The sequence below is a fragment of the Microcaecilia unicolor genome, unplaced genomic scaffold (assembly GCF_901765095.1).
Source record: "Microcaecilia unicolor unplaced genomic scaffold, aMicUni1.1, whole genome shotgun sequence".
Classification (NCBI taxonomy): domain Eukaryota; kingdom Metazoa; phylum Chordata; class Amphibia; order Gymnophiona; family Siphonopidae; genus Microcaecilia; species Microcaecilia unicolor.
In genome coordinates this window covers 67,477-128,916 of record NW_021963272.1, presented here as the reverse complement: position 1 = coordinate 128,916, position 61,440 = coordinate 67,477, and the positions used below count along the sequence as shown (strand labels likewise).

General features: G+C 45.0%; 1 protein-coding gene across 1 annotated transcript; it reads right to left on the bottom strand.

Annotated features, from left to right (window-relative positions):
- Window positions 1-1,584: 1,584 nt before the first annotated feature.
- Window positions 1,585-41,437, bottom strand: LOC115459129 (sialic acid-binding Ig-like lectin 15). The gene is given in 6 exon segments (XM_030189001.1): window positions 1,585-1,753; window positions 5,829-5,859; window positions 12,855-13,223; window positions 31,300-31,437; window positions 31,440-31,682; window positions 41,363-41,437. Coding segments are annotated over 6 exon segments (912 nt in total). The 5' UTR covers window positions 41,424-41,437; the 3' UTR covers window positions 1,585-1,683.
- Window positions 41,438-61,440: the final 20,003 nt, after the last annotated feature.

Here is a 61,440-nt window from a genome sequence, read left to right as displayed (position 1 = left end):
ACATTAAAATGTCAGCCAAGTGTACTAATTTTAGACTGAGCTGTAGTTTGTCAGAAGGGGAACCATCAGGAGAGCTCTGACTGCATGAATTTTAGACTTAGTGCTCTGTTACTAACTTCCTATTTCTTCCTTATAAACATACCTTGTCATCTTGTTAGTTATGATGGCAGTTAAATCATGCCATGGACTTTACAGCGATGTCATTGGCTTTCTATCCATTTTGTATTAAAAGGGGGCAACGGGATATCTACAAGAATATAGACATAAACACACCATATGAGCACAGGCATTACAAAAATCCTAGGACACAAACGTTTATGCGTTTATGTTATACTCTTGTGCCCTAGGATTTTTGTAATGCCTGTGCTCATATGGTGTGTTATGCCTATTTTCTTGTAGATATCCCATTGCTGGGGGCCCTGAGGAAGTATAGCGAAACGATGGCCATCATTGGCACAGAGGCGAGTGGATTTCCAGCACAGCATACTATGGGCTAGGCGCGCGAGCTCAGCCTTATCTGTCAAATTGTGGACACACTAGGAACCCTTAAAGATAAGTGCTTTTGGATTTACTTTTCTTGATATGGTTATACTTTGAAAAAAGACTGAGACTCTGTTTTGCTTGTTTTTGACATATTTGGATATTTTGATATTTTTTATAGAAGGTTTTTATGCCAATGATGAAGGAATAAGTGATCGTTGGATCATTTCAGCTCGTTAGATCGTTTGCGATTCTTGAGTTCTTTGAGGCTTTTCCTTCCATTTTCTCTTTATGGTTGTTTTTGTTTACAGTGGATTTCTTTTGTGATACTATTTTATAAAGGCCTATGTGCATTTATAAAACACATCAAAAGCAGTAGAAATCACACCTACATTGTAGGCATGTACATTGACATCTACTGGCAAATTACGCACCATCATGTGAATATGCATGTTTTTATGCTTGTTGGAATTTTACAGCGGAGTGTTTGTGGTCACGTACACATGGAAAAGACCTTTGCAAAATTACTCTCATTCTCCCAGATTCAATTTAGTGCACTTAGATTTAGGCAAAAAGGGACATAGTTACAGGTGGGGAAATGGGCGTTTCATGGACGTTCTGAAATGTAGACGCCTAGTTATAGAATATGGCACAGTGTGCCTAAATCTACATGCTGGGATTTACACCAATGTTTAGTTGGTGTAAATGGATGTGTGCAGATTTAAGTGCTGAAATATCAACTTAGTCGGCACCTAAATCTAGGTGGCGATTATAGAATACGTTTAGTCGGCACTGATTTCAGCGCTGATTTTTTAGGCGCCATATATCAAATCTCCTCCATTTTGTTTAATGATGGAATGGAGGGTAGAACTTTAGAAGAGAACCTCAGCTGATGATAAGGAGAGCATTCATTGAAAGTGTGGTTGGGAAAAAGGTGTGCCTCAGTCCCTTAGGTCTTCATAAACCAATTTTAAATGTGTTCCATCAGTTCCCAGGGAGTGAACGGAGATGAAACACAGCAGGTACAATGTGCTTATGGTAAATTGGGTCACTGTGAAGATAGTTTGAACATTTTATACAAGCTGTAGCGCATGTAAGGGCACAGATGAATGTCATGTGGTATTCAGTCATTCCTGTAGGTATATTACCATTCATGTCAATGATATCCTGATTGCATACAGTATGTACATTCATTTTCAGTTCTCAGCTATGGTTGGCACTTGGGTAAGTCTTCTGATCAAAATTTTCATATGTTGATTCTTGCACATGTTGCCTGACAAGAGAAAGGTGATGAGGTTAACATACAGTACGTATACATCATACTATAAACTCAGCATTAATTGCCGGATTCCATATAGTGCACCTAGAGATCTGAGCTGAAATCCAGGCATCTCTCTATAAAACGCACCTCCAACATTCTAATGAAGCCTCATTTTCCCAACGTTCTAAAGTGAGGCGGCTGAGACCACTTTTTTGCTCCATGAGTGTCTGCCCCGCCCACGCATCAAACGTAATGACGTCGAGGGCGGAGCAATGACACAGCAAATAACAGCGCTCAACCTAAAATGACGTCCCATTAGAAGGTTGGAAACATACTATCCGCCCTCTTCCCCCACCCCCCAAAGTCGCCGACCGTCACCAAACCCCCCCCCCAAGTTTGCCACCGCTAACACACGGAACAAAACCCCCCAGCACGTCCCCCGCCCACCAAAGTCGCCGCCCGTCACCAAAACACCCCCCCCAAGGTTGACACCGCAAACACACTGAACGCCACACCCCAGCAAACACCAACCCAGGCAGGGGAGGAGTAGAATCGCTCCAGGTTGCCACCGCAAACACATGTAACACCCCCCCCCCAGCAAACAACAACCCAGGTAGGGGGAGGAGTAGAATCGCTCAAGACTGCTGCCAGGGGCGTAGCCACGGCCGGCCCTAGACGGGACCTGCCAGCCCACTTTTCCTCCACCGCGACAGCGCCAGCCCCAGCTCCCATTGCCGGCCACTGCTGCTTTTCATGTTGAGCAGCAGGGCCGGTGCTACAAAAAAAGAAGCAATCAGCTGACTAACCTGCGCAAACAACAAAAAATGTAAAAACAAACAAACAAAAAAAAACGCAGCACCGCAGGCAGCCTTGAGCATTGGCTGCTGGCTGTGCAGGCTCCGCCCGTCTCTTACGTCACTGCCCCTACGTCGCTCCGGGGGCAGTGACGTAAGAGACGGGAGGAGCCTGCACAGCCAGCAGCCAATGCCTCAAGGCTGCCTGCGGTGCCGCGTTTTTACATTTTCTTAAACATTTTTGTAGTTAGCGCTCAGGACAGCTGAGCGCTTCTTTTTATAGCGCCAGCCCTAGGAGTACCAAAGATACAACATCAAGTGGCAGGGCGGCCCGGAGGAGGCAGGGGAGGAGTCACGAAGATCGCCGATCAAGAGGCAGGGAGGGACAGAAGAGGAGGAGGTAAACATCAGTGCTAGCAGGCATGGGGAGGAGTACCGAAGAACAGAATCAAGTGGCAGGGAGGGCTGGAGGAGGAGGTGGTGGGGAGAGGGAGGGGGCCCCTGGCAGGGAAGCAGGCAATGAGGGAGGGGGGCCACCCTGGCACACACTCTCCTTCATACACACACACTCTCTCTCTCTCTCACAAACACACACACACTCACTCTCTCTGTCACTAACACACACTTAAATCTGGGAGGGGAGGGAGGCGCCCCACCCTGGCACATACGCTCATTCCCCCACACACTCTCTCTCTCTCTGTCACAAACACACACTTGCACCTGGGAGGGAGGGGGCCACCCTGGCAGATGGGGGCCACCCTGGCACACACTCTCATTCTTACACACACTCACATTCCCATACACACACTCTCTCACAGAGACACTCGCACACAGTCTCACTCTCTCACACTCACAAACATACACTTGCACCTGGCAGGAGAGGAGGGGGCCACATCTGAGGGAGGGGGGCCCATCCTGCCACACACTCTCATTTTCACACTCACTCTCATTCCCACACACATTCTCTCACAAACACACTCACACACTCACTCTCTCACAAATACACACTTACACATGGCAGGGAGACAGAGAGGGGGGCACCTTGCAGGAGGGGGGACCATCCTGGCACACACTCATTCTCACACACACTCTCATTCCCACACACACACTCTCTCAGAGACACTCGCGCACAGTCTCACTCTCTCTCTCACACAGACACTCGAACACAGTCTCACTCTCTCCCAATCACTGTATCTGTGTGAAACACACTCACACTCACTGTGTCACACATACGCACTTCCACACACACACACACACTCATTCTCACAGACACACTCACACCCACACTCACTCACTCTCTGTCACACACTCGCACATTCACTCTCTCTCTCTCTCTCTCTCTCTCTCACACACACTCGCTCTCACACACTCTCTTAAAAATACACACTCCAAGGAAAACCTTGCTAGCGCCCGTTTCATTTGTTTCGGAAACGGGCCTTTTTTACTAGTATTCTATAAAAATATGCATAACTTAATTGGCTTAGCAAGCCAATCAGTGTACTTAACAGCATTTAACAAGCAATAATGTGTAGCCTAGTGGTTAGTGCAGCAGACTTTGATCCTGGCGAACTGGGTTTGATTCCCATTGCAGCTCCTTGTGACTCTGGGCAAGTCACTTAATCTTCCATTGCCCCAAGTACAAATAAGTAACTGAATATACTATGTAAACTGCTTTGAATGTAGTTGCAAAAACCACAAAAAGGTAAAATATCAAGTTCCATTCCCTTTCTCAATAATTAGAATTTACACACATAACTCGCTAAGCAGATTCTGTAATGAACTGTGACTAAATTTGCAGTTCAAAAGAGCATAGCTATGGGTGTTTCGTGGACATTCCAAAATTTATACATGTTATTATAGAATATGGCCCAGTGCATGTAAATCTACTTACAGGGATTTACACCATGTTTTCATTGGTGTAAATAAATGGACGCACGTATGCACTGGGATATCAACTAGGCATTTCCTATATAATAATTCTCACCTCCAACATTCTGAGGCTGCCTGGAACCGTGGAGGATCTCTCGAAGGTGGTCTGGTAGATGGAGTAGATCATCCCACTGATTGGCTGCGTCTCGGATGATGTCACCAGCCCGATGCACAGCAACAAACCGCGACCCAGGCAGGGGGAGGAGTAGGGAAACACGCGGAGCGTGTTTCCCTACTCCTCCCCCTGTCAACCGCCCTCAAAAAACCACCGACGACCTCCTCTCCTCTCCTCTCCCGAACCGCCGCCGCCCCTTGGAGCCTGAGTTGTTTGCCGCAGCCCTCTCTCTCCTCTCCTCCAAGTTCCAGCCCCGCACTTGGACCCGCAGCACGCTCTCTCCCTCCCCCTGGGCCCCCTCCTGTCCCAACTTGCCGGCACCGCTGGACATCACCCCGCTCTGAGCCCTCCCTCACTCACCCTCCTCCCTGATGTTTGGAGTTGCTCGCGCTCGCCATCCCGCCGCGCCAACAGCAGAACGACAACGTGATGCAGCACCTCACACGTTTCCTTTGTTTTCAGTGTATGGGAATGACGGCTGCACGGCACAGGGGAAACAGATATTACTCTAATTGCCTTACACTGGACTACATAGGCTTACTTCCACTCCTGTCTACTACGAGAGGGAAGGGAGGATGGTGAACGACAACATGGATGCAGCACCTCACAGGTTTGCTTTGAATTGAGTGTATGGCAATGACGGCTGCACGGCGCAGGGGAACAGAGATTACCCTGATTGCCTTCCTGGCTTACAGTGGACTACATAGGTTTACTTTGAGTGTATGGCAATGACGGCTGCATGGCGCAGGGGAAACAGTTACCCTAATTGCCTTCCTTGCTTACAGTGGACTACATAGGCTTACTTCCACTCCTCTGAGGGGACCGAGAGAGGGAGGGGGATAACCTTGCTAGCGCCCGTTTCATTTCAGCCAGAAACGGGCCTTTTTTTACTAGTTCTATATACACGCCTAAATCTAGGCATCACTTATAGAATACGCTTAGATGGAAATGTTTACCGTGCAGATATTTTAGGCGTCGTATATAGAAACCTGGCCCTAAGGGGCTAATTCTATAGCTGTGCACCTATGTGGCATCTACTAGATTAACTAGAATACTAGATTAACCTGGTCCTATGTAGCATCTTTCAAAAAACATTATAACTAAAGACTCCAATTTTCACTTGGATCAATGTGACTGTTCTAATGCTACAGTTTATTATGAGGGTTACAAAGCTTCAGAGTTTCTGCATTTTGACAGTTTTGTCAGTGGGCTCTGTAATAGCAGACCCTTAAAACAAATAAAGACTTACCGTACGAGATGGGGCTGTGCTGGAGAATTATCTAAGAAAAATGAGACGAAAATTTAGAGATATGCCTTAAAACAACAAACATCCATCTGAAAGTAAAGCAAATGAAACCAAATATATCCAGGGCCGCTGAGAAGGGAGGGGAATTCCCCAGGCCTAGGCCTCTAAGGGGGGCCCGGTGCTGGGGTTTCTCTCTCTCTCTCCTGCTCCTGAGGGAACCTGGATGATCGTGTCCCAACAGGAGCAGGAGAGAGAAAACTCTGGCGCTGGGCCCCCAGGCCTCACCAGCAGAAGAGATCTTCCTCCAGAGCTGCTCTCTTCACTGTGCCACATGGATAGGTCACAAAGACACGAAAAAATTATATCAACTCGTGAACAAACTCCTAGATACCAACATGGTCACTATAACGAACACAGACATCCCACCTGCAGACAAACTCGCCAATTATTTTAATGAAAAAATCATTAACCTACACAACATGATACCACAAGGAAATACTGACATTGAAAACTTCCTCAACAAGCTGGACCCAACCCCTGGTGAATACTCGGCCGACTGAACCTGGTCAAATTTTGCCCCCCTGACCGCCGAAAGTTACCCAAGCTATCAGGAAGTTCTCCAACTCTCACTGCAAACTAGATACCTGTCCCAGCTACCTACTGAAATCCGCCCCAGAACGCTTCATAACAGACCTCACATCCCACCTAAACCACATGCTACAACAAGGTCATTTCCCCAAGGAAAAAGGCAACATTCTACTCACCCCAATACCAAAAGACACCAAGAAAAAAACAGACGACATCACCAACTACCGACCAGTAGCATCCATCCAACTGGCAGTTAAACTGATGGAAAGCATGGTAACCAAACAACTCATAGACTACATAAATAAATTCACAATATTACATGAATCACAATCAGGATTTTGCCCCCTCCATAGCACCGAAACAGTATTACTCACTCTCCTAGCCAAATTCAAACAAGAAATAGCAATAGGCAAAAGCATCCTCCTCCTTCAATTCGATATGTGAAGCGCGTTCGACATGGTAGACCACAATATATTAATAAGTCTACTAGATAAATTTGGGATCAGTAGAAACATACTCAGCTGGATCAAAGGTTTCCTAACCAAGATCATATCAAGTACAATCAAACTCTAACGTATCATCACCGTGGAAAGCAAACTGTGGAGTACCTCAAGGATCACCACTATCACCGACCCTCTTCAACCTAAAGATGATCCCACTAGCTAAGTCCCTAGCCAATCAAGGCCTCAACCCTTTCATCTATGCACGATGATTAATTTACATCCCTTACAATACCGAACTGCAAGAAATCGCCAACAAATCGAACTAAGCCTGAATAGCATGGATTCATGGGCTAATGTATTCCAACTAAAACTCAATAAAGAAAAAACACACTGCCTTGTCCTCTCGTCCTAATACAGCACAGACTACCCCAAGCATCGACACCCTAGGTCACACCCTCCCCATCTCAGACAGCCTGAAAATCCTTGGCGTCATAATAGACCGCAACCTAACACTGGAGAGCCAAGTAAAATTCACCACAAAGAAGATGTTCCACTCAACGTGGAAGCTCAAACGCGTGAAACAATCCTTCCCGAGGGATACCTTTCGTCACCTGATACAATCAATGGTAATTAGCCAACTAGACTACTGCAATGGAATCTATGCAGGATGCAAAGAACAAACCTTAAAGAAACTTCAAACCACTCAAAACATGGCAGCTAGGCTCATATTTGGAAAAACGTGATTCGAAAGTGCAAGCATATTTCCAACATATTTCAATTATGAACGCTTACCTTATAACTACCCTAATCACTCTCTTCCTTCTTCTTTTAACATAATATTTTCCTTGTATCCAGGGCCAAATGCCCAACCATTTACTTTCCTTTATCCCTATACTTTCCATATCATACCATAATAACTATCATTTTAACAGTTACATTCCTGCAGTTCATTGGACTCGAGTCCTAATCCTCAATCAATGCAATTAGGGTCAGGTTTTTGCACCATCACTCTGGCCCTGAGTGGCTGGGTTACCCTATAAATTTTGGGCCATGATATGAATCCACGACCTCAACATAGTTGGTCCAGACAGACTGGCCCACAGTCCAGTCTGCATATTGGACCAGGATATGTTCCTTCACCTTGGATTCTCCATTTCAACAGGGTACATGGGGTCTTTCTTCATTTGCCGATAAAGCTCTTCCTTGACCCACACCTATTGTGAGTCCATGAGGCACATCACATTCAGAAGAACATAACGTAAGGCAAACCTCACAGGTCCCACATCAGTTTCTTTAGGTAGCATTCAATCTATGAAGCTTAGTCTCTACAGCTCTGTAACTCTCAATCCAGATGTTGGTTAGGAGCTCCTCTGGCACTGGTTCTCCAAGCCAGCACCCTTCCAGGGCTTCGGGATTTAGCCCAGGATGCTCCTCAGAGTCCACAATATTGGTGGGAATCTACAGGGTCTGGAGGAGATGATCTACCTCCAGACTATGAACCATCCACTGTATGCTGGTGTCCAACTCTCCAGTAGCTAAACACAAGAAATCCAGCATGGTTGCTGGCACTGGCACACTGTTTCTGGGTCTTTTGCCACCTTCCACATGCTGCAGTTTCAAGGGGGGTGTAGGATCTCTGGTGGTTTATTTGGGGGCTCCACCTTCTCCCTCAAGAGCATGGGCACTGTGGCAGCCCTCCTCAGTATCACTGAAGCCCCCTGGGCTGCCACTACCTCCGTGTCCACTAGTCGCCATCTTCGCCCTGACCACAGATCCAACTGGACAGAGGCTCTGGACTACTCTCTGATAATGACAAGGATGTAGAGGGAATGCTATCACTTTGCTCTGCCTCGCCCAGGCTCCCCCAGTCTTGGCAGATGGACGCCGGCCCCATTGTATCCTTCAACCTGGCTGCCTCCTCCCACAACTCTGTGGAGGGGGTTTCTGATGACATCTCCCTCTCAGACCCGGGGTCCTCCCCTGAGATATCCTCTAGGGCTGGTCCTCTGATTGAGCCCTCTGGCGATTTGGCCCAATCTGCACCCTTCTCCCTCCATAGTGGATGGGATTCACACTGCCAGATGACCCACTGCTCTCTTCTTTCTTATAGAATTCGGTCCCACAATCTGGGCAATACTGTTTAACTGGCATGAGCTCATTCTATTAGGGGCAGCCAGATCAGATGTGGCTTACCACTGTGCCATCCTCCACTCGCAGCTCCATGGCAGGCCTGCTGTCAGTGCACCATTCTCTCCAAACACCTCTCCACCTTCTTGGACACATTAAAAAAAAAAGTACCATGCAGCTAGGCAGATTTCATAGGGTGGTATTGCACACACCTGCCCTGTGCCCTCTGGGGTGTACGTCACATGCCCTAACTGTCCAATGACAGATCACTCGCAAATTCTCTGCAGCATGCTATTACTGGAGCATTCTATCCTTCTCGTCCTTGGCCAGCGGGAGAACTGCTGCCATGATAATTCAGCAAGTTCTTCCCGCCCTTTACCCAGGTACTCACAGTTTTGGTGCTCTTTGTGTGGGTTTTCACTGGGTGGGAAATCCCGAATTTCACTGAGTCTATACCAACAGTCCCTCCGGTATTCTCAGGCACCAACGTTTGTAATCCTTGCAGTACTTGTATTTGTAATCCACAGGGCAATCAACTTTGTAATTCACAAGACACAATATTTGTAATCCACAAAATGTAGTTTACTCTCTTGATGCCAGTCTTTCCACAGTTTAAATAAAAGTATTTTCTCAAATTCTTCTGAATTCCAGCAGTACCTCTAGAATTTTATTTAACGCCCCTTTACTGGGTGCTCCTGGATTCAGGGTCCAACCCGGTTGGAGCCTCCCAAAGGCAGTCTCCGTCAGTCCCTTACTCACATGGCGCTCAGTGCCTCCACGTGAGGAAAGAAGTTTTAGTGGGTGGGATTACCCTCTTCTCCCCCAGGAAGCCCAAAAGAAATCCAAATTCAAAGGGAAACTGCTGTGAACAAGGCTGGCCATTGAATCCCACAGGGCGGGCTGGGGTGGGTCTTCAAGCAAGCATGCAAAATCACTGATACAACACTCGTAGGCCAACTATGCATCATACTGTTCTATCAACCACCAGGTAGCTAGACAAATGCCCAAGACAACTTCATGGACTTTGTATCAAACACCTGCACAAACCAACAAAATGTCCTACTAATTGGCAATATCAGCCTGCACCTAGACAAACAGAATGACACTAACACCAAAACTCTTATGAACTTCCTAACTCCTTTCACAATAGCAGAAGGCACCTCATCCCATGCAAAAGGTCATCAGCTAGACTTGCTAGCCCACAGACTACCAGCAAACAACAAACCCACAATAGATAACCACAAATGGGAAGAAGTACCATGGTCAGACCACAACAAAGCTCACTTTTACACTGCAATAGAAAATGAACAGAAAAAACAGAAAACCAAGACCACCACACACACTCATGACCAGAGGGAAGATAGATGACTAGACCTTCTGGACAACAGTGATGACTGAACATAGAAACCTAGAATCTAATAACATCCATTTCATGAGAACACTGAACAAAATAGCATCACTTAAAACAAAAATAAGAAATAAAACACAACCCAGACCCTGGTTCAATGATGTGCTATTACATATGAAAAAACTATACAGGAAACTAGAAAGAAAATGGGCCAAAAGCAAAACAGAATAAACAAAGCAGGAAAACTATAAGAATGTACAAACATAATACAAAGAAAGCCAAAGCAGAATACTACAACATGTACACTAACCCAGAACAGACTAATACAAATTATTTTTTAGAACTTATGAACAATCTACTGAAAACACAAGACATAATGGCATCAACCGAAACACCACCTACCGTGGATGAGTTAGCACAACACTTCAAACAAAAAATAACAAAAACAAGATCTAACCTAAAGACACTGCAAACATCCATCACTGACTTCCTATAAGACTGCAAAACCAACAACAAGTACTGTGACAGACAGAACCTGATCCGCATTTGAACCACCGAAAATGAGCACAGTAAGGGCACTACTGGCGAAATACGCACATGTGAAATTTCTGCTAGACGAATGCTCCAACCACTTGAAAAACCCAAGATTGGTTCATCGAATACATCACCAAACATATCACATACATGCTAAAAGCAGGATAATTCCCAAAAGATAAAGGCAAAATCATTCTCACTCCAATGCCCAAGAACACAACCAACAAGATCAGTGATCTCACAAATTAAAGGCCTGTGGACTCAAAACCACTTACTGACTGGTAACACATCAAATAATGGAATACCTCACAAAATTTTCAATCTTGCATAACTCCCAATCAGGTTTCAGACCACAACACAGTACTGAAACAGTCCCAACCACCCTGATAATGAAGTCCAGAAGCCTAATAAAGAATATACTATTAATGCAATTTGACATATCCTGTGCATTCGATCTAGTAGACCACACAACATGATGACCCTGCTCGACTACATGGGAGTTGGCGGTACAGTGGCCGCATGGCTCAATGGCTTCCTAAAGACTAGATCCTATGTTGTAAAAAATGTCCAACCAGCTATCAATCTCCTGGATTTCCAAGTGTGGGGTACCACAGGGCTCTCCAATATCACCAACACTGTTCAATGTATTGATGGCACCACTCGGAAAAATACTGGAGATCTTGGGTTTCAAGCCATTCATATATGCAGATGATGTCACCATCTACATATCTTTCAACAAAAACATCACAGAAATAATGGACAAAATCAAAACAGGTCTGAACCTTATGAAAAAATGGGCAGAAACTTTCAGGCTCAAATTAAATAGAGACAAGACCAAATTCCTGGTACTATCAAGTGCGCATAACCCCACAGCCCACCAAAACTTCACAATCAACCACGATTAAAAATACTGGGAATCATTCTTAACAAACACCTAACACTAGACAGTCAAATATCAGCAGTCACAACAAAATGCTTCAGAACACTATGGAAACTGAGAAGGATCAGGGACTACTTTCCTAGGTAATCATTCCGGATAATAGTACAATCGATGATACTTTCACAACTGGACTACTGCAATGCAGTATACGTTGTTTGCAAGGAAAACACACCAAAATCGTTGCAAGCCATCCAAAACATAGCAGCAAGGTTAATTTTCAAGAAGTCGAAATATGAACGAGCTACCCCACTACTTAAAACACTACATTGGCTGCCAATCAAGGCAAGACTGATCTTCAAAGCAAGCAACATCATCCTTGAAATATTATTTGGTGTGTCCCCAGAATATGTGCTAGACACGGTAAAATTATCCCCAAGAAATGCAAGCCCAGAGATCAGAAACTACCTACTTCTTCACCTACCAAACTGCAGAAACATATACAACAGAACTACCTACATGGCTGTATTTACTTGGGCTCCAAATGGTGGAACTCATAAACTATCTTCTATTTGGAAAAGAACTGAAAACATACCTCTTTTAAAAATTCTACAATAAATAGCTATTGCTGCTCATCCCAGTCACGCTATAGAAATGATAAGTAGTAGTAGTAATCATAAAACATCCTTATAGGTCCAACCAAAATGTAATCTGTAATCATAAACCATCACAGTAAGTCTTAACCGAAATGTAAAATGTAAATCATTACTGTAACTGCTAACTAGAATGCAATTTGTAAGCCACTTTGAACCGAAACTTGTTTTGGATAACAGTGGGATACAAGAATGCATGCATGCATAAATAGATAGATAGTTTGCTCATCTCTTCCACTGTTTTTGATTCTGCAAAAACGTGAAACAAATTATTACAAACCTCCAGTATAACACTGAAGGCTGGAAACTCAAGAGACATACCCTACTGTTTCCCTACAGAGCTGACCACAGGATCAAGGAAGGAGAAACAAACAAACAAACAGAATAGATACAAGAGAGGAAGTTAGTTGTACAATCTGACACTCAAAGAGCAAATCCCAAAGATGCATTGGTGCTTACCTCTGCCACAATAAGCAGCCATCCCAAGTATGACAAATAATAGGAGCAATTTTACTCCAAGTGCTGACAGGAACAGAAAGAAAATAAAGGAACTGGTTCCTGATTTAAACTTAAAGAAATAGACAGCACCCTCTGCTTTTCCGTGGCTGTTCATGGCAATGCATGTGTATTTTCCATCTTGAGCAAGGTAGTGGAGTTCTGCTATTATCTGATGCTTCAGCGATTGTTGTATGATGGTGGTGGTGTAGTTGCTGTGCTCTGGACCAGTCCATATCAGAGATGGCAGTGGCTCTCCTTCTGCTGTGCATAGTGCGCTGTAGCCATAGCTGCTGTCATAAGCAACGGTGATATTAAGAATCTTGGGTGGAGCTGTGAGAGTCACAAGAAGGGAGAAGCAGTTAGACTAATGATGGCTCCCAAAACCCATCCCCTCCCCCCAGAAAGACTATATAATCAAAATATCCACGTTAACTCGGTTCTTTAAGCAATTTACATAAATATATCTTCGGAGCCTGAAACTTAGAGTTTTTTGAGGGGGGGGGGGTCCCCAAGAAATATGGATGAACTGAAATATACTTTTGTGGGATTCATGATAGACTTTCTCAACCAGCCAGATGGTTCAGTTTCCCTGTAAATTCCAGATTTTCACTCAAAACCTCAAGAAGAAAACCAAAGAAACAGAAGACTTATTTTGTTTATATATAAAAAAAATCTTTTTGTATATGACTTTCCAAAACTTTTGATTGACTTTACTTTTTCCAGCACGGTCTGACTACTTGGATTCTACTTATCAACAAGCTTTTTCTTCCGTGTACCAACACTCTGGCATGCTATTCCCTTGTACCTATGAACTGAAACTACATTTCCAGAGGCATAGCCAGACTCTGTATTTTGGATGGACCCAGAGGTAGATTGGATGGGCCCTTCCATGTGCACCTTCCCCCCCTCCCCCTCCAACCACACACCACAAATATCTTCCCGGAGATATTTTTAAGAACATGAGGGTTTTTTTTTCACTTACCCCACATCTACTTTCTCTCCTCTGTGGCGCCCTGGCATCTGCACTCCTGTCTCTGAACTCCTTCCCTCCCCTATATCGGTACAGGCGTCCTAGGCGCCTGTAGCGATTCATTCTTGCTGCTTGCGCCCGCCCTGCAGGCTTCAATCTGCTATGTCCCACCCTCACTGACGTCATTGCCTGTTTTGTGTCTGGTGGAACGTGGCAGATTGAAACCTGCGGGGCCGGCACAAGCAGCAAGAATGAATCACTTGCAGGCGGTGAGGACACCTGCACTGACACTGGGGAGGAAGGGCTTCAGAGACCAGAGTGCAGATGCCGGGACACTGTGGAGGAGAGGGTGGAAGAGAGCAGTGTGGGGCTGCAGCTGGGTGGGTCTGAGCCAAGATTAGGTGGGCCTGTGCCCACCCATAGCTACACCACAATACCACTTTTCTACAGTTTTTGCAACCACATCCAAAGCAATTTACCTGGGGCAACAGAGGGTTAAGTGACTTTACCCAGAGTCACAAGGAGCTGCAGCGGGAATCGATCTCAGTTCCCCAGGACCGAAGTCCGCTGCACTAACCGCTAGGCTACACCTTCACATCCTTTCTAACATTTAAAACGGCCTTAAAGACATATCTCTTTGAATAGCCTTTCTTTTCTCTTTCATCTTGTGTTGTCTTGGATTTGCTGTGCATTTCAAGATGGGAGGCCTGGACAAGGGCAGTAAAGTAAAGCATAATAAAGTAGCATTTTGTCTTGTCTTTGACTTTGCCTTTTCTAGTCTATGTGACATTGGCATTCCCTTTCTTCTATGAATACATTATATTAAATTTGTAAACTGCTCTGCTGTTATAACAAAGGGCAATATAGCAAGTCAAATAACCATAACCATATTTAGGGTGTAGTTATCAATATGGGCTACCTTTAAGACATGTTAGTTTACCACTAATTTCTCCTAGTGTAGCACAGGTCCCATTTTATGCAATGAGACCATGGAGCTCATTTTCCAAGCATTATTGTTCATCTCATGTCTTTTCGAACAGAAAATCCTGGTGCAGTGGCATAGGAAGGGAGGGAGGGGCGGTCCGCCCCGGGTGCACGCGCTCGAGGGGTGCTGGCCCTGCTGGTTCCCTGCTCCCTCTGCCCCGGAACAGGTTACTTCCTGTTCCGGGGCAGAGAAAGCAGGGAACCAGCGGGGCCGACGCAGCTCCGAGTGATGTGCACTCGGGGGCGGATCGGCCCTCCCGCAGGTAAGAATGCGGTGGGGGGGGGGGGTTGTGCTACGGGGGGGGGGTCGCTCCGGAGTGGGGGTGCGCCGCAGGGGGGGTCACGCCGTGCTGCACCCGGGGGGGAGGTGCGCAGCGGGTGTCATTAGCCCTCGCTACACCACTGTCCTGGTGTAGTTCCTATTGGAGAATAGATATGGAAGTCCATTTTGGACGCTATGAGCTGGACATCTCTATTCTGACTTGGATTTCTTTTTGAAAATGCCCCTCCTAGTTACTGATATCTGGCGTTAACAGGAAAATAACAAGTCTTAACAGGAGCCTACATTGATAACGTCATCCCTTAATCAGCTAGCTGTCAAAGCAACATTTCAAAATGATTGGGGTGAGAAATCACACAAATTACTCCTCTCTGGACCCAAACGAAGGAGCTTCCTCAAAACTGGGGTGTTCCACAGCCACTGTACTCACAGAACTACCTTCTATGATGTAATGTGGAGGGGCATAATCGAAAGGGATGCTCAGGTTTTCCTGAGGACGTCTTCGCAGGGTGTCCCCAGACAGAGGCGGGGAAACCCATATTATCGAAACAAGATGGACGCCCATCTTTCGTTTTGATAATATGGTCGGGGACGCCCAAATCACAAACTTTAGGTCGTCCTTAGAGATGGCCGTACCCGATTTTCGGTGATAATGGAAACCGAGGACGACCATCTCAGAAACGACCAAATCCAAGCCATTTGGTCGTGGGAGGAGCCAGCAATCATAGTGCACTGGTCCCCCTGACATGCCAGGACACCAACCGGGCACCCTAGGGGGAACTGCAGTGGACTTCAGAAATTGCTCCGAGGTGCATAGCTCCCTTACCTTGTGTGCTGAGCCCCCAAAACCCCACTCCCCACAACTGTACACCACTACCATAGCCCTTAGGGGTGAAGGGGGGCATCTACATGTGGGTACATTGGGTTTCAGGTGGGTTTTGAAGGGCTCACATTTACCACCACAAGTGTAACAGGTAGGGGGGGGTGGGCCTGCGTCCACCTGCCTAAAGTGCACTGCACCACTAAAACTGCTCCAGGGACCTGTATACTGCTGCATAGAGGCTGGAAAAATATTTTTTTAATATTTTTTGAGGGTGGGAGGGGGTTAGTGACCACTGGGGGAGTAAGGGGAGGTCATTCCCGATTCCCTCCGGTGGCCATCTGGTCATTTAGGGCACATTTTTGTGGCTTGGACGTAAGAAAAAAAGGACCAGGTAAAGTCATCCAAGTGTTCGTCAGGGACGCCCTTCTTTTTTCCATTATCGGTCGAGGATGCCCATGTGTTAGGCATGCCCCAGTCCCGCCTTCGCTACGCCTCTGACATGCCCCCGTGAACTTTGGTCATCCCCATGACAGAAAGCAGTTGAGAGTGCCCAAAATCGGCTTTCGATTATGCCAATTTGGGCGACCCTGTGAGAAGGACACCATCTCCCAATTTGTGTTGAAAGATGGGCGTCCTTCTCTTTCGAAAATAAGCCTGAAAGTCATACAGAACTGTAGTCTTATCTTTGGTTGTTTTTATAATTATGCTACTAAGAGTCGTATATTTTCTATATTTTCCTTTATTATGATGTCTTAGGATGTATTATTTCTTTATCTTTGTTTTTTAAACTGTGGTTGTGATCGAAGAGAGTGAAAGAGAGCAGAGCTGTAGATGTTTGTAAGTAAGCTTAAAACTGACTGAATCTCAGCTACGTCTAGGAATATATTTTTATGTTATTGTAGCCCTTTGGCAAAATAATGGTGGGTACCAGGACCACCCTCCACCATAGAGAGAACCCATGTGGTTGGATCTGGGATACAAATTGCACCCTGGACCCAATCATATGAGGTAGTTGGTGAAAAAGACAAAATTTTTCTTCTGAGATTGGTCTAGAGGGCGTCTGCAGTGTGTAGGGAGGGATAGTAATGTTCAACGGGCAAAAAACAACTAACTTCCTGGCAGAGCTGCCAGTTTCCAAGGGAGGGTGGAGTATGAATTTCAGACAGTGGAGCTCAAGGAACAGTAAGAGATGTCATAAGTTTATGTGTAAAAGAAAGTCAGAGTTCTGAAAATTCACAAGGACGATGTATTTAACAAGGTTCAGAATTCTGACCAAAGCATCCTTTCCAGGAGAAATGGTTTTCCAAGTGAGGCAACCAGGGATGGCAGCAAACTACTCAGTAGTCCCAGAAATTCTCCAGGAGTCATTTACTAACAATAATCATGCACTAACGCTGTTATTTCCCGCAGGGCCTATCATATAAAATGGGCCCTGCAGCAAATAACATGTGGTAACGCTGTTACCATGCCAATTCTTAGAGTTGTGGGGATAACCACAGTAGAAGTGTCTGTCTGTGAGAAGAAAACCCTTCTTGAATTAATGAAGGAGGATTTTAATTTAAGGCTGCATTTCGATTAAAATTTTAAGCGCGATTAATTGCATGATTAAAGGTGTGTTGTTTATTTATTTTTGTTCCCACTGCGGATCCTTGTGACTCTGGGCAAGTCACTTAACCCTCCATTGCCCAGAGTCACAAGAAGCTGCAGTGGGAACATAAATAGATAAATAAAATACCGTTAATTGTGCGATTAATCACAATTACAAATTTTAATCAAAATGCAGCCTTAAAAAAATTAAAGAATAGAAAGTGATAAAAGAAAGAAATATAAAATACAAATTAAAAATTGCAGATTAAATAATCTAAAACAGCATTCAGAATAACTACAAACAGCCAAACAGTTTTCACTGCCTACTTCAGAAATGCAGTCTTACTTTAATTTAATTTCAGCATTGCTATTTCATTTTACCTATTTAGGGCCCGATTCCGTATATGGCGCATAAACTTAATGGTCTCACTGCACCAACATAGTATATTTGTTCATTGTTGCACTGTTAAACAGTTTGACCCCTGAGGAAGGCATTTAGCTGAAACATGGACGGTGTAGGGTCCTAATAAACTCTGTTTTGGTGCTCTTACTACTGTACTTTGGGCTGGTCATTTGGACTTGTTTCACCCACCCTTGTGTGCTTGGATCCCATGACTATGACATCATCAAAACAAGAAGCAACACCAGTAATAACCAGTCAGCAGTGTTTCTATGAAGCATTGAAAGATGACTGGTGTGACAAAGATTCTGAATTAGAGAGATGGAAAAACCCATCAATGAGCAATGAACATAAGTACATAAGTATTGCCATACCGGGAAAGACCAAAGGTCCATCAAGCCCAGCATCCTATTGCCAACAGTGGCCAATCCAGATCACAAATACCTGGCAAGATCCCAAAAAGTACAAAACTTTATACTGCTTATCCCAGAAATAGTGGATTTTCCCCAAGTACATTTAATAACGGTCTATGGAATTTTCCTTTAGGAAGCCGTCCAAACCTTTTTTAAACTCCGCTAAGCTGTCCGCCTTTACCACATTCTCTGGCAACGAATTCCAGAGTTTAATTACACGTTGATTGAAGAAATATGTTCTCCGATTCGTTTTACATTTACTACATTGTAGCTTCATCACATGCTCCCTAGTCCTAGTATTTTTGGAAAGCGTGAACAGATGCTTCACATCTACCCGTTCAACTCCACTCATTATTTTATAGACCTCTATCATATCTCCCCTCAGCCGCCTTTTCTCCAAGCTGAAGAGCCCTAGCTGCTTTAGCCTTTCCTCATAGGGAAGTCATCCCATCCCCTTTATCATTTTCGTCGCGTTTCTCTGCACCTTTTCTAATTCCACTATATCTTTTTTGAGATACGGCGACCAGAATTGAACACAATATTCGAGGTGCGGTCACACCATGGAGCGATACAAAGGCATTATAACATCTTCAGTTTTGTTTTCCATTCCTTTCCTAATAATACCTAACATTCTATTTGCTTTCTTAGACACAGCAGCACACTGAGCAGAAGGTTTCAATTTATCATCAACGACGACACCTAGATCCCTTTCTTGGTCCGTGACTCCTAACGTGGAACCTTGCATGACATAGCTATAATTCGGGTTCCTCTTTCCCACATGCATCACTTTGCACTTGCTCACATTAAACGTCATCAGCCATTTAGACCCAGTCTCCCAATCTCGTGAGGTCCTCTTGTAATTTTTCACAATCCTCCCGCGATTTATCGACTTTGAATAACTTTGTATCATCAGCAAATTTAATTAGCTCACTAGTTACTCCCATCTCTAGGTCATTTATAAATATGTTAAAAATATGTGTGGGCAACACTGGCTGGGCACCCACAGTATTTTTCGTCAAAACTAAGTTGTTGGTAGGCTATCAAGTTTTGCAAAGGCTTTCCCTCCATCTATCTAATCTAATCCTGTGCTTATAGACCCCTTCCCCCAAAAAAAGAGTCCAGAGTGGTTTACAACAAAATACTGAACTACAATTACATAAATGAAAATAAAAAAATATAAAAATTGACTCTAATTCAAAACTGTTCAGAAAGATAAGTTTTAAGACTTCTGCAAAAAGCATAATAAGAAGTCTATTTTTTTTTTACTGGCAAAGGAAGCTCGTTCCAGATTGGAACAGCTGTATATGAAAAAGACAATGCCAATATCTTTTTACGCTGAACACTCTTAAAATATGGAAATATTATCAGATAGGAATCTTTTGACCTAGAAACATTTATGACTGAGGGAAATACCACTAACTGAGTCAAACTTTCATAGAGAATCTGATACAGTAGGGTGGTCTATTTTGTGTGGGCAACTGATTCTAGGTTGATCTTATTACTACTACTACTTATCATTTCTATAGCGCTACTAGACGTACGCAGCGCTGTACACTCAAACATGAAGAGACAGTCCCTGCTCGACAGAGCTTACAATCTAATTAGGACAAACAGGACAAACAAGAGATAATGGAATATTAAGGTGAGGATGATAAAATAAGGGTTCTGAACAAGTGAATAAGGGTTAGGAGTTAAAAGCAGCATCAAAAAAGGTGGGCTTTTAGCTTAGATTTGAAGACAGCCAGAGATGGAGCTTGATGTACCGGCTCAGGAAGTCTATTCCAGGCATATGGGGCAGCAAGATAAAAGGAACGGAGTCTGGAGTTAGTGGTGGAGGAGAAGGGTGCAGATAAGAGAGATTTACCCAGTGATCGGAGTTCTCGGGGAGGAATGTAGGGAGAGTTGAGAGTGGAGAGGTACTGAGGAGCTGCAGAGTGAATGCACTTATAGGTCAATAGGAGGAGTTTGAACTGTATGCAGAAATGGATAGGAAGCCAGTGAAGTGACTTGAGGAGAAGGCTAATATGAGCATAACGACCCTGGCGGAATATTAGTTGTGCAGCAGAATTTTGAACAGATTGAAGAGGAGAGAGATGGCTAAGTGGGAGACCTATGAGAAGCAAGTTTCAATAGTCTAAGCGAGAGGTGATAATAGCGTGGAAGAGGGTTCTGCTAGTTTGCTCAGAAAGGAAAGGGCGAATGTTGCTGATATTATAGAGAAAGAAACGACAGGTTCTTGTGCCATGAGATGCTAATACTTTGCTTCACTTGGCTTGCAGCACAAAAGACACATTTGTGACCTTCAGGTGAATGAGTGCAATGGCTGCAAGACTTTTGGAATTGTACCAGAGCTTTTTCTATGCAGATGCAGTTGGCTGCATTCTTTTACTTTTGGCATTGGACTTCATTTTTTCTTTTAAAAACCTATGTGATCCCTGGTGAAGGTTTTTTCTGAAACTTGGCCAGGTTGGGTCCTGTTTCCGTTAAGACTGATGTTTGGATAAACTCTTGCTGTGTTTGTCCTTCCTTGGATCACTGCTGCTGTTTGGTTGTCTATTCTACTTTTGCAGTAGACTGTCTCCTGTCAAAATTAGGTGCCAGGAAAAATCTGCATTAAGTGCTATTCTATAAAGGGTGCTTCAGTCTGAGTGCCCTTTATAGAATAGCAGTTAGAGTAGATATCCATTCTCAACTTTGGGTGCGAAGACTTATGCTTGTTGAAACCTGCTACAAGAGGGCGTCTTACCTTGGTGTTCTATAACATTGTGCCGAAAATTTTGGCGTACTCCTGACCCGCCTATGCCTCTCCCATGGCCACACCCCCTTTTGGGTTGCGTGTGAGACACTTTGGGCACACAGTGTTACAGAATAGTACAGTGGTTCTCAAACCTGGTCCTGGAGGCACCACAGCCAGTCAAGTTTTCAGGATATCTACAATGAATGTTCATGAGAGAAATTTTCATGCAGTGGAGGCAGTGCATGCAAATCTCTCTCATGAATATTCATTGTGGGTATCCTGAAAATCTGACTGGCTGGGGTGCCTCTAGGACCAGGTTTGGGAACCACTGGAATAGTGTGTAGGCAGATCCACACATAAGTGCAACTAGTGCCAATTATTATCAATAATTGATAATGGTTCATTAACTAATTAAGTTATGTGCACATCTGCCCTGAGCATCCAATTTTGGGCGACCTATATAGAATCTGGGGGATAGATTCCAGGAATAAGCAGTGGATTTCTGCAAGTCTATCTTACTAATGGTTTATGGACTTTTCCTCTAGGAAATAATGCACACATTTTTTTTAGCTCATTCATTCTCACATGTGGGTGACGTCAACCATGTCACCCAGTGTGAAATGCTTGAAATACATTGTACAGCTTTAAGACATACCAGCATCCCCACCACTCATACGTGAGTGCCTTCCCACCTGCCATGAGAGCACAGGACCAGCTGTAGAATAGCATAGCTATCAGGACAGGAGACAACTCCAAGGGGAGATGGGAAGGTACGTGAGAATGAATGGCCTGCTGTCCTTGGAGAATATCTGCTACAGGTAAGTATCTTAGCTTTCTCCAAGTACAAGCAGGCCGTATTCTCACACGAGACAATCCCTAGCTACTAGGCTCACCGAAAACAACAACCAGAGGTCAATTGGAACTTGCAATGGTGAGTTCAAAATAATAATTAACCTGAAACTATATACAGCTGTGTGAGAGTGCAGCCTAGAACAGAACAAAATGGGCCTAGGAGGGTGGAGCTGGATTCTAGACCCCAAACAAATTCTGCAGAACTGCCTGTCCAAACTGACTATCACGTTGATATCCTGCTCAAGGCAGTAGTGAGATGTGAATGTGTGGACTGAAGAATACATTGCAGCCTTGCAAATTTCTTCAATGGAGGCTAACCACCAGTGAGCTACCAACACCGCCATGGCTCTGACATTGTGAGACTTGACATGACCCTCAAGAGTCATCCCAGCTAGGGTATAAGTGAAAGAAATGCAATCTGCCAGCCAATTAGAGATTGTACATTTCCCAATGGCAACTCCCATCCTGTTGGAATCAAAAGAAACAAAAAGCTGGGTGGACTGTCTGCAGGGCCTAGTCTGCTCCAAGTAAAAGGCCAATGCTCACTTGCAGTCCACAAGTGTGAAGTGCACTCTCGCCAGGATGGGCATGAGGCTTGGGAAAGAATATTAGAAGGACGATGGACTGGTTCAGATGGAACTCTGACAGAATCTTATGCAGGAACTTACTACTCTGTTGTGAAGAAAGTTAGTAGAAGTTGGATCCACTACTAAAGCCTGAAGCTCACTGACCCTGCGAGCTGAAGTAATAGTCACCAAAACAGGTGACAGGAATCTAGCGGCTTAAAAGGAGCTTTCATCATCTGGGTGAGGATGACATTTAGGTCCCATGACACAGGTGGAGGTGTGACAGAGGGCTTCAACAAAAGCAAACCTCTCATGCAGTGAACAACTAGAGGCTGTACAGAGATGGGCTTATCCTCCACACATTGATAAGCACTGATTGCACTAAGGTGAACCCTTATGGAGTTGGTCTTGAGACCAGACTTGGAGAGGTGTAGAAGGTTTTTTTGGTGTCAAGGAAGTACCTGGAACATAATTCCTGCCCTTCTTCCCCTGGTGGAATGGGCTTGACTGCATTGGGCTTTAGAAGGGCAGAGGATTCCTCTGCAAGTACATGCTTATGCTGAGAGCTGTAGGAAGATGCTCACAGAGGACAATTTGGCAGTCTTTGACGCCAATGTAGGGTGTAACTGGAATGGACTATTTGAAGAACCCATCAGTATGAAGTACAAGAGGCCACCTTTCTTGAAAAAAAGCTCAGCCTCCCTTCTACTTGTAGGTCATCTGGAATGGTCACTTTGGTTGTGGCTATGGTCTGCTGGACCCAGTCAAAAACTCATCCTCTGTTTTGACTGAGGAGATGGTTAGGCCTTAGGCATACGTTGTTGATGAGAACGAGCCCACTGGGGCTGTGCCTGCTGAGGCTGGTGAGAAGAAGGAGCATACTTATGCCTCTGTGAGTAGTAGGGACCCTCTTTGACTTGTCTAAAAACCTCCTAGAGGAAGAGAAGGGTGCAGAATGTGTCTGGCAGGATGGAATATCAATGGTGACCTCCTCCATTCTTCGCTCCAAAAAAGATATCCCCCCAGTATGTGGCATCTGCTGCAACACCGGATCCAAGTCAGAGACACAGAGCCAGGAAAGTCTGCACATTGCTATACTTTGGGCAGAGATCCTGGAAGCCACATCAAAAGTATTGTAGGCACCTCTGGCCAAGAACCTATGATACACCTTCTGCTGCTTGGCCAACTGGCAAAGTGATTCAGCCTGCTCCGGTGGGAGAAAGTCTGCCAAATCAGACATACTGTGCACCAAGTTCCACAAGTAAATGCTCATATATGGCTGGTAAGATTGTATGTGGGAGATGAGCATAGGGGCCAGATACATCTTCTGCCCAAAAGAGTCTAGGGTTTGAGATTCTCTGCCTGTGAGTGCTGAAGCAAAGTTGACCTGCCTCCAGTACTCCCTTATATGGTAGGGAAGCCCCACCCAGTGTATTGCAGGATACACTGGGCAGGGCAGGGTGCTGCCATTTTGAAGACAGCACTGGAAAGAGGAGGGAATGCTACTACCATCTCCAAAGCAGAGGTACTGGGGAGGGGGGTGGCCACTGGACTACCAGGGAAGGGGGGGAGTTGGGTCGGCAGCCCAATTGGACACAAGGTATGTTTTTTTGGGTGTTGGGGAGGGTCGGAGGCTGGAGGTCTGTATGGGAGCTTGGGGGGGGGGCACTAGACCACCAGGGCCTTGCCTTTGGAGGAGGATCCGTGGTCTAATGGACCGCCAAGACATGGTGGCAGCTCGGGCTGACAGTGATATTCTGGGCTGACTGACTCTGATGGGTGGGGGTGGGGGGGGGGGGGGGGGAACAGAGCCTTAACTCTAACACCAGCTCCGAGCTGGTGTAGGGTTAAGGCGCTATTCTGCCCCTAAGATCAGAGTGCTGTTCTCTGATCATAGGGGTGGAATACAAGCAGAGCTCATTTAAATCTAATTTAAATGAGCTCTGTGCTATTGCCTCACTTGGGCGCTGTTTGCCCGATCATAGGGACGCAGGTAAGTGCAAGCACTAGCCCAGAGCTAATGGCCTTAGCACCTGCATTTACCTTTGATCATCAGGGCATTGGTCACCACTGCGCAATGAGTGCAGGATTTTAACATATTGTCTACGATGAGCCAAGATCCTTTTCCTGGATGGTAACTCCTAATGAGAAACCGTAAAATCATATTTATGGTTTGAAATATATACTTAATATACCACCTTAATATAGAATACAAAAAAGTGGTGAAAGGCAGGGAAATAAATGCTATCATTTAATGGCAAAGGGTTGTTGTTCCCTATGTGCATCACTTTGTACCTGTCCATATGAAATTTCATCTGACATTTGAACGCCAAATCTCCTGGTCTCACAAGGTCCTCCTGTAATTTCTCAAAACCCACTTGTGATTTAACAACTTTGAATAATTCTGTGTTATCTACAGATTTGATCACCTGACTCATTGTTGCCATTTCCAGATCATTTATAAATTAATTAAAAAGCAGTGATCCCAGTGCAGATCCCTGAACAACTATTCACCTTCCTCCATTTAGAAAATTGTTCATTTAACCCTACTCTCTGCTTTCTATCTTGCAACCGGCTTCCAGTCCACAAAAGTACATTGCCTACCATCCCATGACTTTAATTTCCTCAGGAATTTCTCATTGAGGTACTTTGTCAAATAGATGCCTTGGATATTAATTACCAGAGATACAAGTCATTTTCTTACAAAAGCCTCATGTGTTTCCCCTGTGTGACTATAAATGGCAAACATCCCTCATATGAAGCAATAACAAGCACTTACAACACAGATTTCTTTAACTGTGAAAGCTGCACTGTGGAATGGGCAACTTAGAAGATTTGTGAGTAGGAAACATAAGAACATAAGAATAGCCATACTGGGTCATCTAGCCTAGTATCCTGTTTTCCAAACAGTGGCCAAGCCAGGTCACAAGTACCTGGCAGAAACCCAAATTGTGGCAACACTCCATACTAGAAATCCTAGGGCAAACAGTTGCTTCCCATGTCTGTCTCAATAGCAGACTATGGACTTTTCCTCCAGGAATTTGTCCAAACCTTTTTAAAACCTAGATACGATAACCGCTGTTACCACATCCTCTGGCAAAGAGTTCTAGAGCTTAACTATTGTAATGGAAAAGTTTGTGCTTGACATTGAGTTCTGCCTAAGTATTGATATCATATTTAATGTTTCCTTGAAAGTACATAATGAGTTCTGCCTGTGTTGTTATTATATTTAATGTTTCTTGAAAGTACATAATGAAGTACTGATATCATAGTTAATGTTCTCTTGAAAGTACATGATGAAGTAATGATAGCATAGTTAATGCTCTCTTCAAAGTACATAATGGACTCCCATATGGATATTTAATGCTCTCTTGAAAGTAATGGGCTCTCAGGACAGGAATTGATAGCATTATCATATTAAATGAAGTAATTTGTACTAAATGGAATGACAACATGCTTAGGGCTAGGGGTGATGTTTCACATGAATCTCTGGAAACCTGGCCAGTTCCTGGGGATGCATTAAGAAACTGTCACTCCTTAACTACATGTCAGCTTATTCAATTAAATGAGATCATGTTTATTGGTCAGTATAAAAGCTGGGAGCTAAGGGTGGCCAAACAGAGGTTTCAACCAGGAACAGATGTGTTGCCTAGGCCCCTTGTGCCCGCTGAGACTCTCTCTGTTTGGCTGCATCGGAACTTCCCAGCCGCTGACAGGAGATGTTGTCAACTCAAGCGGTAATGTATGATTTATGATTTACTTATTGAATAAAATTTATGTAATAACCTTTGACTGCCTTTATAGTATGTCTGACAGAGATATACTCGAAGAACCTAAAGCAGAACAACTATTCATTGAGTGAAAAAATATTTCCTTCTATTTGTTTTAAAAGTATTTCCATGTAACTTTCCTTGAGTGTCTCCTAGTCTATGTACTTTTGGAACGAGTAAAAAATCGATTTACTTCCACTCGTTCTATAGCTTCCTGAGAGTGTCTTCACTGATAATTAACACTCCAAAAACAGTCATCCTCCATTTTGCACTCATAACTACTAATATGGACAGTTGTTAATACTTCTAAATTAGATAAATTTATGTTCTGTACAGTCTGAATGTCATAGAGGGGCATAATCGAAAGGGATGCCCAAGTTTTGTTGAGTACGTCCTTGCAAAACATCCCAATGGATGAGCGAGGAAACCCATATTATCGAAACAAGATGGATGTCCATCTTTTGTTTCGATAATATGGTCGGGGACGCCCAAATCTTGAAATTTTGGTTGTCCTTAGAGAGTTGGTCGGCAATAATGGAAACCAAGGACACCCATCTCAGAAACGACTAAATGCAAGCCCTTTGGTCATGGGAGGAGCCAGCATTCGTAGTACACTGGTCCCCCTGACATGCTAGGACACCAACCGGGCACCCTAGGGGCACTGCAGTGGACTTCATAAAATGCTCCCAGGAACATAGCTCCCTTACCTTGTCTGCTGAGCCCCCCAACCCCCCCACCCCCCTAAAACCACCACCTCACAACTGTACACCACTACCATAGCCCTTACGGGTGAAGGGGGGGCACCTAGATGTGGGTACAGTGGGTTTGTGGTGGGTTTGGAGGGTTCGCTGTTTCCTCCACAAATGTAACAGGTAGGGAGGGGATGGGCCTGGGTCCACCTGCCTGAAGTGCACTGCACCCACTAAAACTGCTCCAGGGACCTGCATACTGCTTTGATGGACCTGAGTATGACATGTGAGGCAGGCAAAAAATATTTGAAAAATGTTTTTTGAGGGTGGGAGGGGGTTAGTGACCACTGGGGAGTAAGGGGAAGTCATCCCCAATTTTCTCCGGTGGTCATCTGGTCATTTCGGCTACCTTTTTGTGCCTTGGTCATAAGAAAAACAGGACCAAGTAAAGTCATCCAAGTACTCGTCAGGGACGCCTTTTTTTTCCATTATGGGTCGAGGACGTCCATGTGTTAGGCATGCCCAAGTCCCGCCTTCGCTACGCCTACGAGACGCCCCTTGAACTTTGGCCATCCTGTGACTGGAAAGCAGTTGGGGACGCCAAAATCGGCTTTCCATTATACGATTTGGACGACCCTGGGAGAAGGACGCCCACTTTCCAATTTGTGTTGAAAGATGGGCGTCCTTCTCTTTGAAAATGAGCCTGATAGACACCAGTGTATCTTTATAAAATATTCCATTCACAAAACATGGGTAAATAAATTTCAATATAGTTGTAACATATAATAAATGCAATATTACCACAACTATAAATTATCTCAAAATTGTTTATTTATATTGCAAAATGTATTAAACACTATTAAATCTGAATTCACATCATTTTATAAAATATTAGGGACAAAGCAGCAGTCCTTGTGACTCTGGGCAAGTCACTTAACCCTCCATTGCCCCATGTAAGCCGCATTGAGCCTGCCATGAGTGGGAAAGCGTGGGGTACAAAATGTAACAAAAAATAGTACCTAAATGAAGCTGCAGGTATAAATATTTACACCCTAGATCCAATCACATGGGTCCTTTCTTGCCAAGGGGGGGGGGGGGAAGAAGTGCTCCTGGTAATTACTATAAGTTTGGCACAGGGCTGCAATAACATAAAGGCTCCTTTTACTAAGGCTGTGGTAAGCACTAGTGCATGCTTACCACATCTTAAAAGACCTTACCGGCAGCAGGGTGCGCTGAGATGTCCCATGGTAAGTTTTGAATGTGTGTGGCACAAACTACATGCTAAAAATTCTTTTTAATTTTCTGGGAGGGATCATGTCCTGGGGCTCTGCGCTAATCAGTTTAGTGCATCTACATTGCTGTGTGCTAACCAATTAGCATAGGATTAGCAAGCGAGCCTTACCATGTATGAAATAGGTGGTGGTAGGGCTCACATGCTAACTTTTGGTATGACTGCATGCTAATGGGAACATTAGCGTGTGAAAAGAGTTGTAGCTAACACGACACCTCCAAATCAGCAGAAGTGACGTAGGTATAACAGAAGCCTTTTATTCACAGTCCTCCCTTGTGGTGGATTACCTTCCCAACATTAGTGTTTAGCCATTAATTTGGAAAAATGGAAAAATCGGCCATTTCCAGCAGCAGTAGAAAGTGGCCTTGCAATGGGAAAGACCACGTAAGGCCAACTTTTTACCACAGCTTTGTAAAAGAACCCTGAAGTATTTCCCTAAACGTAGCTAGATTGAAGTCGTTGCTTCAAGAACAACCTATAACATCAACAGCTTCTCTAATCAAGTTATCTTTTTATAAAGATAACTTGATTAGAATAAATGCACAAGTAGCAGCAGTGGATTTGAACTGTCCACCTCTGGATTGCAAGACCAGTGCTCATAACCACTCTGCCACTCCTCCACGCCCTTGAAATTGGCCATCCCTGGGGAGGGGGGCAGTATGCAAGTCCCTGGGGGGGGGAGGTATGTGTGTGTCAGCGGAGGCATAACGAAGGCGTGTGCGCCCGAAAAATAATATTTTGGACGCGTGTATTGGAGGAGCCAAGTGGCATTTGATGCGCATACAGTGGTGTGCTGGAGCCAGCTTGCACCAGCTCACAAGAGCTGGTTGTTAAATTTACTGGCATCTTGCGAGCTGGTTGTTGGCCCGTGCGAGACGGCTCGCCTCTGCTCCCCCGCTCGTCCATCTTCCGTCTGCCCTCTGCAGCTCTGCCGATAGGAGCCCTGGTTCCTTCTTGCGCCGCCGCCCTGCCTTTAAAATTTTTATTTTCCCTCGAGGCGCGCCAGCGTTGAAGTGAAGGCAGCAGGCTCAGCTCGGTTCCAGCCTTCATTCCGTTCCTTCGCATCATGGCTCCGCCCTTGCCTGACGTATTTCCTGTTTGCGCGTGGGTGAAGCCATGATGCGAAGGAACAGAACGAAGGCTGGAACCGAGCTGAGCCTGCTGCCTTTGCTTCAACGCTGGCGCGCCTCGAGGGAAAATAAAAATTTTAAAGGCAGGGCGGCGGGGCAGAAGGAAACCAGGGCTACTATCGGGGAGCAGAGCTGCAGAGGGCAGACGGAAGATGGACGACCAGGGGAGTGGGGAGGGCTGGAAGAAGGCAGATGGAGGAGAGGAGGGCAGGGAGGAGACGAGGGTTGCTGGACATGGGTGGGTGGATGGAGGGCAGGGGGGAGAGGAGGGTTTGCTGGACATGGGTGATGGAGGGGAGAGGAGGGTTGCTGCTGGACATGGGTGCATGGAGGGCAGGGGAGAGGAGGGGTTGCTGCTGGACATGGGTGGATGGAGGACAGGGTGAGAGGAGGGTTGCTGGACATGGATGGAGGAGAGGGAAGGGAGAGAGAAGAAATGCTGGACAGGATGGAGTGGTGGGAAGAGTGAGAAAGGAGATGAGAAGAGGGAAAGGAAGAGAGGAGAAAAACTGCACATGGATGAAGAAAATAGGCAGAAGCTGAGGACCAGAAATGAAGAAGAAAGAAGGAAAGTAAAGAACTAAATGGAAAGGAAGCCCCTGGAACTGGAGTTAGTAAGAGACAGATAGCAGGCAGAATCGGATACTGGGCCAAGCATGAGCAGAAAAACAAAGTCACCAGACAACAAAGGTAGAAAAAAAAATCATTTTATTTTCATTATAGTGTTTGGAATACGTCCACTTTGAGACTCAGGTGCTCAACATTAAAAGTTTATTACTTATTTATGGCATTTTATCCCATATTAAACATGACTTAGATTGCCCCCCCCAGGCTCTCTCCCGGCTATAGCCAGCCTCTGCAATTTGGGGGGGGGGGCGCAGAGGTGGACGAGGGGCACAGAGTGGACGGGTGGGGGCGCAGAGGTGGACGGGAGTTATGCACAGATCTACCCTACCCCTTATTCTATACACGTGTGTCAAATTTCATAATGCACAACTCCAAAGGGGGTGTGGCCATATGAGGGCATAGGCAGGTTGGGACATTCCCAGAAATTAGGAGCGATGTTTATAGAATATCTGAACTTGCGCGCCTAACTGCCAACAGTTGGGCCCCAGCATTTACACCAGCCTTTGGCAGGCATAAGTGCTCCATACCCAAAGTAGATACCAAGGGCTAGATTCTATAAATGGCGCAGAAAATGAAACTCTGAATGCTATTCTATAAGCTGGACCTAAAGTTAGGCGCGGTTTATAAAACAGAACTTACGTCCTAGAGGTCACGCTTAAATATAGTTGTGAAGCCCTCTTATTCTATAATTGCTGTGTGTGACCAAAAACCATGCTCACGATCTGCCCTGAACTGCCATGACCCTCCCATTTCAGCATCCCCTTTTTTGAAATGCATGAAAAATTAGGCACGGATCTTGCACCTAAAATTACACATGTACATCATAATGATTCCAATTAGCGTCAGTAATAGCTTGTTAAAATGCCAATTGGCGCAAATGGCTAATTATTCACTTAAGATGCACACACAATTTGGGTGTTTGCCCAAATTTGCATATGCGTATCTCAAAGTGCCCTTTATAAAATTTAGGGGGCAAATGTGCGCTAAGCTAATATTCTATAAAAGAAGCTTCACGTACAGCGCCCTTTATAGAATACTAACTTAGGGCCCTATTTACTAAGCTGCGCTAAAGACAGTTAGTGTTTTTGGCTCCCATGTAGATGTCTATAATATTCCTATTGGGCATCTACATGGTTAGCGCGTGCTAATTTTTAGCACACGCTAAAATCGCAAGCACACCTTAGCAAACAGGGCCCTTAGTGCGGATCATCCCAGCGCCTAACTTTTAGCACCATTTATTGAATTTAGCCCTCTGTATGATATCCTCATCAGTTTACCAGGTCTTACCTATTAGATGCAACCTTGTTCCAGTTTTGGTCTCATACTTGTCGTGGTGCTCTGTGGAAAGTTCCACACGGCAGAAGTATCGGTCACTGTCACTCCATGTCAAGTTATCTATTTTGATTGAAAGGTTGTTATGCCTTGATTCCCCAGCAGCTTGTATTTGTTTTCGTAACTAACTGTGGTTTTACAGAGATCATTACTGTTTGTGGCTCCGCACTTAAAGATCACCATTCCATTGTATGGTTCTCCAATTCTCCAGATGCCGGTCAAGGTGCCGTTATAATTTTTGTGAGGATGTGTGAAGGTGCAAAGCAAAGCGACAGGCTTTCCAACTTCTCCGGTGACATCAGGTGCGACCTGAAAGGACCAACCACTTGCTTCTGTACCTAGGAGAAAATAATGACTCTCTAATTAATGGAAGTGCAGTTTTCCCCCCTTATTTAGTAATTTCTTTTTGCTCTTTTGGGACTAGGCTGGCAAACAGCTCTAAGAAAGGAAATAGCAGGAATATCTCAATATAGAGAGGGAATAATATCATGTGATAAAGTACAGTACAGTGTCTATTCTCTGACCTAAACGGGACCGACCCATGACAGATGAGCAAAAAGTCAGATTAATACAGAAAACAATGGTAACTCCTCAAACAATGCATAAAACAAAGGTACAGAGTTCTCGATTTTCAAATATTCTCTTACCAAAAGGTTTTCTTTAGACCAGGGGTCTCAACCCAGACCTCAGGACACACCTAGTTTGTCAGGTTTTTAGAATACCCACAATTAATATGTATGAGATAAATTTGCATGCACTGCTTCCATTGTATGCAACTGGGGAAGTGCTGGTAAGGAAGGGGAGTTGGAAGGGGCGAGGAAGGGAGAACGAGTTGGATTTTGGAAAAGGAGGGCGCCCATCTGTGTGACTAAATTTAGTCATGGGCAGTACACCAAGTAAACTTGGTGTAAATGCTGACGCCTAAATGATAGAGCAAAACAAAAAATATAGCAGAGAGTATATTAGGAGTAACTCTATAATCTTCTCAAATCATATGAGGTAGAGTCTCATATAGGAAAACACGGCTACTCTCACTTCACTCCCTCGGTGAATCTGCACTCGAGTATGCTTTTTGATCATTGACTCTTCCCCCAACCTACCTATGCTGAAATCACCTTTTCAATTACTCATTTACTCATGACAACGCATAGGTATGACGTCGTGGTTATGTGACACTTATCAAACTGGTGTGCCCATGAGCCCCAGCAGGTGCCTGTTTTGCAATCTAAGCTTCGCCAAGGGGGAGCTTTAACACCAGAGTCAAACAATCTGGTGTTAAAGCTCCCCCTATGAGGAAAGGCTAAAGCGGCTAGGGCTCTTCAGCTTGGAGTAAAGGCGGCTGAGGGGAGATATGATAGAGGTCTATAAAATAATGAGTGGAGTTGAACGGGTAGATGTGAAGCATTTGTTTACCGCTTTCCAAAAATACTAGAACTAGGGGGCATGCGATGAAGCTACAATGTAGTACATTTAAAACGAATCAGAGAAAATTTTTCTTCACTCAACGTGTAATTAAACTCTGGAATTCGTTGCAAGAGAATGTGGTAAAGGCTTAGCGGAGTTTAAAAAAGGTTTTGGACGGCTTCCTAAAAGAAAGTCCATAGACCGTTATTAAAATCTCAACCTTTGTTGTTCACCCTTGATCTTCTTGGTGATTCCAATATTTACACACAGATACTCCTGTCCTTTATGCAACTCAGAGACTGGTAATAGTCTGAGGCTGCTCCTGGATTTTCTCTGATCACAATCCACTTCCCTCACACACAGACCCTTTAGGTGTCCTTCTTCCAGCAATGCCCTTCTGGAGTTGCACCCTGACCTTGAACAGCCTTCCACTGTCCTGTTTCCTGCTTTGAGTGGGGTTCCCCTTACCAGCCCTCAGCTCTGACACCTTCACCTTTGCCTCTTGATGGGGCAATAATCACTCCTCAATTCAGCCTGAGCTTATTTAGCCATATTGGAATCTCCTCTGCTTTAAGTGTCCTGCCGGAGGTTCAGGCAACCAAAGACCACTTCTCCCCCCAAACTGGAGTTTCTATCACCTTCAGCTCCAACTCCCCTATCAATCCATAAACCCACTTTCTTTCTGCAACTTATTTTAACACCACTCCCCTTTAGGTTGGACATCCGAGCTCTCCCCCATGATATCTAGAGAGCTGGTACCACTCAGTAATCCTCATATAATGGGGGATTACATTAGTTTTCTGATTAATCAATTTTACTAGTACTGGGCTGACAAGGCACACCCGCTTTCTACTTTATGGAATGCGTTTTACTGTGTCTTTATCAACAGCTGTAAAACTTTTCAGATACATTTATGTGGAGGACGCAGTGTAAAACATTAGATTTGTATAGTGTTGGAAAACAAGAATGGATTTAATGCTAGCAGTATTATATAAAACATTCACTCCTGCAGGATTCCATACCTCACTGTTTCTAAAGTATAAATCATTTTGTTTTCTCTGAGCTGAGCTATGAGTTTGTTTAACAAAAAGAAATACATTTCTGGGGCCAGGCCAGTGGTAAGCCTTGCATATTGCCAAGCATAGGATCTGGTTTCGATTCCTGGACCAGGCACTGCTTCCTGGGCCTCCAGGACTGGGAATGCTACAGAGGCATGCATGCTGCCCACAGGGCAGGGGGATGGGGAATCCATCTAACCCTTAACAGGAACAGCAGCAATTCTAAAACTGCCCAGAGTGAGGCAAAAGTACGCAGTGGAATAAAATGCCTTATGAATTATAAACTGAGTCAAATTTCCTATGATTCTGGAAACTGGGGCAAAGCTAGTTTGTTTTCAATTGTTTTAAAGGCTAGTTTTATTTTTGTAATTGTCATCAATGTTTATCTTATTTTTATTTATTTTATTTAGATTTCATTTTTTTTTGTAATATAGATTTTATAATTATGCTTTGTAAAGAAGTAAGATATGTGGGGAATATGGGAAAGTTAACTTTTTTGCGAGTGAGACAGGCAAGAGAAAGCTGAGATGAACTGATGAAAGGCAAGAAATACAAAATGTGTGAAATGCAAAGAATGAAAAGTGTGAAGTTTTGATGGATGGATGAAAGGCAGAGAGGAGAGATATGGGAAGAAGTGAAAGGTAAGAGAAACAATGACAGCTGGAGGGAGACAGAGGACTGGGAACAGAAGCATCACAGAAGGAAAAGTAAAATGGAAAGAAAACAGGAACAGGAGTCATGTGTTTGCTGATTCCTATGATGTTTAATTTACCTGCTGTTCATGTCGACGGCTATTGGGTGAATAAAATAATTAATAGATAAAACTACTACTACTACTTAACATTTCTAGAGCGCTACTAGGGTTACGCAGCGCTGTACAAATTAACGAATAAGGACGGTCCCTGCTCAGAAGAGCTTACAATCTAAAGGACGAAATGTCAAGTTGGGGTATATGAGATTTCCTGAGAAGAGATGTAGTGATTAGGTGCCGAAGGCGACATTGAAGAGGTGGGCTTTGAGCAATGATTTGAAGATGGGTAGGGAGGGGGCCCGGCGTATGGGCTCGGGGAGTTTAATAGATAAAACCCATGGTTATTATAGCTGTGGACTTAGTATGAATTTCCAAAGAAAATGTGCACTCATAGTTTAATAGTTTAAAAACACTGGATATAGCACCCTATTTGTCAGAGAAGTCAGAGTGGTTTGCATAGTCACAAAATAATAAAGAAAATCAGAATATCATTTTGAAAATGACACCAGATCAGAGTACCCGATATATAGTTCTGCTTTTTGTGTAGTAGATTTTTTTTCAGAAAACAATGCACTGACTTGAAAATACAGTATGATCCTAGTCAAAACACGCTCCAGAAATGCCGCCCCTAAATGTGAGACACTATCCAAGCTGATTTTCGAAAGAGATCGCCGCCCATCTTCCGACACAAATCGGGAGATGGGCGGCGATCTCCTGAATCCGCCCAAATTGGCATAATCGAAAGCTGATTTTGGGCGGCTTCAACTGCGTTCCGTCGCGGGGCCGGCATGGTAGCGAAGGCGGGACGGGGGCGTGCGTTGAGATGGCCGGCTTCACCCGATAATGGAAAAAAGAAAGCCGGCCGTCACGAGAATTTGGTCTGCTTTATTTGGATCCTTTTTTTTCAGGTCCAAGTTCCAAAAAAGTGCCCCAACTGACCAGATGACCTCCCCTGACTTCCTCAGTGGTCACTAACCCCCTCTCAAAACAACAACTTTAAAAACTTTTTTTGCCATCCTGTATGCCAACCTCAAATGTCATACCCAGCTCCCTGACAGCAATATGCAGGTCCCTGGAGCAGTTTGTAGTGGGTGCAGTGCACTTCAGGCAGGAGGACCCAGGCCCATCCCCCTACCTGTTCCACTTGTGGTGGTAAATGTGAGCCCTCCAAAACCTCCCCAAACCTACTGTACCCACATGTAGGTGCCCCCCTTCAGCCCTTAGGGCTATGGTAATGTTGAAGAGTTGTGGCCAGTGGGTTTGGGGGGATTTGGGGGGTTCAGCACCCAAGGGAAGGGTGCTAAGCACCTGAAAGCTAATTGTTTTATTTTTTAATTTTTGAAAAGTGCCCCCTAGGGTGCCCGGTTGGTGTCCTGGCATCTCAGGGGGGCCAGTGCACTAGAAATGCTGGCTCCTCCCATGCCCAAATGCTTTACATTTTGCCGGGTTTGAGATGGCTGGCTCTGGTTTCCATTATGGCTGAAAATCGGAGTTGGCCATCTCATCTAACCCCGGCGAGCGATTTGGCCGGTGCGAAGCATATTTCAAAAATATGCTTGGCTCCGCCCCTTCGCGGAGCCGGCCCCAAAGATGGTCGCCCATCGATTTGGCTGGTTCCGTTTGATTATGCCCCTCTATGCGTAGCCTTAGCACCATATGGGGAGGGAAACTCAAACAACCAATTTGCCTTCAGAAACGGTTTTTAAAATTGTGCTAAAGTGTGTCGATTTTCCAAAAGATATTTCATGGTTACTCACCTAAAAGTACATGCGGGTCAAGAAGGCATGTGCTTATTTTACAAGCCGTGTGTAAGTGTGTTCAGGGATTTAGGGGCCCTTTTATTAAAATTTAGTGCACACCAAGTGCTAAGATGTCTTTTTCTGCTTATGGGCTTTTTAGCATTTAGGGGCCCTGTTACTAAGCCGCACAGGCGCCTATGCGTGCCCAACGTGTCAATTTGGAGTTACAGCCTGGCTACTGTGTGGGCCTTGTGGTAATTTCATTTTTGATTTGCGTCCACTATGTGTGCAGGTCATCTGGTCATTTAGGGCACATTTTTGTGGCTTGGACAAAAGAAAAAAAGGACCAGGTAAAGTTGTCCAATTGTTCGTCAGGGACGCCCTTCTTTTTTCCATTTTCGGTCGAGGACGCCCATGTGTTAGGCACGCCCCAGTCCCGCCGTTGCTATGCCTCCGACATGCCCCCGGGAACTTTGGTTGTCCCCGCGACGGAAAGCAGTTGAGGACGCCGAAAATCGGCTTTCGATTATGCCAATTTGGGCGACCCTGTGAGAAGGATGCCCATCTTGCGATTTGTGTCGAAAGATGGGCATCCTTCCAGGGCCATGCCAACACGGTAAGCGCAGTAAGTGCTTCGGGGGGGCGCCTGCCTTCAAGGGCGCCGCACCGTCGCTTTGTATTTTTAAAAAAAACCTTACTCCTCCACTCCCCTCCATCCCCGATTCGCCGGCGCTTTAAATTTACCTCGCTCCGCCTCCTCCGACGTCTGCGCAGCATCAGTGAAAGCGCTGCCTGTCTGACGTCTCTCCACCAGCCCAGCCTTCCCTTTGCTCGTTCATTCCCTCTGTGTCCTGCCCTCAAGGAAATGACATCAGAAGAAGGCGGGACACAGAGGGAACCAACGAGCGAAGGGAAGGCTGGGCTGGTGGAGAGACGTCAGAGAGGCAGCGCTTTCACTGACGCTGCGCAGACGTCGGAGGGAGGTAAATTTAAAAGTCCGGGGGGGGGGGGGGGCGCACGCGATGGTGTGCGGGGGGGCGCCAGAGACCCTAGGCACGGCCCTGCATCCTTCTCTTTCGAAAATAAGCCTGTTACTTGGTTACACCAATCTCCTGTAACAGAAAGTAGGCACCTACATTCCTTTATAGAAGAGGCTCCTACTACTCACCTTCCAGAAGACTTACTGGAGGCACCCAGTTATAGAATTGTCCCTTAATTCTACAACTGTGGGCTGCACGCAAAAATGCCAAGAATATTAGCACTTACATGCCTTAAGTGTACACTTACCAGTGGCATAGCCAGGAATTTTTAACAGGGGGTGCACCCCACACCCCCTGCACCCCTCCCAGTACCTTAAAATCACCTCCGTTCTGCTCCAGTCTTCTCCATGTCAGTGGCAGCGGCACTCGTAGGCTGCCTGTGGCCTGCGCCGGGACTTTCTCTCTGAAGCATCCTGCCCTTGACAAAACAGGGAGTTGTATCAGAAGGGGTGGGACGGATAAGAAAGTCCCGGTGCAGGCTGCAGGCAGCTCAGGTGAAGACTGGAGGGAGATGATTTTAAGGCATCGGCGGGGTGGGGGGGGGGGGGCAGTCTGACAGGGTGTGCATATACAACATACGCACCTGGAATAAATATGCCACTGACACACACAAAAGTGCCAGCTGGGTGCTTAGATGCTATTCTGTAACAATGTGAAGAAGTGAAGGGGGGGGGGGGGGGGGGGGGGAGTATAAGCACAGGTGGAACATGGAGGAAATGGACAGGATTACCATATTTGCCCTAAGAAAAACAGGCATGCCCTGCCCCCCTGTCACACCCACCACTCCGCCCTCTGTTGCACTCTGCCCCGCCCCCTGTCACTTTGATCCCCCAAAGAAAGCCAGATTCCCTCTCTCCCCCCATGTAGATCCCCTCTCTAATTTTACAGCCTCCCTTCACCCACAGGACTCCATTCACTACACCTCTCCTCCCCTCACTTACCTTAGTGTGGTGCCCTGGTGGTCCAGTGACCTCTTTGGGGCAGGGAAATAGCCCCCTCTTTCCTGCCTGGCATGTCTGCAGACTGTCTTTCTCCAACACCGATTTGAAATGGCTGCTGAGAGTTCAAATGGTGGCCTTGCGAGACTTGCAAGGTCATTGCTTGAACTCTTGACAGCCATTTTGAATCAGCATCGGGAGAAAGACAGCCTGCAGATGTGCCAGGCAGGAAAGAGGGAATTCTTTCCTGCCCCAAAGAGGTCACTAGCCCACCAGGGCACCACACTAAGGTTAAGGAGGGGAGCGGCGGGGAGGATAGGATGCCCGCCTGCCCTTCCATCCACCAGCCTGCCCATTAGTCCGCAAATCCCAACAAACGGACAGGATGGCAAAACCTGCCCGGTTGCCCGGCTGTGTCCTCAAAAAGAAGACATGTCCGGGCAAAACTGGACCAATGGTAACCCTACTTCCATTCACATGAGTAACTTACTGAATACTGTCAGTTGCTCACAGTTATGCCGGGTCTATGGTTGGTGTAACTGTGGGCATGTAAATATGAAGTACTTCGATGCCAGGTTATGCTAGTCCTACTATATAAATGAGCTGTGACTGACGTGCCGCGCATGCATCACTTCACAGGTCTCTCCCGAGCCACCCAGCGATTCTCCTCTCTCCCCTGCCCCCCCCCCTCCAGCCACCCAGCGATTCTCCTTGCTCCCCTGATTACCTCCGTCGAAGCGGCCGCGCCATTGAAAGCCCTGCCCGTCTCCAGCCTTCCCTTCGAGTTTGTTCCCTCAGAGTCCTGCCTTCTGATGTCATTTCCTCTTTCCGTGAGGACGGGACTCTGAGGGAACGAACTCGAAGGGAAGGCCAGAGACAGGCAGGGCTTTCAATAACGCGGCCACTTCGACGGAGGTAATCAGGAGAGCGAGAAGAATCGCTGGGTGGCAGGAGGGGTGGCTGGAGGGGGGGCAGGGGAGAGAGGAGAATCGCTGGGTGGCTGGAAGGGGGGGGGGGCAGGGGAGAGAGGAGAATCACACACTCTCTCTCTCACAGACACACTCGCACCAAGTCTCACTCTCTCTCTGTCACACACACACACATTCACTCTCTCTCTCTCACACAGTCACTCTCACACACACTCTCTCAAGCATACACACTCTGAGGAAAACCTTGCTAGCGCCCATTTCATTTGTGTCAGAAGCGGGCCTTTTTTACTAGTATTCAATAATGGAAGCTGGGCATCCAGATGCTGTTATAGAATAATTCTCACCATGTGGCAACAGGGCAGGGGCGTATCTGCGTGGGGCCACAGGGGCCTGGGCCCCCGCAGATTTCGCCCTGGACCCCTCTACCACCGACCCTCTCCACCTCCCCCTCCCTCTCGCCCGCCCGCCCGCCACCAACCCGTCGCCGATCTTTGCTGGCGGGGAACCCCAAGCCCCCCGCCAGCCGAAGTCCTCTCTTCCGTGCAGGATGCAAGTTGCAACGCTTCCTGTTCTTCTGAGTCTGACGTCCTGCACGTACAACGTGCAGGATGTCAGACTCAGAATTTGGAACTCAGTCTGATGTCCTGCGCTTTGTACACGCAGGACGTCAGACTCAGAAGAACAGGAAGCATTGCAACTTGCAGCCTACATGGAAGAGAGGACCTTGGCTGGTGGGGGGGTGGGGTCCCCTGCCAGCAAAGGTAAGTGAGAGCAGCGGGGGAGGGTTGGCGGCGGCGGGAGGGGGTGGAGAGTGTCATTGGTGGCGGGGGGGGGGGGGCGGAAATGGCGGGGGGGGGGATCGGTGGCACCAGGGGGGGGGGCTAAAATGTGCCCCCTCCCTCTGGCTCTGCCCCCCCCTACCGCCAGAGTCCAGATACGCCCCTGCAACAGGGCACCTAAAATGGAGGCACCTACTTATGGAATTGCCTCCTAAGTGTATTGCAGCTAATGCAGGTGCCAGTTTTGCTAGGTAGCAGGAGCAGTCTGACCATTCAGGAAACTGGGCAGTGCCCGAGGGCCCAGAGGCTCTAGAGAGCACAGAGGCTATGCCACAGCAGCACACTACAACCCTACTACTACTACTATTTAGCATTTCTATAGCGCTACAAGGCGTACGCAGCGCTGCACAAACATAGAAGAAAGACAGTCCCTGCTCAAAGAGCTTACAATCTAATAGACAAAAAAATAAATAAAGTAAGCAAATCAAATCAATTAATGTGAACGGGAAGGAAGAGAGGAGAGTAGGTGGAGGCGAGTGCTTACAAGTGGTTACGAGTCAAAAGCAATGTTAAAGAGGTGGGCTTTCAGTCTAGATTTAAAGGTGGCCAAGGATGGGGCAAGACGTAGGGGCTCAGGAAGTTTATTCCAGGCATAGGGTGCAGCGAGACAGAAGGCGCGAAGTCTGGAGTTGGCAGTAGTGGAGAAGGGAACAGGTAAGAAGGATTTATCCATGGAGCAGAGTGCACGGGAAGGGGTGTAGGGAAGGACGAGTGTGGAGAGATACTGGGGAGCAGCAGAGTGAGTACATTTATAGGTTAGTAGAAGAAGTTTGAACAGGATGCGAAAATGGATAGGGAGGCAGTGAAGGGTCTTGAGGAGAGGGGTAGTATGAGTCGCCCTACCTTGAAGGACCCTAGTAGTCTAGTGGCCTCTGCAGGGGGGGGGGGGGGAAGGCAGGAAAGAACAACACTCTTTCCTGCCTGCTGCTGCTATTCTGCCCGGCGCCGTTGTGTTTTAAAAATGGCTGCCGAGACTCCCTGCAGCAGTTTCGCGAAACCATTTACTGTAGGTATTATCAAGTATCACCCCTGCAAGGCCCCACTATCCCCCAAAACATGACTGCCTGTCAGCAGCCCTGACAGATGAAAAGCTTGAACCCTTCAGCCTTTCAGACAGGGTTGTTACCTTAGCCAGGTTAATGTGACATGCTGACCAAGCTCTAATCTACCCCAGTGTCTGTGTGGAACTGGAGCCCTAGTGACATTAAACTACAAATCCACAGATGGAATGGGGCAAAAGCCAAACTGGTTCAGACCATTTTAAGAGAGTTATAATGGTGTTACAAAAACGAAATAAAATTGCAGCTATTCAGAACTCACCAGTCTTCAAGACACACAGTAGACATGAAATCCAAGCAAGCAAACTGTTCATCCTGTCCATCTGAAGAGGTGGTACATGGGTTAGGGAGTGCTCTGCTCAGTGTTTCAACATTGCGACAGGATATGCGGAGCACAGCAGTAGAACATCCAACCCGCTGTACAGCTGCAGGAAGAATTGAGGAAACAAGTTGACCATTTTCAGGAAGAATTGCTTATTTTTGGCATTACTCATAGACTGTGGTCAGGACACCGAGGTTCAAGCATTTGCTGTCAAGTTCTCTGACATATATATGGATTCAGCACGAGTTTGGTTTTTCCTATTATTCATACAGTATAGGGAAGTTTTTAGGAATGTGTCAGCAACAAAGATGTGATTGAAAGCCGAAGTGCTGCTTTGAGGCGGATATGGTGTTTGATTAAAAAAAAAAAAAAAAAAGAATCCCTTTACACCTGAAGACACAAAGAAATGAAAATAAATGTTAGTAAAAATCTTCAACGGGATGCCCTACAAGCTATGCATACAGGGGGTAATTCTATAAATGGCATCATAAATTATGCACTGATAAAAATTGGTGCTCACCAGCAACCCCAAGATAAGCAAATGTTGGATGTATTCACACTTTAGGAAACTTAGAGGGGCATAATCGAACGTCGCCGACGATCTATTTTGGCGGTGGCGTAACAGCTGGCCAGAACCGTATTATCGAAAAAGATGGCCGACCATCTTTTTTTTCGATAATACGGTTTAGCCCAGCCAAATGCCAGAGTTCGCCGGGTTTGAGATGGCCGTTTTTGTTTTTTCAGCGATAATGGAAAAAAAAAGGGGGATCTCAACCCGGCGAAATCCAAGGCATTTGGTCGTGGGAGGAGCCAGCATTTGTAGTGCACTGGTCCCCCTGACATGCCAGGACAGCAACCGGGCACCCTAGGGGGCACTTCTAACAATTTTTAAAAAATATACAAATACCTCCCAGGTGCATAGCTCCCTTACCTTGGGTGCTGAGCCCCCCAAATCCCCCCAAAACCCACTCCCCACAACTTTACACCACTATACTAAGTCCTTATGGGTGAAGGGGGGCACCTACATGTGGGTACAGTGGGTTTTGGGGGGGGTTGGAGGGCTCAACACTTACAAGTGTAACAGGTAGGGGGAGGATGTTCCTGGGTCTGCCTGCCTGAAGTGCACTGCACCCATTAAAATCTGCTCCAGGGACTTGCATACTGCTGTCAGGGAGCTGGGTATGACATTTGAGGCTGGCATACAGGCTGGCAAAAAAGGTTTTATTTTTTTAGTGTGGGAGGGGGTTGGTGACCACTGGGGGAGTATGGGGAAGTCATTCCCCATTTCCTCCGGTGGTCATCTGGTGAGTTGGGCCACCTTTTTGATTATGTCAATTTGGGCGACCCTGTGAGAAAGATGCCCATCTTGCGATTTGTGTCAAAGATGGGTGCCCTTCTCTTTTGAAAATAAGTCTGCAAGTGACCAAAACAGACATCATATGCAGATGTGATTCCATGTGCCCCAAAGAAAGGAGAGTTTAATTCAATTTCAATATATTCCATCTTTAAACACCAGGCTTTCCAAAGGCAGATTACAGAAACAGATGAATAGTTAAGATCAAGAAACAGGTTATTCTCACTGAAATTTCTCCAGCTGTATTGTATAGAACAGTGTAGAAAAATTAGCACAAAATACAAAGATTATAACTACTGTTTCTACCAGCTATAATAATTTTAAGCTTTTTTATTGATGTTCAATTTTTATTTCATAATATTTAAATCTAGTTATAGGAAGCTTTCAAATAAATTAAAAAGCTGTCAAATAAGTAAAAAAGAAAGCAAAATCTTTTGTCCGCCACCTTTTAAGGCACTGCCTAATGCTTATCCTCCTGGAACAGCTTTAGACTTTTTACAGATGGAACACGCATTTATTTTTAATAATCTCACACAGCACTTGCCATGGAGTCCCTGGACCCTTCTTACCTTACCCCTACAGCCAAGCCAGCAGTCAAAAATGAAGAAAGAACAGCTCACTTCCACAACAGCCTCACACAGCCAAGGCCAAGCACCGCTGCCGAACTGCTGGCTGCCCTGCACCAACCACACACCGGGCGACGCAGACCGTGCGCAGAGCAGAGGAGGACCCTGGCCTGGGCCCCGCGGGCCCCCACAGTGCTGCCTGCCTGCACTGCTTGAAGCCAGGAGAAGGAGGAGAAGAACGTCGTCAAAAGAGCTCACCTCAGCCGCAGTACAGCGGCCATGTAGTAAGTAACAATGATTAAGTTACTACCACAATGGCCACTGTGGCTCCGGCTGAGCAGCTCTTTGGATGACATTCTCCTTCTCCTGGCTTCAAGCACATCTGCAGGCAGTACAGTGAGGGGACAGGAGATGGGGAGTGTGCGGGCACTGGGTGGCTAACAGCAGCAGTCTGGTGCTCTGGCAGGCAGGTGATGACAAGTTGACGATGATCAACTTCTGCAACATTCCTGTTCAGGCACTGGCGTGCAAGCAGGAAGGTGGAAGCGCATGTGCATAGGCGGTACTGCGTCCGCCATGGCACCACCGTGTGAAAGTGGGAAGGTGGGGTGGATGCATGCGAGATTCGAAAGTGCCAAGCCCATCCGTGAAGGATTGCACTGGCTCCCGGTCGGAGAACGTATTGCTTTCAGGATCTGCACCCTGGTTCATAAGATTATCTGCAGCGGGGCCCAGGGATACATAGCGGACCTTGGCGACCTACCAATCGGAAATACAACCGGATCAACATGAACATATCTAAACCTCCACTACCCAAGCTGCAAGGGACTCAAATACAGGTCAACTTATGCATCCAGCTTTTCCTACATAGGCACGTGACTTTGGAGTGCACTACCAAGAGCCGTGAAAACAACGGATAACCACCTAAGCTTCCGGAAATCACTAAAAACTTACCTGTTCAAAAAGGCATACCCTACCGACCCTACTTAAATACCTGAACCCAGCAACACGACGAAACCAAAGAACGTAATGGACATAATGTAACTCTTCCTCTATATGATTCCCTAATATGTTTGCTTGTTCCACATGAACCCTATTCTACCATAACATCACTGTGAAACTGTTTATACCAGAATTGGCGAACGCCCCTACGGTACTATTGTAAACCACATTGAGCCCGCAAATAGGTGGGAAAATGTGGGATACAAATGTAACAAATAAATAAATATAATTTTGAGAAATCTAATTGGGGGAGCGACTGCTCCCCCTGCGCCTCCCCCCTAGCTACGCCACTGATCATCACATATCTGTAAACTTGTGACTATGGTTCAATAAAGATACAACAAACTTGGGGCCTCCGCAACTCAAGCAGTCATTGAAAGCCCTGTCAATCCACCCTCTCCGGGCAAATCACTTAATCCTCCATTGCCCCACTAGGAATAGAGGAACGTACCTGAATATAATATATTTAAACCACTGTGGTTGTGCCACAGAGAGCTGGTATATCAAATCCAGGACCCTGATCCTGAAACATGCATCAGACTCCTGAGGAAATTAGAAAGTAATGGGATAGGAAGCAATGTCCTATTGTGGATTAAAAACTGGTTAAAAGATAGAAAGCATTAAAAACCAACCTGTTCAAAAAGGCATACCCATCCAACCCAACCTAAGTGCCTAAACCTCGCAACACAACGAAACCAAAGCTCGTAATAGACTCTACGCAACTCTTCCCCTCTACGATTCCCCAATGTGCCTATAACACATGAACCTTATTCTACAACTCTCTGTATTTGTTTCACTACCGGAAATGGCAATTGCCGCTACGGTATTATGTAAGCCACATTGAGCCTGCAAATAGGTGGGAAAATGTGGGATACAAATGTAAAAAATAAAAAAATAAAAACAGAGAGTAAGGTTAAATGGTCAGTATTCTCAATGGAGAAGGGTAGATAGTGGGGTTCCCCAGGGGTCTGTGCTGGGACCGCTGCTTTTTAACATATTTATAAATGATGTAGAGATGGGAATAACTAGTGAGGTAATTAAATTTACTGATGACACAATCAGGCTTATTTTCGAAAGTGATCGCCGGCCATCTCTCAAAAGCGGCCAAATCGGTATAATCGAAAGCGGCTTGTTTGACAGCATCGCTGCTTTCCTGTCGCCTCGCCGGCGAAAGTTCAAGGGGGCGTGTCGGCGGCGTAGTGAAGGCGGGACATGGGCGGTCATGGGTGTGGCTACCAGATGGCCGGCTTTCGCGGATAATGGAAAAAAAAGCGGCGTTCATCAGTATTTTGGCGGGTTTACTTGATCCTTTTATTTTCACGACCAAGCCTCAAAAAGGTGCCCCAACTGACCAGATAACCACCGGGAGGAATCAGGGATGACCTCCCCATACTCCCCCAGTGGTCACCAACCCCCTCCCACACTAAAAACACAATTATAAACATATTTTGCCAGCCTCTATGCCAGCCTCAAATGCCGTACCCACCTCCATGACAGCAGAATGTGTTCTATCCTCTGACAGCCTTTCCCTGGTTGTGATGTGGCTGTCGGGTGAGTGTGACACCTTTTCTGTTAGGTGCACTGCAGAGTCACATCAGCAATGCATTGTGGTGGGTGTAGGGTAGTGGGCTCTACTCCCATGGTGCTTTCCCCCCTGCTAACTGGGTCAGAGTGTGTCCAGTTTTGTTTCCGGTAGTCCATGAGGTAGTGGCCATTTTTGTAAGCCAGTTTGAGATCCCTTTCATGTGTTACCCACGTTAGAGAACTTAGTTATTACCTTGAACGTTGCTGAAAGAGGGCATTGTACACCATTCTGCCAGTTCTGACCTACTGCTAATCTCAGTACCAGGTAGACTCTTTGCCAGTGGGGCACAACCTCTGATATGCAGTTAACTGTGAGTAAACGTGCTTATTCAAATAAATGACTTTTTCAAAGAGATTAGTCTTCAGGTGTCAACTGGTGTGCCAAGGTTATACAGTAGCAACAAGTCCTAGAGGCCTGCGTGTATGCAGATCCCTGGAGCACTTTTAGTGGGTACCGCAGTGCACTTACGGCAGGCAGACCCAGGCCCATCTCCCCTTACCTGTAACACTTGTGCTGGTAAATGGGAGCCCTCCAAAACCCACTGTACCCACATATAGTTGCCCCCTTCACCCCTAAGAGCTACGGTAGTGGTGTACATTTGTGGGTAGTAGGTTTGGGGGGGGGGTTGGGGGGCTCAGCACTCAAAGTAAGGGAGCTATGCATGTGGGAGCGTTGTCAGGGGGACCTGTGCACTACAAATGCTGGCTCCTCCCATGACCAAATGCCTTGGATTTCGCCGGGTTCGGGATGGCCGGCATTTTTTCCCATTATCGCTGAAAAACAAAACCGGCCATCTCAAACCCGGCGAACTCTGGCATTTGGCCGGCGTAGACCGTATTATCGAAAAAAAAGATGGCCGGCCATTCTTTTCGATAATATGGTTCTGGCCAGCTGTTGCGCCGCCGCCAAAATAGATCACCGGTGATCTGTTTCGCCGGCGACGTTCGATTATGCCCCTCCACGTTATTCAAAGTTGTTAAATTGCAAGAGGGTTGTGAAAAATTGCAAGAGACCCTTATGAGTCTAAGAAGCTTGGCATCCAAATAGCAGATGACTTTTGATGCGAACAAGTGCAAAGTGATGTATCTGGGAAAGAGGAACCCAAACCACAGTTACATAATTCAAGGTTCCACATTAGGAGTCACTAACCAGGAAAAGGATCTAGGTTTCATCGCTCAATGTGCAGCGACGGCTAAGAGAGCAAATAGAATGTTAGGAATTATTAGGAGAGAAATGGAAAACAAAACTGAGAATGTTATATATTGCTCCATGGTGTGACCGCACCTCAAATAATGTGTTCAGTTCTGGTCACCGCATCTCAAAAAATGATATAGTGGAATTAGAAAAGGTAGAGAGAAGGGCAACAAAAATGATGAAGGGGATGGGACAACCTCCCTATATGGAAAGTTCAAAGCAGCTGGGGCTCTTGAGCTTGGAGAAGAGATGGCTGAGGGGGAGATATGATAGAGGTATATAAATTACTGAGTGGAGTGGAACAGGTAGACATGAATCGATTGTTTACTCTTTCCAAAAATACTAGGACTAGGGGGGCACACAATGAAGTTACTAAGTAGTAAGTTTAAACGAATTGGAGAAAATATTTCTGCACTTTAATGAGTAATTAAAGTTTGAAATTTGTTGCCAGAGAATGTGGTAAAAGCAGTTAGCTTAGCAGGGTTTAAAAAAGGTTTCGATAATTTTCTAAAAGAAAAATCCATAAGCCATTATTGGACTTGAGAAAATCCACTGCGTATTCTAGGATAAGCAGCATGAAATCTGTTTTACTGTTCTGGGTTCTTGCCAGGTACTTGTGACCTGGATTGGCCACTGGTGGAAACAGGATTCTGGGCTTGATGGACCTTTGGTCTGTATCAGTATGGCAATGCTTATGTTCTTAAGGGCGCTGGACCTTCAAGTCCGAGGAGTGCCTGAATTGTGGAGGCCCTGTGGTTGTTGTATTTTATATTGTCACCATGGCTGAAGGCTTGTGGAGATACTGTGATTGGTGGGTGGGGGGTGGGGAGGGGAAGAGAAGGAATAGAGAAGGCTTTCACTTAGTCACCTCTCCCCCCTCCAGTCGGTTCAAAACTCTGCTGCCCGTCTCGTCTTCCGCCAGGGTCGCTTTACTCATACTACCCCTCTCCTCAAGACCCTTCACTGGCTCCCTGTCCGTTTTCGCATCCTGTTCAAACTTCTTCTACTAACCTATAAATGTACTCACTCTGCTGCTCCCCAGTATCTCTCCACACTCGTCCTTCCCTACACCCCTTCCCGTGCACTCTGCTCCATGGATAAATCCTTCTTATCTGTTCCCTTCTCCACTACTGCCAACTCCAGACTTCGCGCCTTCTGTCTTGCTGCACCCTACGCCTGGAATAAACTTCCTGAGCCCCTACGTCTTGCCCCATCCTTGACCACCTTTAAATCTAGATTGAAAGCCCACCTCTTTAACATTGCTTCTGACTCGTAACCACTCGCCTCCACCTACCCTCCTCTCTTCCTTCCCGTCCACATTAATTGATTTGATTTGCTTACTTTATTTATTTTTTTGTCTATTAGATTGTAAGCTCTTTGAGCAGGGACTGTCTTTCTTCTATGTTTGTGCAGCGCTGCGTACGCCTTGTAGTGCTATAGAAATGCTAAATAGTAGTAGTAGTAGTAGCTTTCAGTGAAATGCTGTCTTCTGCCACTTGAAACAATATTGTTATCTGATACACAGACACACACACACACACACACACACACAGACACACACACACACACACACCCAAACCGGATTCACTGGCCATATATCCAAAAAGCATCACACTGCAATAATATCCCAGTTCTGTTTACCCTTCCACTTGCAGGCTGAATTACTTCCAGACCTTGGAATCTAAGTAAAGCCAATCTCTGTTTACGCTGAAAATGTTCAAGGAGAGGAACTGCTTTAATACCACATTTGGCCACAACCTTGTTTTTTGTTTTCAATCCTTGTCTTGAGCTCCTATTAGGTTTTTTTTTTTTCCCTTAAACAGTATTCACAGGCGCATTATAGAAGATAAACAGCCTCTTTGGTGTCACATGGATTGAATCCCTAAACTGGGCTAATCTTTCCCATTGTATGAGTGAAAGAGGCTATTTTCTGTTGTCATATTTCATACACCCTGTGGCATTAGTCAACAATGTTCGTCAGAGCACATACTACGGGGGATACATGTTTACCAGCTTATGTCTAATACACAAAAGCTGGTGACCTCTTACACCAACCTTTGAAGGGCGGTCAGGGTTGAAGTATGTATAGCGACACTGAAGTGTACTTGTCATAGGTTTTACATTCCACATAGAGATAAAAAGGGATAAATATAGGGAAGGAAAAGTGAGTTAGATGGCTGGTATTGTAATGAGTGCCTGCAGTTTAGTTCCAGTGGGAGAAGTGAGAAAAACCTCACTAGGGACAGTAAGGCAAGGACGGTGCAACCCATTGTACAAACCATGCACTCGCATAGGGCCCAGCCCCAGGAGGGTATTACGGTTGGCACAGTGAGCCACCTGGTCCTAATTTTAGTTGGGTGGGGAGCAGCAGGCAGCATGCGTGCTAGAAGGATAAAAGCAGCATGAGGCTTTTTTAACCTGGGTCTCACTCACAGCACAGCGACCTGGGGCACTGACTAGATTTCGGGGTCGGGCACCCCTCGACCCGAGCCACAAAACAAAATAGTTTACACACACACACACATACACACACACACACACACACACACACACAGAGAGTGCTTGTTTTCTCTCTCTTGAGCTTGGGCGTAGACCAGGGCTGGACTTACTCTGGTAGGCCGTAGGGCAGGGGTTCCCAAACCCGGTCCTGGAGGCACCCCAGCCAGTCAGGTTTTCAGAATATCCAAAATGAATGTTCATGAGAGAGATCTGCATGCAATGGAGGCAGTGCCTGCAAATCTCTCTCATGAATATTCATTGCAGATATCTTGAAAACCTGACTGGTTGGGTTCCTCTAGGACCAGGTTTGGGAACCACTGCCGTAGGGTATTAAAAGCCAGGCTTCACTGGGTACTCTTTGATAGTGCGGGAGCAAACACTTCACTCTCACTTCAAAGAATACTCGCCACTCCAAGGACTGCATTTTATGCGACAGTGAACTTTACTAAACTTCTGCAAGAGGCAGTGCAAATCCATTTAGCTCAACCAGTAAGTTTGTAATCCAACTTAATGTTGCTGGATGTGTGCATGAGCGTGGCACACTTTTATACAATTTTTGACTGGATAGGGGAACTTGCTTCTGATGAAGCCATGCCTAAATTTTATGCGTGGCCCAAAAAAGGGGGTGTGGAAATGGGAGGGTCATGGTTTTTTTTGGGACGGATCGGAGACGTGATATATCACAAAGATCAACATGTGTAACTGTATAATCTTTAAAATATCCAGAAATGTCTTATAATGTCTTTTGCTTTAACACTATCATGTATTTCACCACCATCCAGCTTATAATTGAAAAAGAAAAACGCCTATATTGCGACCCAAATCGGGAGATAGACGTTTATCTCACAAAAACGAATAAAGCGGTATAATCGAAAGCCGAATTTGGACGTTTTCAACTGCACTCCGTCGCGGATGCGGACAAAGTTGATGGGGGCGTGTCGAAGGTGTGGTGAAGGCGGAACTGGGGCGTGGTTATCGGGCGATCAGAGATGGGCGCCTTTCGCCGATAATGGAAGAAAAATATGCGTTTTTAGCGAGAATTTAGGGCACTTTTCCTGGACCCTGTTTTTCCACGAATAAGGCTCCAAAAAGTGCCCTAAATGACCAGATGACCACTGGAGGGAATCGGGGATGACCTCCCCTGACTCCCCCAGTGGTCACTAACCCCCTCCCACCACAAAATATGCCGTTTCACAACTTTTTATTTTCACCCACAAATGTCATACCCACCTCCCTGGCAGCAGTATGCAGGTCCCTGGAGCAGTTGTTAGGGGGTGCAGTGGACTTCAGGCAGGTGGACCCAGGCCCATCCCCCCTACCTGTTACAATTGTGCTGCTTAATGCTTATTAGTCGTCCAACCCCCCCAAACCCACTGTACCCACATGTAGGTGCCCCCCTTCACCCCTTAGGGCTATAGTAATGGTGTAGACTTGTGGGCGGTGGGTTTTGAGGGGGATTTGGGGGGCTCAACACCCAAGGGAAGGGTGCTATGCACCTGGGAGCTCTTTTACCTGTTTTTTTGTTTTTGTAAAAGTGCCCCCTAGGGTGCCCGGTTGGTGTCCTGGCATGTGAGGGGGACCAGTGCACTACAACTCCTGGCCCCTCCCACGAACAAATGCCTTGGATTTATTCGTTTTTGAGCTGGGCGCTTTCATTTTCCATTATCACTGAAAAACAAAAACGCCCAGCTCACAAATTGTCGAATAAAACATGGACGTCTATTTTTTTCGAAAATACGGTTCGGTCCGCCCCTTCACGGACCCGTTCTCGGAGATAAACGCCCATGGAGATAGACGTTTTTGTTCAATTATGCCCCTCCATGTAACCCAAAACCCTCTGTTAAACCAAATGTATATTCTCTTCTATTTCCAGTATCCATGATGAATTGTAAGCCACATTGAGCCTGCAAAGAGGTGGGAAAATGTGGGATACAAATGCAATAAATAAATAAATAAATAAATAAATAAATAACGCATGTAATAGGGGCCGCACTCGTAAATTTAGGTGCAAGCATTTGCACCACATTTTCATTGGTGCAAATGGCAGCACCTAAATTTATGTGTGACTCCTGCGTGTAAGTGCAATTCTATAAACTGTGTATAGCTTTAAGCGCGGCTTAGAGAATAGCATTTTTTCAGTGCTGATCTATTAGGTGCCATATATAAAATCTGACCCCAAATGCCTGATAACTAGGAAATTTAGTTTTAAAATGTGCACAGACCAGACATTTTTTTTTGGATGTGCATAATCGAACGGGGCACCCAAGTTTTCATGAGGGCGTCCTCGCAGGACGGCCCCGCGAAGGGGCGGGGAAACCCGTATTATCGAAACAAGATGGGCGGCCATTTTTTGTTTCGATAATACGGTTGGGGATGCCCAAATCTCAGCATTTAGGTCGACCTTAGAGATGGTCGACCTAAACATTGAGATGGTCGACCTTAGAGATGGTTGTCCCCGGTTTTCGGCCATAATGGAAACCGAGGATGCCCATCTCAAAAACGACCAAATCCAAGCCCTTTGGTCATTGGAGGAGCCAGAATTCATAGTGCTCTGGCCCCCCTGACATGCCAGGACACCAACGGGCACCCTAGGGGGCACTGCAGTGGACGTCACAAATTGCTCCCAAGTGCATAGCTCCCTTACCCACTGAGCCCCCCAAAACCCACTCCCCACAACTGTACACCACTACCATAGCCCTAAGGGGTGGGTGCATGTGGGTACAGTGGGTTTGTGGTGGGTTTTGAAGGGCTCACATTTACCACCACAAGTGTAACAGGTAGGGGGGATGGGCCTGTGTCCGCCTGGCTGAAGTGCACTGCACCCACTAAACTACTCCAGGGACCTGCATACTGCTGTCATGGAGCTGGGTATGACATTTGAGGCTGGCATAAAAGCTGGCAAAAAAAATTTTTAGAGTTTTTTTTTAGGGTGGGAGGGGGTTGGTGACCACTGGAAGAGTAAGGGGAGGTCATCCCCGATTCCCTCCGGTGGTCATCTGGTCAGTTTGGGCATCTTTTTGAGGCTTGGTCACAAGTAAAAATGTACCAAGTAAAGTCGGCTAAGTGCTCGTTAGGGACGCCCTTCTTTTTTCCATTATTGGCTGAGGATGCCCATCTCTTAATCACGCCCCAATCCCGCCTTCACTACGGTGCCGACTCAGCCCCGGGAACTTTGGTCGTCCCCGCAATGGGAAGCAGTTGAGGACGCCCAAAATCTGCTTTCGATTATGCCGATTTGGGCGACCCTGAGAGAAGGACGCCCATCTCCCGATTTGTGTCGGAAGATGGGCGCCGTTCTCTTTCGAAAATAAGCCTGTTAGTCTCTCTGAATTTCACTCTACTCCATACATATTTTTGTAGTTCTATGACCACCCTCTATATTGTAAATAACACTTTGTATACGTCAGATCAAAAGGTGCTCCTTTCCTGTATATTTTACAAAAATGTATAAAACACATTAATATGTGCTGACAGAATCTAAGGTTTTGCCAAATACACATTCTGTACCAATGTAGGCTCTGCTATAGTGCAGCTCAGTAAGGAAAGGGAAAAGGGATGGGACTTGATAGACCCCTTTTTCTGTGGTTACAATCAAAGCAGTTTATATATTACTAGCCGTTAAGCCCGTAAAAACGGGTGAGTATTGCAGCCCTCCTCTCTCCGTCCAACGATCCTCCCCCTCATATTCAGCAACCCTCCTCTGTGCCCTGCTCTCACCCCAAGTCCAGCAACCATGGCCTCTCCCCCCTGCCCTCCCCTCATGTCCAGCTACCCTCATCGCTGCCGCTCCCTCCCCCCTCCGTGCCGGGTCCCCTGCACTGACCTGACAGCGCCTCTTACCCTCCATGTGAAAGCGCTACAGGCAGCAGCAGATCGCTCTGCTGCTGCCTGCAGCGCTTCCACACGGAGGTGAGAGGCGCTGTCAGGTCAGTGCAGGGGGCCCAATACGGAGGGGGCGGGAGCGGCGGTGGGGATGGGGGGAGGGTGGAGGTTGTTTCGCGCGATGTTCCTTTCCAGGCGGCAGCGTTGTCGTCTGACAATTCGACTCCGTTTCCCTCTCTGTTCCGCCCTCTGACGTCATGACGTCTTGACGCGAGGGCGGGACAGAGAGGGAAGTCCGTATTGCGCATTTGCAAGTGAGTAAGGTCACTTGCTGTTTATATGTTTGATATACAGGTACTTATTTTGACCTGGGGCAATGGAGGGTTAAGTGACTTGCCCAGAGTGAAAAGGAGCCAGATCCATAGTAGGCAGTGTTCTGAATTCTACTCATCACTTTAATTTCTATGTAAATACAGTTCACAAACTGATCATTGTTTTGTTTGGTGTCTTGTGCCCTGTGTCTCAATAAGTCCTGTCCTGATCCAGGAAGTGGACTGCTTTGAGTTTGCTGTTTAATGTTCCAACTCATTATTTTTGAAGCTTGGAGAGGAATGCTTTATATCATCATGTATTGAATTAAACCAGCCAGTACGAACTGTTACCAAAACAGGCCTGGTGATTCTGACGTTTCTTTAGTTAAATGTATCAGATGACTTGATAAATCTGGCTTGTTTACATTCATAAAGACTAGCATTCTAAATGTGAGTGGCACATACTTGGCTACCTGCATGGATTTATTCCTCCCCCCCCCCACCCCATAAATGATCGAGAACAACTACGTTTATTCAACAGATTACAAATATTGCAAAGAAATTGCGACCCGGGTTATTTGTCCTGTGCTTTATTCTCTCTTCACTTTTCAATTAGTCTTGTGTGCCAAGGTACAAAGTGAGCATGTTTCAAAACATCCTATAATTAACTGTGGTGATTTTTTTTTTTTAAGAACAGGAAACAGTTTTTGGTAGGAATAACTTTGAAGCAATGTCACAACATGTATGAGAGCTGCAATAAAAATAAAAAAGGAAAGAGAGGGACAAATATCTGTCAATTAACTCCCGTTCATCATGGATAATTTTGAATCAGACCTAGTTTTTAAAAGCTATGGCTTATTAATCTCACCTTTTGGACATTTCTATGACTGACCAGGGGTCTAGTTAACTTTGGCTAGCCAGCACTAAATGTTGGTGCTGACAGGCCCTGGGAAAGACCCCAGGACTACTTTTTTTAAAATTGGATAAATGTTATGATTTGCCCAGACATAACTTAACAGGTGGATGGTGTTGCTTCAGAGGGTCTGGCAGTGGAAGGATTTTATGTTGCTGTTAATGAGATGACAGCAGAATTTGAACATATATTTGTTTTGTATGAGAAGTGAGAAATTTGGGTCTGATGTGTTTTTTGACACAGGAATGAATGGTAGTTAAGCAATGAAATATTTAGTGTTTTTGTTCAGCTGTGAATTTTAGTATTCAGTGTGTCACATACATGAATATTGTCTCTCAGTCGTGTCACAACAGAAGAGAGGTTGAGAGCCACTGCTTTATAGGATACTAGTGTAACAAGTTATATACACACCTATAAGTGTCTACCTGTAAAATACACCCTTATGTAAGGTATGCGCTTATATGCACTTAGGCAGGATTTTGTAATTTACTCACCAAAATGCTCTTATATGGAAGACTGAGTCCTTGTGGTACCCAGAGTCAGATGGGGCAGAGCAGAGGGACCTTTTCTCCCTGTCCTACTATACCATCAGGGAGGGTCCCAGATAAGTCCCAGGGTTTCTCGAGGGGTTGTGGTTCTCTGTTGCCTCTGAAGCCATGGGGGGAGGGGGAGTTGGTTGGGTGGGAGGAGCAACCATGGTTCTGTTAAGAGGGAGAAGCATTGGAGGTTTTGATTTGTGTGTGTGTGTGTTTGTGTGTGTGGTGTTGTGATGGCGGAGATCGAGATTGAATGATGGGGCATATTTATCAATGTAGGCTACTGTTAAAATGTGTTATTTCTACCACTAATTCATGCTATTTTATCGTAGGTGTCATTTTATTCAATGAGACCTAGCTATTAATAACTGGAGTAAACAGTACAATAGCACGTCTTAATGGTGGCCCACACTGATAACGCCCCCTCCTCCTCATGGCCATGACATGACCAGTCATACTGAATACTCAGCGCCGGTGTTCAGACATGGCCTGGCATTGAATATGTGAGTCTAATTTCGCTGGCAATGGTCAGCGCTTAAAAAACTGCTTACCGCTGCTGTCTGAATATTGTCTGGTATGTTCTTCTGTTTCCAGACTTTTAAGGGAGCACAACTATCTAAAAGAAAGAAGGATCTACTTCTTCAATCACATGGTAGTTCAAAGACCCAGTCTCCTCAGGGTCATCAAGGCCATCATTATCTGATGCCTCAGAGTTTCTTCTCGACATATTTCATGCATGTTTTGCAAACAAATGCCGAAGTACATGTTGCAAGCTATGAGCTAAATCTTACCAAAACTTGTTCTTTATTTTGAAATATATGCCATTGTTTCTGAAAAGATATTTAAAGCTTTCAAAAAAAAAATTGTCCTCTCTCTCTCAATTATTTGATTGAACACAGCCAAAAAAATAGCAAATATTGTTTTTCATAACATAATATGAATTCTGATCTGTTGCATAATGTCTGCTGAAGCTCTTTTGCAGACTACAACAGCCAATAATGGAAGATCCTGAAATCAGTTAACCATACAGCCATGTTTCCTCTAAATATAATTGTGTAAAAGTACATTGTGTAAGGTTCATGTTATTTGTAATGGCTTTAGTAAGACTGTTCTATTATATTAAGCTTATAAAAGATTTGTGTATCTTTGTTATCATTGTTTTTGGAATATTGGGGTTATGGTGATGACATTTTGAAGACAGGCAGTGGTAGGCAAATACCACCCTTTTCACAGTCATGATTCTTATAAAGCTTATCCAATGCGCAAATGCAATGAGGTTTATTTACTTACAAGGTGGGCATTAGGAGTGCACCGAAGAAATCTTTTCATTTGGTTTTGTTTTGATTTATTTTGGTTAATTTAACTTAGTTCATTTGGCTGATTTTTTTTTTTATTCTCTTGATTGAGTTGAGTTTCAGAGGGTATTTTACTAAAGCTTAGCTCGACTAATCTGCAGCAGGGCCCATTTTATTCCTATGGGTCCTGCTGCAGATAACTCAAGCTAAGCGTTAGTAAAAGAACCCCTCAGCCTAGTAAAACAAAACATGACCACCCTCCAAACCAACAAATAAAAAAAAAAATCCCAAGGAAAATGCCAAAACTTTGAACACTGAAAGATAAAGAAACAATAATTACATGAAAGATATCCCATCATATAGAGCAATTCATATAAAAGAAATTTAGGATGCATTCGTTTGGCAGAACCTCTGAACTGTTGCTTACTGCAAACCAGAGTCCATGTCCAGCCACCTCAGAGGCAAGGAGATGGCCAGAACCTCAGCCCAGCTGAGAGGAAAAGCTGTAATACTCAAGGGGGAAAGTATGAGAATACTGGGAATCAACTGGTGAAGAATTTTGATGGAATCACAGTAGATTCATGAGGGATCAGCCCCTAGAACAGTTGCTGATCACAAAGGTATACTAGCAAGACTGGGCTCTCTCACACAGCCCCCAAGGGCAGAGAGGGAGGGCTGGCCCTAGGTCAGAACTAAGATCTGCCGTACTTGACATCCACCATGATGGTATTTTGTAAGCCGCATCGAGCCTGCTAATATGTGGGAAAATGTGGGATACAAATGTTACAAATAAATAAATAACACTTGTAACCGCCTCTGTTAAGAGAAGCTGTCACCATGAGGGAAGCATGTTTTAAGTCGGAGATAGTGATAATAACACTTGGGTGGGAAACAAAATGTATTCTGCAGGTCAGCAAAAGAAAAAGTTCCACTATCAACCTAGGGTATTTAACCAGCTTAAAATCTATATACTTGCTAAAATATTGAAGCCCTATCTACTTGTAAGTTGAGGTTGAACCATAATGGAGCGTACATAGAATGATTCCAGAGTACATTAAAGGATTTGTCGATTTAAGGAGCTGAGAATCATTTATATACTTTGGATAAAGCTATGTGGATAGCCGTTAAAGTGGAAGTGGAACAACCATCCCTTCCTCAAATATTAGCCAAATTAGCATAACCTCATTGAGCTTGTTCACAAACCACCAAGATGAATGCTGGAGACTAAAAGCCTTATGAGAGATATAAAGATCGGGAAACCTGACACTACCATTTCCCTTAGTTTAAATTTCTTCAGTGCTATTGGGGGTGGGGGGGGAGGAGGGAAGGGGAAGGGCATTAGCATATAGGTAAGCTGATAATATCTTCTTAAGCTGTTTGGAAGACCAGCCTGCAAATAAAACTGGAGATTTATTTAATACATACTGAATCTGAGGTATGCTCATCATGTTTTAAGCGTATCCAGTCGACCCCAAGGTGAGCATTCCATGCAAAGATTTTGTGGTTGTATTAATCCAACGTCTTAGTCTGTTCTAGAGAGTTAGTAAATTGAATCCTCAGATTCAAAACCTTTCAATACACCATCTAATATTATTGGTATCTTAGAAAACTTGGACCTCATAAAACAAGAATTTATTCCAATGTTCTTTGTAACCTGAAAGTTGAGCATGACCCTGAATAATCGACAGGTATAACAAAATTCCAGGTTGAGCGAGGTATAAAACACATCATCAGCATATGCAGTGATTTTAAATGGGTGCCACCCAATCATAAATCCCTGGATCTCTACCTTTTCACATACAGCAAAGCATAAAGGTTTTAGAGCTAAACTAAATAATAGAGAAGGGCGTAATCTTGACAAGTACTTTGATGCAACAAGGTCTCTGATATAGAGTTATTTAAGGACAATCTAGCTGAAGAGTTGGACTAAAGTATTTTGACTATTTAATAAAACTGGTACCTAGAGTGAACCAAATGAGAGCCCTAAACAGGAAATCCCATTCAATCCAGTCAAGGCCTTCTAGGCATTGAGTGACAGAACCATATAGAGATATGGCAAAATAATTTGGTATTTTGTCAGCTGCAGGCCTGCCCTTCAGAAAACCTGTTTCATGATGTTGAGTCAGACTATGTCAATGTATCAATTTTAGTATGATACACTAGTCTTCACACTAAAATTTTTGCATACACTTTACAATCAAAATTGAATGAAATTGACCTATATTTTAAACATAAAGTGGATTCTTACCACCTGGCTGATTTAGACTAAGGAAGTTTGACAGCATTTCTTCTGGTTTGATAGCATTGCACTGGCTCCCTATAATTAAGCGTGTAAAATTTAAAACAGCCTGTGTGTTTTTTCAGTTGATTTATGGATATACATCAGAACTGTTGGGTAACCTGTTCTTTGATTTTCTAAGTAGTTGATCCTCTCAAATACAGGCCTTGTTGTTTGGTTTCCCTAGCTCTAGAGGACTACGTCTTTTGAAAATATTTAATGCTTGGTTCCCTTTTGCAGTAATTTCTACATGGAACGCTCTACCTTCTTTTATAAGGTCGGAGACTACCCTTTTGATATTTCAAAGGACACTGAGTAGAGTGGTGTGGTAGCCGTGCTAGTCCACTTTTAAAGGTAATCAATAGAAATCAAACAAAATAAAACATGGAAAAGAAAATAAGATGATACCTTTTTTATTAGACATAACTTAATACATTTCTTGATTAGCTTTCGAAGGTTGCCCTTCTTCGTCAGATTGGAAATAAGCAAATGTGGTAGATGACAGTATATATAAGTAAAACATCCAAGCATTTCTTTGACAGTCTAACAGGGTGGGGATGGGTAGGAGGTATGCATGGGACATTGAAAAACCTTTTTGTTTGAAAACTAATTAATTTTATTTTATTTTGGTATGCAATGTTGGGTGACTTGTGGTCCTATGTAATTCACTTTCTTTAGTAAACCACAGTGAACCTGTGAAGGGATGTTGGGGTATATAAGTGATGCATTGTCATAGACATTGTTATTTTTAGCAGTATTATAAGGGCCTCTGAAAAGGAACCCACAGCAGAATGCTGTTCTAAATATTCAAGTGTTAACACTGAGCAGGCATCAGTCAGTATTTTTTAAAACCCCGCTACCATGGTTATTTTGGGCTAGCTTCTGTATATGGCGCTGAAAAATCAGTGCACAAAAAAAATGAGCGAAATGCTGTTCTATAAGAGGCAGTCTGAGTTGGGTGCTTTTTATAGAATAGCGTTTGACACCAGAATCCACACTCAGTTTTTGGTTCAAGGGTTTACACTGACTGACACCAGATGTAAACCCTTTGCGCCTAAATTAGATGTGGATCTGCCTTATTCTGTAACATTACCTGCAAATTCCAGGAATGCTCCTGACTTGTCCATGCCCATGCCCCCTTTTCGGATCTGCATGTAAAAATCTATGCGTGCATCTTTATAGAATAGCAACGACTATAAAGATGCAAGCAGAAATTAAAATTGGTGCCAGTTATCAGTGCTGATTGGCTCATTATGCGATTAAATTGCATGCACAAGTTGGGCATATGCCCAAATTTGTGAGCACAATTTTGAGTGCCATATATAGAATTTAGGGGTTTATACTGACTGGCACTGAATATCCAGTTATGTCTTGGCCGCCTGCGCATATACGAATACTGGCAATATTCAGACTGGTACCTGGGTAAGTAACTGGATGAAGTTAGGACAGCCTTTTTGCAGAATATTGCCACTAATTAGTTACATGCCAGTTCCACCAAGGCTCCATCCCTGAACCTCCCTGGCAGTACCCAGATACTGCCAGGGAGGTTCATACCAGAGGACCAGGATGATTTAAGGGCTACCAGCTGGATTGAACCAATATGAAAGAGTTTCTTCGGTAGCCATTTTCTGGCCGCACTGCTCTACCCTGTATAAGTTCCCTGGGACCAGAGAGAGAGAGACGTTCGTATGACATTTATTTATTTATTTATTTATTTATTTTGTTGCATTTGTATCCCACGTTTTCCCACCTCTTTGCAGGCTCAATGTGGCTTACAATACATCATGAGTAACAGAAATACATGAAAAAGTATACATTTAGTGATAACTGAAGGATTTTGGGTAGCATGATAATGATAAAACATGATAGTATATTAAGAAACAAACATATTAAGAAGTATTTAAGAAATATATAAGAATTGTATAAGAAAGTATACATTTAGTAGTAGTTACAGGATCATGGGTATCATGATAATGAAAAACATGGTGGTGTTTTGGCAATTTGATATAGTAGAGGTAGTTTTGGATGTGTGTATAGGAGTTTATATTTGTTGATCATTGTTGTATGCCTTGTTAAAGAGATGAGTCTTCAGTAGAATTCAGAAGTTAACTAATTCATAAATCATTTTTAATTGAAAAACAGTATTTGAGACATTTGATTGAACACAAATAACACCATTACGGTCATACCATTAGTGGCAAAGAACTGATTTAACTTCTTTCCGTGGGAGATTTATTTTCTCCAATTGTATCAAGCAAGCGAACTGTCTTTTGATCAGACCAAGCATAGTGGATATTATCTTATGACTGGGTGGTGAAAGTAAGGGCATGAGTGATTATGGGCGAGTCAATGTGAGTTCCGAGGAATTCATTATGTTATAGGCACATGTTGTTAAATAAATGTTATGAACACATTAATGTCTCAAGGAGTACTTTAAATGAATGAAAGTACCCAGATAGTGCCAAAGTGGTCTGTTTGGATTTTCAGCTGCATTATCTTGATAATTCAGCTGAGAATCAAGGTATGGACTGGATAAGCAGGACTTATCCAGATAGGAACCTTTCCTTCTTGGATAAATTCCACTGAATATTATCCCCTCGTAAAATAACCTGATAAACTTGGGGACAATCAGTTTAACAAAGCACTATACCTTTATTAAATAA